We start from the raw sequence: 63851 nt of genomic DNA on the forward strand, positions 1-63851 counted from the left end.
CAGCCATAAACTTTATGATTCAGGAGGTGTCTTCAGATCTATTTTTTGAGCTGCCAGAATTATTGTGGAGTTGATTCAGCTTACTTGGACATTACATGAAACAGGTGCTCTGAGTAAATCACATGCTGATTTTCCTTGCTCATTTTTTGTCTGGACCCAGAGTTAATGCAAAAGACAAATATCTCTTCGAATAAAAGAAGGAACTATGAGCAGGGTGTGAATGATAAAATCTGGGTTTCATTTCAGAAGCATTTGTAAACCCTGGGCACTGGCATCTGGGAGGATATTAGTTCTATGCTCTGCAGAGCAAAAGCTTTAAGATTTTCCTGCAGTAAAAGTTTTATTTTTCAGAAAGCCCCAGCTCTAATTGTGCCAACTCCCTAAAGTAATGTTTGATCTTCTGCTGCAAATTTAATTCTGCTCGCAATTCAAACATAAACTTCATCCATTTTGCAACTCTGTGGTAGAGGTGTTGCTTACTAATACCTGCAACAGTCAAACTTATTCACAGTCCTGAAACTTGAGCGAAACATACTGCTGAAGTAAAACCTCGGGCTGATAGAGAAGTTGTTTTCTAAATACTTGTTGGCAGTCTTAGGACTCCAAGCTTAAGTGAAAGCTCTAGGGTCCTTGCAGTTTTTTATGGTGTTACCCACGTAGCATGCAGAATAGAAGTGTTGAAAAACAAAAAGACATAGCTGACAGTGCCCTGCTGCATATGTATATGTGTGTATGTACATGTATGCTGCATTTTTTAGGACATACGCCATCATTTTATGTTCACATGCAAGTATTTTAAAGCAACTTATGCAAATAAGTATGATCCGGGTACCAGTGGGGTCTGCAAGATTTTTTTTCTGAAAATTCACATTTTGGAAATGATCCATATTTAGCCTCACACACAATTTTTCAAATGGGAGATAAACAGAAAAACTTGTAGTATTCATGCAATATTCACTGGTGAATTTGATTTCATGATAAAATACATTCTGTGATTAAACAGTTTGCAGTTGCCATTACTATGGTGACCTTTCTTGTCTTGCTGATTCAATTCTAGCAGTAGATAAAGCATCTAACAGCTCTCTAAGAGTCTGAGGAGAGCAAAGAGAGCGCATAGATGTTCCACTGAAAAGCACTGAAATGTAAACACATGCTTACTCTCATGAAATCTCTTATCAGTAGGCAAAATGGAAGTACCAGCTACTGCTAGAGTTCTTAAAGGGATCTGTTAATGTTTTCATTGCTTGACCTGTAAAAATCTTTGCACTGTTTCATTTTAATACTGTAGAAACAGCAGTCTCTTTGATTTATGTGGAAGGCCCTGTCCCAATGGAAGCAAAACTTCACTTTATCATCAGCAGAGCTTTTCTACATTGAGTCTGCATGAACAAGTAGTTAACAGTAAAGTAGAATTCTTACTGTATTTTTAAAGACTGCAGTTACTGACTTTGCACTTTAATTTAAGATAGTTATAAGGAGCCTTTACTGTTAGCAGTATCTGAAGAAAACCAGCGACCTCAACTCCAAACAGGTGCATATGGTACTACCTTCAAGCTGTAGGCACCTGAGTGCAATAGTTTTATAGTAGTTCTTTAGTGAAGATTTTGTACTTTGACAGAAACATCAGAAAGATCAAAAAAAACCTAAAGAAAGAAAGGTTTAGAGAAAGCACTATTCAGTGAGAGAAAGGCTCGCAGGGATCTTATCATACCTGACGGGAGGGAGTAAAGTTGGAGCCTGACTCTTCTCTGTGTATCCAGTGAAAGGGCAAGAGGCAGTGGGCCCAAATCTGTGCAGAACCTGGCTGGACAAGGCCCTGGGCAGCTTTCTCAGGTTAACCCTGCCTTGAGCAGGGGATTTGGCTAGCTGACGCAGAGGTGCTTTCCAGCCTCAGCGGTTCTGCGACTCTGTGAAACAGGGCTCAAAGAGAAAGCTGAGAGAGGTCTTCAAGGCTTGTGCTCGTCGAAAGGGGTTTGCAAATTATGAGTGGTTTGATGAGTGATCCGATTTGATTCCCTCTGCTTTTCTTGGGAAGTAGGGCTTCTTCATGCGCTGTTAAATCAACTGCATTGAAACTGCCTGACACCAGCATCGGTTTGTAACGAATATAGTGCACAGCCCCAAACTTTGAGTGATTGTCTGGTTCAAAAAGGTTGTTTGCTTCAGTATTTTTTTCCTGAGAATGTGTTCTCTCAGATTGTTGCTGTGAGATATTCGCGTTAGCAGTTGTTCTTTATCTCTGCTTGTGATTATATCTTTACTTAAATGACTTAAAAATGGAAGAAAGCACCACCTTTTATTTTAACTATAAGACTTTAGTTGATTTTCTCAGAAAAATGCTATTTTGATGTATGTGATCTGAGAAAAATGAGAAATAATGTTGAAAAGATGGTTAAAAGAATTGTGGAGTTATATACAGTATGAAGTGCTGTGTTATTAACTGTTGCTTTCTGTTCTCCTTAGATGTTTTTTGTATCTTGTTTGAACTCAAGATCTCAAGCATTAAGGAGTTTGCTTTTAGACATCATATAAAAGAGAACTGTTTCGCTCAGAGACTAGCCATGGGGACAAATAAAAGTTATAGTAGGGCTTCAGTGCCATGTTATAAAACAGTACTTTCATATCACTTCTATCCACGTAAGACTCATCTTGATCTGTAATGTGTATTTTTTCCTTTAATATGCATAGTGCGTTATTTATGAGGTTTTTCTCTAAACAGATCTAGCATCATACCCAAATAAGTAAATGAACCAAAGAAATCCATTATTGTGTAGCGAACATGTAGGAGAGGCCTTGTTCATGGCCATTGCTGCATTTCTATTCAAAAGAAAGTGTAAAACCAGCAGTAAATTAGGGACCTTGAGTCTATTATCATTAAAGTTGTAGAATTAGTCTGTTCCAGAGTTTGAATTGAATAGAGTCTTCTGTGAACCTTCTGTGAACTAAGAATTGAACAGCCTCATACTTGATAGTCTTATTGTAAAAACTGTCGTCTGTGTCACCTCGGGATGTTTCCATTGTACACAGAGTATAATGGGAGCTTGTGCCTGAGAATGCAGCGTGTCAGATTTGTATGGCTACTCTTAAGTAGTCTGTGTAGCCTGCTTGATAAAATACCTTTATTACCTTTTTAATGTAGTTAACTGAATTTCTCATGGTCATATTACTTTTCTTTTTCTTTCTCTCTCTCTCTGAAAAAATGTCCTTTTTCAGCTTGGTCTTGCAGCCTTGAATCACAAAAAGCACTTATTGACACAAATAGAGAATACACAAAGGTAAAGATTTCTTTACGAAACAAATCATAGTATTTTCCATACTTGTCTGTCCTTAGCATTCAAAATATTCAAAAACTGTTGCTTAATAGCAGGGTATAGTGATGCCCTGTTGGGGACTACAAAGCCTGTTGAGTTACTAAGGGATTCAAAAGAAAAATGAGAAAACTGTGTAGAATGAGAAAATGCCATCCTGTAACACAGCAACTCCTCTACTTATGGCTCCACTTTATGGGAAGGTGGCTTTAATCCAGCTTTGATGGTGAATGTTAGAAGCAAAAGGAATATCAGCAAGTATGAAAGAATTGGATGGTTACAAGGGAAGAAAAACTCTCCTCTGACTCTGTATTTGAATCTTCGCAAAAGACAGCGAGAATACCAATGGCTCTGCACACCAACGAGGAAATGCATGGCAAGAAAGAGTGAATTATTTTTTTAATTTACTCTCAGCATCAACATGTTTTTGTTTAAATTTTATAGCTCAGTTGTGTTTTATTCACCAGATCGGGGGTGAATGGATTGTCATTCTGAAAATGAGAGGAGTGAATGATAAAGTCTTAGACTAGGAGTGGAATTAAAGCAGTCGTCCTTGACAGGATCGCGCTTTACGAGACATAACCAGTGCTAACTACTAACGTTACTCAGATTCACCTGCCTAATTGATTTAAGCTATGTGCTACCCTAGCATTACTATGTCAAGGTAGAGTACACCTAGGGCAAAATAAGAAATCAGATTTTAAATGCTGAGTGCACAGAGAGTGGATTATGTTGGAATTATCAAAAGTTACAAGATCAGTTTCAGAGGTGATGTAAGCATGGAAATAGAAGAATACTGCAGGTTTGGTCCCCAGTGCAGTAATAAACATGCATAAAGTTCCCAAAGAGTCCACTGAATACACTGTAACCCTCAGTTATAAACTGTGAGTTTGCTTGAATGATGGATGTGTTTGGATTTAAATATCTAGATTTCAGTAGGAAAAAAACCTGTCTCCATATTCAATTTATATTATTAGAAGTGATTCATAGTCACCTAAAAATAGATGCAGGAATAATAAATGTTTTCAAAATCTGAAAGATGGTATTCGAAAGATGGTATAAGAACATATGACTAAAAAGTACTTGAGAAAAAATGTTTTCAGCGTGGATCCTGAGACTGGTAAATCTAAAGACATGCAGTTTCTGTACATACAGGTAGCCTAATCCTCCAGAGCTGGCTGAAAGCTCTTCGTGTGGGTTAGGCCCCACCATCTGAGCAGAACTCTGGAAGTTCCCCATAAATACAAAGAGTGCCAGGCATTCCCTTGTAGAAAAGGATTAGAGGATAATTTCTGTCTGAACAGATTTTTTAAAACACAGTTGTTTTCACTGAACAAGAAAACATGCCAAATTTGACTGGCTACCAATTTTCACTGTCCCTTTTCAAACAATTGTACAGATACAGTTCTGCTTCTATGTGAATAATATGATAGTCTGTGTAAATTTAGAGGATGTCTTTTCTAACGTTAAATCCTAAATTTATCATAAATTGTACTGCTTGCATCTCAGCTTTATATATAGGCATATAGAGTAACGTAAGAACATTTTGAAGGAAATGATTTGTTTAAATATAATGGATTATGTGATATCACATCAAGAAAACAAAAACTGACAGATTGTCGCCAGCTGGGAATTTGTGCACTCAAATAATTGTTTCTGGCAAATAAAAGTCTGGTTTCCAGTGTTTTCTGAAGCTGAACGAGTCTGGTGCCTAAATTCCCAGGTGCCTATTGCTGAAAGTTAGAGATACTCAGTGAGCAATACCAAACAGTTGCCTTGAACTTTCTGTTTTAATTAAAATAGAGGACTGAAGGGAACCTGGGCACAGTGTCAAAGAGGTGTGAACTGAAATACTGTCTCTTCAAAACACTTAGGATGAAGTGACTTACCTAGCAGAGAACAGACTACTAGGGGCTCTAAGACAAGCGACATCTCTGCTCTCTAAAGGCTTATGGCAGGTCTTTCAGAGGCATTTATATATGATATATTAAAATACTAAAATATTCTCTAACGGAACCTGATTCAGGTGGCAGATAAAGTTAAGAACAAAATGCTGACTGAATGTTTATCAGTTACCTAATGAATGCAGTCACAAGAGTGAATAATACAAAAGCTGTAATGTAAGTACTGGAAAATCTGCTAGGAAAACAAAATCATCGCTCCTTTTCCTAGAAAAAAATCTCTGTTCTCTCTTCTAGGGCTTGTTTTTATGTCATTTATGAAAAAGAAGAGCCCATTTTGCCATCCAATGCAGCTTCCACCAAATAAGCTTTAATTTTCTCTATACTATGAAAATTTTTTTGCATTTATTAAATTCAGAAATTCTAGCAGAGAAAGCTTTTGACAGAATGCTGAAAACGGTGTTATCTAACTTTGCTGGAAATGAAGGACCATATAATAGCAATGGGGATGATTTTTTCCAGAATTTTCCAAGCAGAGATGAAGCTTGTACATTAAAAAGGGACAAAAAGCAGAGCTCAAAGAGACAAGTGGAAGAACATACTAAAATCAAAGCACACTGATTTTTAAATGTTTCTACATTTTGAATCCCCCTACCAATATTATCTTTACATAATTATGTTCATATAGTAACATATTTAAGTAAATGCTTTAGTTATTTAGTCTAGTATAAAGGATCCACTATAGTTAAGTTTTTTCCCCAAGCCACATTTGCCTAGGATTTCCCAGGATATATTGCACCTTGCCTTAATGGGAATCTTAGAGGCGCCGGGTGCATCTGCACCGTCTGTGGCTGGCGCCCGGAGGCCACCCGTGAGAGGCGCGCGGTTGTGCCGCGCGCGGCGGGGGAGAGCAGCCCCGGGCGCCCTGCAGGCCGCGCAGCGCTCCGGCGCCTGCCCTTGCCTGGCCTTGGCAGCTGCTTGCACACATCATGTGTACGTTGTATACCCTTACGTGATTACGGTATTATTATATTTCCAGTATTCTCCAAAATAACCAGGTGTTTTAAGTTTGTTTTTTTTTTTTGGAACTCTAACTGGAGATGCATCAGAGCATTTAAAAACTTGCAGTCATGACATTTCAAAATCATGTTCTTTTATGAGAAAAGAGTTTTCCACCACTATCTGAAATACTAACTTCCCATATGATGTTCAAGATCACAAAATGGAGGCATCAGATGTTGCTAGTCTCTTTTCAAAATATCCATGTTAAATGACTTAAAAGGAACAAACTTTTATTCTTTAAACTTCTAACAAAAAGTTTCCTTGACTTTCATTACCTTAGCCTTCTGTCCGCCCCGTCAGTGTTCTGCAGATTTGTGGTCTTGGCCGTCTTTTCTTCCTCTGAACTTTTTCTTCTTGCAGCAGTTATGTTTTTTGAACATCCCAGATTTTATATTTTGAGAAACTAAATAAATATACAGAACAGCACAAAACTTTCTTCTGCTGTTCATGTTGGCAGAGTGTTGCAAATACTTTAAAATACTTCAAAACTGAGAAATATTTGTGACCAGTATTAGGAAAATTAATTGATGCTTCGGATTAGTATGTCATTTGTAGTCACGCTTGCTTTAAGCTAGATCTAGCTCTAATACTCTGCTTCTGCTTTTTTGTCTGCAACAAAAAAGTTGTAGATTAATTACAATTTATGTCTACTTTATAATCTTGATAGCTCTCTGGTATAAGCCTGAAATAGATGATAAATGAGGGTTAATAGGAACTGAATTTTGTAGATATAAATGTCCGAAAGAAAACAAATGCAAAGAACCTGATTTGAAGCATATCATCCAGTTAAATTTTTCTTTTCTAAGCAAGTTTTTGTACTTGTTAGTCAACTCTGGTTTTTATTTACAATGTTCCATACTGCCAGAGGAAAGACTCCAGAACAGGCTGAATCACAGGTCCAAGAGAGCTAGCAGGTAGGTGCTAAAACTGAAGATAGCAAGACACTAGCATTAAAGCTGGGAAGGAATGAAGCTTTAATATATTTGTGAGTTAGTCACTGTACTAACATGGCTTTGGAGTAATTTAGTGATGAGTCATTTTTCTGAAATTATGTTCCTGCTTTCAGGATAAGAAAATAATGAATTCAAATACAAAGGAAAGGACAATTTAATCTCTGCATGACACTTAGGTAAGCCTGTTTTACCTTACAGTTTTTATTTTCAAAATGTTTACAACTATAAGGGATTATTGGAAGAAATGAATGGATTCAGATAACTGCAACTACTGATTTGCCAGTGAAGGATCTAGCATGAGTGCTCCAGGTCACTCCCAGCAGAATCAGCCAGGTTAACTCCAGTCATCTGTTCACTTTAAACTAAGCAATCTGATTTCCCTGAAATGAATTAGGCAGCTCTCCTGTGAAGTGCTGCAGCAGGTGTATGAGCATGTTGAGGGAACTAGAGTTAGCACCTGGAAAAAGACATTCCGCTATTAAAGGTTTAGCTGCTGGCATCACGGAGACATTTGGATGTCACCCACCATCATTGCTATCAACTTTTCAGCACGTGGCTGGAGGAAGGAAGCCATGGCTTAGATCCGTGCTGGTTAACAGGTGTTTTTAATCCCCAGTGGTCACTGCAGCTTGCCATAAATTCAAATCAGTATTATGCAAACAGGTAGTGGCATGTACCCATAATGTCAGAGACACCAGAGAAAGAAAAGGAGAGCTGCTGTAGCCCAGGATCCAATTCACTACTGTTGCAGAAAATAATTTTTTAATAACGCACCATGATTTCTGTGCTCCAGCTATGATGGTTATTACCAACAATATCTCAAATGACAAGGGATTTCTTTCTGCCTTGAAATATATGTAAACACTAAAATGGCTGAGTTCTGAACTCCGAAGTGTAATGCAAAAAATAGTAAAGTGTCAGACCTGAAGTTATGTACCACATTCATTTAGTACAATGAAAAATAAACGTTACATTTTCCAGATAATAGTTTAGAATCTAATGAACTTAAATGAAAAGCAGTATGTAGTTAAAGCCTGAAAAAATTTTGTTTATATCCGGAGATTCTAAGACAGTGAGAAAAGGGGGTGCCATTGTGGCAAACACCCAGCAAAAACAGAAGGGAGAGGAACATTTAGCAATACCTTATGTACCTTAGCAAGGTCCAGATGAGAGGCTCATAGCTGGGCCTGGAGCAATGGGTCTCGCTTGTTTTCTTCACAAGGATGTTCAAGTAAATCACAGAGAAATAAAAAGCATTGAGACAAGAGCAGTTCTGTTTTCCAGGTGAATGAAATAGATGTTTTTGGAAGCAGCTGAGATAGCATATGTGCCTGGAGATCAGTGGTACTTCCTGAAAAAAAAAGAGAAGTAGATTTGCAAAAGAGAATGTATTGTAAGGTTCTCCCCACCAAGGTCCTTTACTGAAGGATACATTAATTTTATTACATCTGAGAAGATTTATATTTCAACATTTTGACCAGCCTTTTATCTTTTCCCTTTCTCTGAAACCTTCATCCCTCTGAGAGGAGCAATGCATGGTTTCCATTTAGCTTGATGAAGTAGGGTATTTATGGCAAGACTCTCCATAGTGTCTTGCATTCACGATGTATCCAGTTTATGTTGGCGCTAAGCTTGGATTCTGCTGTCTATTTATAAGAATCTGAGTCCCAGAATATGCAGATCAGACAGGCTGGACCTATCACTGTGTTTGAAAGATTGTTTTCTAGGCATGTTTTTATCCTGTTAGGGGGTTCTCCATCACAGTCTCATCAAAATATTCATAACTTTTTCTACTGACTAGAATCGTTAAGAAAATACTTGATGTTCAGTGGTATAGCTCTACATTTTCCTTCTAGTTGGATCTTCTATTATTCCAGATGCTCCTGAATTTAGTTTAATCTATCTGGTAATTTTTTACTTTTGTAAATTATCAGTATTAGTTACAGAGAAAGATAAACTGCAATATCAAAGAGTAAATCTTCGTTTTAAGTGCACTGAAAATTATAGCAAGTATTTTTACCTCTGTTGTCCTGTTTTTCTTGTGAAGTGGAATTAAGATATCCATAATTTGGTGGTAGAAGTGGAGTTTTAAAAGCCTTCTGGGCTTTCCTGGCTCAGGTTTCACCAAAGCTGATAAAGAAAATCTTCCTGCTTCAGCAAGTGCAGAATTGGTCCCAAGGAGGAGTTATGACAAGAAGATGGAATTTCCGAATGAAAGATTTAATTTCTTTTCATTTATTAGCTTTCTAATACATGTAAATAAGAATATTTTGGCTTGAGCAAGACATAGAAGTAAAAGTAATCCCTCACCATTGCCATCTTCTGGAGAAAGCAGTAAAAGTATGTCATTTTGTGTTCTAGATACTGTATCTAAGCTGCAAAAATAAGTTGCAACATGCAGGTGAAGAAGTAATTTCTTGCCTGAGACTGCTACTGAAAACCCTCACAGTGGTCCTTCCATGATTCATATGCGTGAATTGTGCACCATGGAATAGACTTCTGGACATTATTGAGACTGCCTGGGTGCTTTGTAATTGGGGCTGAGCTTAGTACAGTCTGAAAATATTTCTGAGAACTTTTCTTTATTACTCGTAGAAAAAAAGTTCGCAGAATCAGCACATCACTTTCAAACATGCATTTGGAAATGCCTGCTTGTCCGTTTTACAGCACTGTTTAAAGGAGTTTATGTAATAAATACATGGATTTATGGCAAAGTTTTATTGCCTATATGATGCCATGTCATGGTTCTTGCCAAACTAAATTCTACACAGACAGTTAAAATTCATTTCAAATCTTAACAATTTTAAAATATTAATATAGATTTCAAGTCTAAAATAAAACATCCATGTTGCCTACAGCGTTATGAAGTGGCTATAAAATTACCCTATAAGTTTAATCAAAATATTTTAAAGCTTCTGAAGCTCATTTAGTATTCTTTACCTTGTATCCATTAGTCAGTAGTTACAGTCAGATCTTTGTAGTTTGTTTTTTGTTGTTGTTTTACTGTGCTATCATTCATTGTATGGATTTATTGTTGTGCTGTGAATTCTAAGATAAGGTGTAATATTTTCATAAGTACCTAAGATGAGCCTTTTTTCCCCTGTTTTTTATAACAGAACTCTGATTCCTAAATCACTCAGATACCTTTTAAAATAACACATCAGATTTACAAATTGCATAATAAAGAATATTCTCCAGCATGACCTTCTGTTAAGAGTTTGTTAGCTCTCTTATTGATGTAGCCTGATTAGATCAGCTTCATTAACATGTTTATATTGTTTCAGCCAGTGTAATCTGATGAAGACAGCAGGATTACTGTGCTAAACTAAGGTAAACAAATTACTTGTGTTCCTATAAATGAAGGGAATCTCAAGGTATAAAGATATATGTATGCTTCAGTGCTATAAATGTGAATTTTTGCAGATATGAAAGCTACTCTGAGCTGTTAGACAGTTCTCCATGCCTCATTCACTGTAAGTAATGTGAGCAACGAGACTAATGAGATTTGACTGGTATGACTACTGTCAGTTTTGCAAAGGAAGAAAGATCAGTTGTAGTTACTCTTCATTTGCTGTAATGAATTTTTACTAGCATTCTTGAATAGCATTCAACATATTCTGTCATGGCTCTGTATCACCACATTTTCCGCAGGTATTGTAGGATTTAAAATGGCTCTCCTGTCGTGTACATTTTAAGGATGCTTTATATATGCTGTAAATTGACTTGGTGAGCACCCGGGTGCCCTTAATTTCCTGTTTCACTGGTACTGTGGACTTCCAGTGAAGCAAGGATAATGGATGCTTATTTTGTGTTTTGTACTTCCATTTCCAACAGGACTAACCTAGTGCTTGCCACCTAGAAATGATGTCTGTGAACAGACCCTCGTGCTTATCTCCCATCTAATGTGTCAGTCTTGCAACAGAAATGGCTGCTTAGGGCTGGGCCAGCGCAGGTAGCTGCCTTGTCCCTTACTGCTAGAGGGTTCTTGTGTATGGCTCATTTAAGCATCTTCTTAAAACATTACCTGCTCCACTGAAGTATGTCCCATAGATATTAATTGTCCTGCTACATTTCACAGAGAGTCTCACCAGCCCAGTGCGAGCTGGCAGGCTTCTAGAATCCCTTTAAAACCAAGAAATAACAAAATGAGAGATTTTTTATGCTCAGTTGAATGGGCACTTTGAGGAACTCAAGGAGTTCAGTTTGATTTTTTTCTATTTCAGGGAACTGGGGAGCCTGTTTTTTTGCTCCTCATAAATAACCTAACTGAAATATTTGAAATTATTTCTCTGAGCAGCAAGAAGTGGTCTTGTTTTATGGTTTTGTGTTCACGCTCTATGCCTGTGAACCCTCTTATGTTCATTAACATTCATTTGTATCCTACAGTTTTTGTGCCTTCACCTCACTGTACAAACAGGTCCTAAGAGCATTTCCGCCCCCCCTTTTGTTAACAAAGGGAGGAAACCAAATAGTAGAAGAGAAAATTAGTACCTAACAAAAGCCTACTTTTACTCATTATTAGTGAAAATTACATACTATAATTCTGTAAAATGCAGCGTAGCTAACAAATAATACATTGTAACAATATTTAAAGGATAGAAATTTGTCACCTATCCTGTTAGATTCCAATGAGCCTGAGTTAAATGTTAATGCCAGTCTTTCTTAAAACTCGCTGAACAAGTACTTGCAGTAAACTGGACCTTTTCTTCCTTACTCATTGATGTAGTAAAGACTCACTTTGTGCATGTTGGGCAGTGTCTAGTAAAATTGAACCCTTGCCCTCATAGCTATGGTAATTCAAATTAATAAAAAGAAGAAATTCATGACATGATGGCTCCATGTGCTAAGATGTTGCTATGATTCAAAACTTTCTCTTAAAATAATTATCAGAAATAGAGAAGGAAAGGGACGAGAGAAGGAGAGAAAAAGAAGATGTGAAACAAAGTGAAAAATGAAAAACTCTTCCAGGCTAGTATAAGCGGTCTTTGTTAGAGCACTTTTCTGAGATGTGGATAACCCAGGTTCAGGTCCTTGCGCTCTGCTTTATTTCAGGCATTTTATTATTAAGTAGTAAAATACTATATAAAGGAATTAGCAGCGTAGATGATAAGGCTGTGCAGTGAAAGCTCTTGTAATGATACAGACATAAATAAGTTTAATCTTTGTTACTAAAGAAACACATTTTTGTATATATGTGAGAAAATCTCAACTTTCTGCTTTTATTAAAATGTGACAGATGCCACATCTTCCATGTTAAATATCTTCCCATACCACAAAAGTTAATGAGTAAATATGTAAACAGTATACTGAGAGCAGAATGTGCCTCCTGGTAGCAAAGCAGTTGTAGTAATTTTAGCTTTGGCAAAAGTTTCAACATCTGCCTCAACTTCATATTGCAGTATCGCCATGAAAATTGTCCTAGTGTGTGCAAAGTGCTGATTGCAATAGGACCTTGCAGACAAATTTTGAAAATTGGTCTGTATTTTTTAGATACATAAAAAAGACTTTAGAGTTTATATTTACTTGATAACATTGGTCACTGTGTCTGGTGTTAGTTCCATGCAAGACTTACCCCTTTTTAACTCTGAAGTATGAATAGTTTTGTACATAAAATTTTAAATAGTCTCATTAATTTCAGTGAGATACTGTGTGCTGTATCAAGGGCTGTTTCACTGGCTCAGATTGCTTTGTACGTGTTAATGGCAAGCAACTTGCTGTTTAGGCACCATTCAATTAATGTAATTAAAGTGTAAGTAACTTTCCCAGAACACTGTGCTGAATGCCTACTATGAATTTGTCAACAAGTGGTATAGCTAATACAGATGGAAATGACAAATGGATATTTAAATCTTCTATTAAGCAGGGAGCTGGGTTAGCATGGCATTCTTCTTAGCTAAATACAGGCATTGAAACTTCGTATCCTTGGCCTTTCTTCCTTACATCTCTCCTTAAAGAAGAATATATATTAGCAAGTTTATGCAAGCTGGAAGGGCTTAAACTGTGAAAACAAATTAAGAGGTAAAGGTGATCATGGAGGAGAAAAACTCATGTGACCTAAGTTTATGGAGGATTTAATTCTCAGGGAAACATTGGTCCTTTAAAAATATCTTCCATTCATACAGATGAGAGGATAAGGCTGACAAACTGAAAAGGTTTATAATCTAATGACTCGGTGTTTTCCAAACATCAAGAGAAATTATTTATCAGCTGAGCAGTTCAAAAGACTGAACTCCTTTGCCGATAATGTCAATAGAAAATAGAACATGTTCAATTCCTTGCACCCGTAGATACTTTAACAGAGGTTGCCTTCATCCATGGTGGCTACTTATACCTCAAGGTAACTCTTCAAATAAGAGAGCTCACTGATGATCACGCTTGTATAGAGAATTTGCCCACTTGGGATATTTCGGTTTTTTAGACATCACTGTAAACTTAATTTTTTATAAGCAGGTCATTTGTTGAAAATTGTGGAGGATAGGCTGGTTTGAAGAGCCGAGGCCACTACTAAAGTTGATAGAATAGTTTTCAAATAGATTATGAAAAGTAATATTATTGTTTTGAAAAATGGGATATCAGAGAAAGTTCTTGCAGTATTTCAACAAGCTCTAGCTAGAAACTTGGTAGTAACATGCCTGCAGGATGATGTCTGATAGATATTCATCCAAAGCTGACTGAAACCAGTGTGGTCTAACAGGCTTTGGCCAGGTTCTCCCAGTGGTTTGAATGGGAACTCTAGTCCAGATTCATCTCTGATTTTACTTTATAAATTTGACTGGTGCTATGGTTTGAACCTCTATTTTAATATTGTCAGTTAAGATGTCTGGCAAGCTATTGCTCGCAAGAGAGAAAAGAATAGGAAATATTTGTGATATATTGAGCCAGTTTTCTAAAATCACACTACATAATTAACAATACAAAAATATAAAAATGAAAATAGTAAAGAGGAAATATGGGTTATATACATAAGAATGTATAATAGCCATGCAAATAGCTTTAGGTGGAACGCGTGATGACTTTTCAATGAAGAGAAATCACCTCTGAGTACAAGAACATGCACAATTGTCATTGGCTCCAGTGTGGCAAGGAACAAACTTTGAGCTTGTCTCTCCTGTGAGCTACAACTTCTGTCGGAGACTGATTCAATGTGCTGTTTCCATGAGCTCAGGTCTGGTTGCTGACTCACTCTGCTTTAACTGTTATATTTCAGTGGAAGCTGCACAGATCACCTGGGAATCTGCACTGAGAAGTTTCTTGTTTTAAAAGTTGCATCTGGTTTGCATAATAACTTTAGTTTCTTCACTGGTGATCAGTTTATTTAAATTATTCAGAATTGCTGCTTTTAAAGTTAAAGATGAGTTTCTTTGTCAAAAACATACTGAAATTAATACTGTGTGACTGCTCCTACTGAAACCACAATTTCAGCCAGATTAATTTTTTAAAAGGTTGAGCGTATAACTCGTGTCACATAAAATTCAGCTTCATGGAGCACAGCACACCAAAGCAGGTAGCTTTGTCTTATATTTGTATGTGCTTGCAAATCAGAGAGCGAGCAAACATTCTAGTACAGTTTTTTATGCCGTCATGCATCCTTTCCTCAAACAACACGTGGGAGTTAGACTTTGTAGAGAGTAGTGACACTGATAGTGGGGTTTGAGCCTGTTAATCGTCTTAACGTACCTGTGCATTTCACCAAGGAACACATACACTTCACAGAATCACAGCACGGTGGGGGTTGGAAGGCTCCTCTGGAGGTCATTCTGTCCTGCTCAAGCAGGGTTGTGTAGAGCAGGTTGCTCATGGCCGCGTCCAGTCAGGTTTGGAGTATCTCCAAGGATGGAGACTGGCAACCTGTGCAAGTGTTTGGCCACTCTTACAGTAAAAAGGTTTTTCTTCTTGAAATAAGAAATGGGAAACCAGAGGTGTATTGACTTACCCTGTTAGTTTGCATCTGTAAGTGGAAAAAAACCTCTGTTCAAGTTGTTTAACTGTTCTGTTCTTCTATACTTCCGTTATGTTCCATTTAACCATTCCACACTTCCATTCTTGCTTTCTTGAGTGGTCATCTTCATAGGTGTGCTCTCCTCTCACAAGCTGTCAAGAGCCTTTACATCCAGGAGCTCTTCATGCTGGGGGAGGGAGGATGTGGCATAACAGGTTGATTAAAGAATAGAATAAAACATTTCTTGAGGGTAATTGTAATGCAACTCATGCCCCTTTGTGTTTTGCTGATGCAAGTGAAAACATGACCATTCCTGTGTATAGTAGGCTTCTGTAGTGGTGTTGATCTAACAAACCTGATTCATTTTGCTTTGTTCCAGAGTTGTTACTAGTTTCTGGATTTGTGTTTTGGGCATCTTCGTGTCCTGTTTCAGAGAAACAAAGTCAATAGTATTCAGTGACATAAAAAGCAGGAGAAAGTTGAAATCTACTTTTTCTGGATTGGTGAATATTAACTCCCTTAATGATAAGTAAGAATGTCAAAGAAGAACACTATTTGGCGTTCACCTTCGAAGAATATTTTGCTCATTGGAGGAAATACCTGCTGAAAACATTCCATGGTTCAAAATAAGGTTGAAGAGAGAAGGCCAAAAGCCTAGGAGAGCCATCAGTAGGGAATACAAATATATTAATTTTCGTGTTGTACCTCACTGGAATTTTTGCTCTCAATGTCTACAGTTTTGGAAGTTTTCTTTCTATTTTATGTTAGATTTTGAGAAGTGTGTCTCCAGTACGTTTTTACCTTGTGTGTAAAGCACTGCATAGAATAAATATCTTCCACAGGGATTATCACTTAATGGAGACTGCTCCCAGTGATGTGAAAGGAGTCCAGTATACACTGTTTACAGGTAAAACCTTACTGCTGGGTATCTTTGGGTGATGTTTGGGTCACATACAGCAGAGGCCAGAAATGGAAGCCCCAGAATCTTGAGCATTTGGAAGGCTGCTTCCCCGTTACAGGGCAGTCAGCAGGGTCGCAGCAGCTTGCCTCTGCGTATACTTCACTCCCAGGTTTTGTTCAGTTTGTAAAAGCATTCTTAACCTCCATTTTAGAGTGCGCAGTATCAGGAGGCACACTACTCTTGAAAGGTTTCTAGTCCTTGATTTACTCAGCTCATTCTTGTGCTTTATGTGTTTGCTCTTCTTAAAATTACCTTCCCTCCCTAACTTACACTCACAGAAGAGGTATTAACTGCGTCAGTACCTCCTGTTCCATAGAGCTAGTCTAACTTCTTCCATGCAATTTACTGTGCCTCTGCGGGCCTTCCATGGTGAAATGTCTTGCCAGCCCTTTTGACAGTAGGCATGATGCAGGGTCCGTAACATGATGCCTTTGCAGCACTAATTTTGTTACTGTTCAGAAACTTTCACAGTGGGGTTGAAGGTAACACACAAAAAACATGTGATCAAAAGTCATTAAAATCCATTGTAGGTTTTGAGTTTTGCTTCATAGGCCTGCAGAAAGTTGGCTGTATAAAGCACGTAAGCCTATATTCATCCTTTGTCAATATTGTGTTAAATGTGTCAAAGTCTTATTTGACATGATATTTTGAAGGTCATGAAGATGTGATTAATCATTTTTCTCTCTTCTAAAATTCAATATTATATTAGGAGGAAAAAAACAGAAATGAAGAACATTTTTCTTACTCTGTTCCAAGACTGAAAACAGAAAGTATCAGACATCTTACAAGAGAGATGGATTTTATCATAACTCTAACAATATTTTTCAGCTCCCATATGTTGATATAACTTTAAATAACTATTTGAGTTACTGACTGAATCCAGACAAATTCTCTGAAAATTATGAGGTTCAGTCATCATCATGCATAGGGTGTCAGTTTTGAATGACCTTCCTGTTTTCACTCTGTCTTTATTCAGAGGGCATCTTTGAAGTTGGTGGAAAAATGCCCCATTATCTCAAAATTGAACATCTGGTCCTTTTCCGTGCATTTCTTTCTCTGATTCTTCCTCAACACCAAAAAAGCATTCTTCATAGATTTTACAAAACAGCAATTGTCAGATCTTTGGGTCAGAATGCAGAAGCTTTCTGTACCTGCATTAGAAACTTGTCCTTCAGTTAGAAATGTCATCAGAATATGGATGTGTTGATAAAAATAAGTGTTCATTATGAAAACATAGTGGATGAATGGATTTACAGAGGAGACCACTGTGTTTGTTTCACATCTTGTCTGTGTAATACAGGCCATATAATTTCACCCACTAATTTCTGTGTCAAGTCTAATACAATTGTTAATATATTTTCTAGTAGCATGAAGTGTAGTCATAAAAATATAAAACAGTTCAATGTTCCTGTCTCATCTTGTTACACTAAATCCTTGTATTCCAGTACTTTCATGATGGGCTTCTGGTAATATCTAAATTGTATCAGTTTCTCTAGGAATGTATTAAGGAAAGCAGATTTTGTCAAAGAATCCCTATTCTGTTTATTTGTTTATTTATTTTGTCCTTTTTTTTATTTTGGCAGAAAAGCTGGTATTTTGCTGTGCAAAATATTTGCATGAGCTTTTTATATATACAGTTTCTGTCATAGTTTTTTTGTGTAGAAAGCACACAGCCATACAGAGCAGGTCTTGAGAAATGGAATCAAATTTGGCTCATATAGTATCCCTAAAGAGTATAATTCCTTTTCTTGTGAAGTCCATACATCTTTTTAATAAGAAAGAGGAATAATTTTTCATACTGTATCAGACAAACTCTAGCCCGTATTGGAGGCCTGTAATAGAAACTCTAGCAGATAAATTCTACTTGGAACAAGTACTAAAAATGCATGCCATTATTAAATAATAGGTAATTTTTTGTTGATTCAACTAAACATACCTGAGTTCAGGTTATTCAGTCTTCAAATCTTTTGGCAGTACAAGTATCTTACTCTCCTTGGGCAGAATATTATACTTGACTATACCCATTTTTATGGATTTCTCTCTCAGGTTTATGGAAAGTTTCTCTTCTGATCTTAAGATCTATGATTCGTCCTGTTTACACTAATAATTCAACACTTATTTGTGTGAGAAATAACCTTATTGAGAACCACTAGACCCCCTGTTATACTTGCAAATGGTATTGAACTGACTGGAAATGGAGACAGATCTGGGGAAAAACTTTTTTTTTTATTAATGCATTTTCTTTAGCTCAGCCAGTAAAGGTTTGTTATCAGTGCCCATCTTAGTTTACTTAAGTTGTGCAAATACATTATATGATGCCAAACATCAGATTATACAGTAGGTTTTAAAAGGGAAGGTATTCTGTTTTTCTGCATGTGTACTGAATTTTGAGCTGGTTGTTATGGATAAAGACACTCAGGCAATTCCCAGCATCTCTAAAGCAAATTGTTGCTGCTGTTTTTGCTCTGGGGGTGGGATCAGCCCAACACTGGAATATTAAAATTGATGGTAATTTGATAGGCTTAGGGGAATATTTCTGAGGGATGAAAGCAAGACAAGATAGGTTTGGGGTTTAACTGCTTATGTTTTAGCACAATTTTTGTGGAACTTCATGGGGGAAGGAAGATACAGTGTCCATTACCCAGAATATTAATGCAATGTGGAAGCACCAGAGCTAGACACGGTAAGCAGCAGAACAGGATGCAACTGTCTTGGCCGAGTGCAAACAGTGCAGCTGTGTCGCTTCTTACACCTGAGGAGAGTGACTGAGAGAAAGCCCACACATCTCTGCACGTTGCATTGCCTCATGATCTGGTGACTTTTGGCCTTGAACAATGATTTTTGTAGATACCATAAAGACAAATCCTATTACTGAAAAATGAAGTCTGTTTAGAAAAATCTGAAACTAAAAAACATCATCATCTGAAGTGAGCATTTTCTTTCTCATGCATATATCAGCTGGTGAGAGAGAGGTGGAAAGTACAACTGGTTTCTTTTGTAGTCAGCTTTGTTCCTTCCTTGCAGTCCCTTATATTTCATGAAAACACTCTCCTTTTGATGAGCTCATACTTTAATTAAACCTTTCCATTAAAGCAAATTCTTCCTTAAGAGGAAGAATTACATTTTTTCTTCACATCCTCTTTTACTGCATTTTTCACCCTTTCCAGTACAAACTCAGTCATCCTTTACATCAGCAAAGTTAATAGACCTTTTTACTGTCACTCAGAATTAATTAACAGCCCTTTCTTTATTCAATACTCTGAAAAACACTTCAAAAATGCATGCACATTTGGTTGCCCTTTGAGGAAGATGTTAGAGGATATGGTTATGTTATGAAGTGGGATTTTTAGGGGCTTCAGAACAGAGCTATCACAGAAAACAGTGGCCAGAGCTCGCACATGCATTCTCAACCCGTCTGATTTTTAATGTGCTTTCAGGCTGATTAAAACTACAGAAAAGAAACATTTTCATTTTCAATACTTTTATAGAATATCTGAAATCCAACAACATCCTTGTATCCTGTATTTCTTTTCCAATGTCATTTGGGTTTTTTTCAGCTTTACCTTTGACTCTTTTTTTTTTTCCTCAAACCTTTTCTAACCTAATTATTAGAGCAGTCAAGATGTTTGGACAGAATTTTTGAAGGGTAAAATTTTTAGTACACCAAGTCATACTTAGGATTTTTTAAAGTATGAATTTAGGTTTTGAATTAATGAATTGTGATTCAATTATTATTATTTCCAAATAATTTGCAGAGTTAGAGGTGTGCAAAGATCAGTAATAGCCTGGACTTTCTGCTATTAGCTTATGTAGCATAATAGCTACACCTTCCTGAGTTTAACTGTCCCTTTCTCCTCCTTGCGTACACTGCAGTTTGCAAAGCTTCAGGTCAGAATAGAAGTCATCCTAAGGAAGTCCCTGCACTCATTCTCTAATGGGGGAGCTTAAGAACATTCCCTGCAGCCCTTTCTTCCTCATTTAGACTGAATAAAGGCATCATCTTCCTGCAGAGCTGCTCCTGTCTGCAGGGCTCCTCCTCTGGGGCACAGCAGCACGTTTCTGCTACTGTACTTGCTTGGAGAAGTACTAGTCTGCTGCACAAAAGCCATCTCCTCGCTTAAAGTAAAGCCCATTGAAGTCACTGTAATATATGTACAGAACAGACAGTATTCCTTTTTATTTTTTTAAGATTTTATCTTTGAGGTCACCTGCAGTAAGCTCTGTCCTATGCTTTTTCCACATTCTTTGGGAAATCATTTATGATAGAATTTATATTTGTGGTTTCAGGGTAAAGCAGCAGTAAAAAACCACTGGCTTCCCTGTAAAAATATTTCATGAATAATAGCATCTCTTCAAGGAACAGGTCATGCTAGAAAGATAATAGTTTTGTTGGTATAGGTAGAAGCAGTCATAATCAGCAAATACACACTCTTAGCCCTCTATAGGCAGAATTTGGTTCCAGAGCTCTCAGTCTTTGCAAGTTCTTTAAAACGCAGCTTCATCCCAGTGACTGTAACTCCTGAGGTTGAATTTCCTGGTCTGCGAATTCAGCCTTCCTTGAAGGTTAACAGGAGAGAAGATGGTAAGGAAGAAAAGAGAAATGAAGAGCCAAGACAACCCGCTGCAGAGCTGTTGAGACCATCCAGGAGGCAGTGAAATGTGCAAACAGTATTACAAAAGGCTCTTGTGGTCATTAATTTTATTACTACTGGAAAACGTTCTACATATACAGCTGATTTTCCTGCTGCTTCCAGATGGGGTCATAGCTAGGTCGCTCAAAGGCAGATGTCTTCTTCCTTTTTTTTCCTCTCCCCTCAGAAAGGGATAATTGTTTCTTCCCAGCTGTTTGGATTCTCTAGTTAACTCTCTCGGTGCTGCTTTCCACAATAGTGTGATATTACCGCTGTCCAGCTCTTGCTAGATTGCACAACATGTGCATTTTCTCCAATAAATAAATAGGTTTAACGGTGTCTAAAATAGGGGTGATTATAGACCATAATGTTACATTTACTGGATTTGTCCCGTGATTAGGTATGATCCTGCTAATACAGCTGTATTATGAGTGTTCTGTTGCTAGTAGAGCTGTGCAGCAAAATTAAAAGCATTCATATCGTGCTGTTCCATGAATTATATTCATAGCATGCTGTGCTCTGTATTAGAAACCAAACAGTTCCTGTGAGGAAGTGTACAGAAGAATTGCCTCCCTGCTTAGCTGTCTGTCTCCTCCTATCAATCCAGTGAGCCAGTGCCTGATCAATAAAAGTGACGGCGTGAAGTGTCTTGTCTCAAGAGAGCAATTAATGCCACACCTAGCAGAATGTCTTAGTCCCCGTGCTATCTACCACTGAGCTTCTCCCCACTTTGGTAGCTGCAAATTTTGTTACTATCTCTGTCTTGTCATCCACTAGAGAAGTAAAACCTTCCTGAGTATAACTGTCCCTTTCTCCTCCTTGCATACGCTGCAGTTTGTCTCTTCCTTAATACCTCTTCCCTTTCAGTGCTGCCATCCTGAATCACTAATTTTATAATGACCTGTTTCTCTTTTAGCTCATGCCACTTTCAGCATTTCCTGAAGAACAGCATGTAATGACCACTGGTAGCGTGCGTACAGCGTATCCTAGGTGGATTCATTCTCATCTCTGAGCCATCTTGTTTAACACCAACCTCACTGAATTTTCGTTTTCCACTAACATGCTATTTATAGATCTGTGAAAGTGCTGGGAAGGACATGCACATCATAATTATACCCTACCTGGTGGACAGTTTGGGGATCACACACTTCTAGCTCCATTTATCTCTTACTCGTTCTGTAATTCTCTCCAAAAGTGTTCAGTTCATTGGAGTCTCCATCTACTGTTCATATTTACAACACAGAAGTAAAAAACAAAAGTTACTGGGATCCTAAAATGGGTGTTACTTAATAGTAGAATATCTGTTTACAGGGGTGCTGCTCACAGAGGGCCAGATTGTGACAGAGAACTGAGAGTAACGATAATGCATTGACTTCAAAAGGAGCATCTGCATTGCAAGTTTCTGTTTTGCTGGAGTTAAAGCTGTTGCAGTCTAGCCCATGATGAGCGTATAAGTTAAAATCGTGTTTTTAGGTTTAATAGAATTACTCCTGATTTACACTGCTCTAATTGCTCCAAATCAGTAAGCACCATTTTTCTACAGCACAGCAATACAACTGCAGCGGAAATGGATTAAATATAAGAGTATCTGCCTCCTATTAGAAGCCATCATTGATTTAATTCATCTGGGACAAATAGTTAGATGAAATAATTAGCTGCAGTTTTGCCATTTTGTAGCTAAATCTAGTAGACCAAAAATGGTCATTTAGTCAGATGTATTTTTAAGTCTGTTAAAACAAAATCTAGAAAAAACAAAACATTTTTTTTTGCATGCTATTGAAAAATAAATTACACAAACATTTGTGAACTTTTATATGTATACATTTATGGCCAACACAGATTATATCACCTTCTGAAAAGAATTATTCATACAGCTGCTAAAATAACCTTGTCTCTCCTGAGTGACAAAAGGAAGCAAAATCATAAGTCAAAGCTTAGCTTGTTGCAAGATATGAAAATAAAATGTGACTCACACACTAAATAGGATAAAATTTTAATAACCTGTTTGTTGATTGTATTTTATGAATGATTAATATTGATTCTCTTTACAAGCATTCCTGAATTGTTACATGCAGGGTGTCTCTTAGAAATCCCTCCATAGAACGTTGAGTGCTGCTGCCTCTTTCTTCGAGGAGACGCTGTTGGGCAGTGCTGTTTGAAATGAGGCCAGAGAGGGGATTTCCGTGCCTAGGGTATTTGCTCTCTGTGATCATTCTTTAGCACAATGAATTCACACCATGGAAGAGAATATATATCTATATTGCAGAAGACAGCACTTGTATTAAGAGCTCCCATAATTTGGGAGGTTAAATGCAGAGAATACAGGAAATAAGCAGCAAGGACCTTAGCCTACAACTCCTGCCTTCCTGGACATGACCCAAACCAAGGACATAGCAGCAGAGAAAAGTGTCTTATTCTTTCTCTTGGTTTCTGCAAGATCATTAACTGTGGCTTTTTTATCAGTGCTGTATTATTCCACTTTAGCACTGTTTCCTTAGAAACTTTAGGGGTTTTTTTGTGGTGATACTGTCTACATCTACTGCTCTGTTCATCTGTCCTCCTCAACCCCAGCCCTAGGTGAGTCTGTTCCCAAATTTCAGTGAAATTTGAAGGAGAAATCATAGTTGCAAAGACAACGTTCCTGTAAATTTTGAAAGATTGTGCTGTAAATTCATCCTCTGGAGGACAACAGGAAATCTAGTTAAGATTAATTTGCCCCAGCCACAAGAAAAGTTTCAGAGCTCAGACCTTGCTGGACACGCAAGTCAGTTACTTGGAGGCACCGCTCTCTTGGAAATCAGGCTTCTGTCATTGGCCTTCACAGGATTGCTTGTTTCTTATTACAACTGGATTCTGCCTTTAGTTTTAGGATCAAGCAGATCTTTCTGTACTTGTCTTATTTAGCAGAATTTATCAGTCATTTTAAAGAAAGGTAAATAGGAGGAGAAACCTACTTGAATTCATCACTCCTAAGACCTTCAGTTTGTAACTATGGAATGGTTATAATGTGTGTATTATATATAATGGAGAGCAAAGAGCATTTCACCATGTTGTAAGTTGCAGTAAAAGTTGCCACAGAGAATGGCAAGGTGCAGTTTATATAATTAAAAATATTCTGTGGGAAGGGAAACCGCTATGTGTAATAAATCATCTGCCTTGGATGGATATGATAATAAGGAAACCTAACTTTCTTCTTAAAAATGCTGATGAGCATTTTATTCCAAATATGAATGGAATGCATAAAATGGACCATTTTTGCCAAACAGTCCTGAAGTCTGCAGAGAGCACAGAGGCTGTATATGCACAACTGATAAAGCAAGGTCAGTAAAGAAGTATGCAAAGGTAGTACTACAGGAACTTTCACAAAATTTGCAGTTGATATCAAAGCCAGGAATGGATTAGGACAACGGTCAGCTATTGGACATCCAGAGTAGGTATAATGATCCAGGAGCAAAATATTTTCAAAGTGGGAAAGATATATTTACTGAGTATCATTAAAATTATTTCTGATCACCCAGTAGAAAGATGGCAAGAGCAAATGAAGACATGGGCAAGGGAAACATGTAGGGAACTTACAAAATGAAAGTAACTGATCACATGTGCAGCGGTGCTACGACATGCCAAAGGGAGTGAAGCTGGGTTTCCCAAAGTTCAGCAACCAGGTTAATTAACTTTAATACCCAGGAAGGTAAAAATTCCAGTTGAAGCTTTCTTAATGGTTGTGGTATTTATATAATCTCTGTTTTATGGTCACAGGTTTCTAGTAAAGAGTGGACTCACGCTGCAGCCATTCTCTTGGTTGGGGAGCCTATTGCAATCTGTCTCCTCTGACCAGCTGCTAGTTTTCACAAAACTTGTGGGAATTTAATAGCTTTGGCAGTGTCAGATTTAGTTGAAATCGACCATTTTGTCGAGAGGTATTGAAGGATTGGGAGTGGAAGAGAGAGGTGGAGAGTTGCACAGAAACATACAGACGCATATATCCACACTCAGAGACAGCACGGTCACATATTTCCTGAGGAAACCAGACTGAAAAATAAGGGTCCAAACAAGGGTGAATGATGCTTCTTTCTCTTTCTATCTCTCAGCTGTACTTCTGGCCAGACTCACACTGTTAATCTTAAGATTTAGAACACTGTCCTTAATTTAAAGTTGACTTACAGGGGCAGAGGTTACTGTGATTTGTAAATAGAAGGAAATGAGCCCTGGCCTTTAGCTGGCACAGCACAGATTAACAATCAATAGTCTAGTAGAACAGATGAATCACAAAAGCCAAGTCAAATCCTGTACAGTTGAAGGCCAGATAGATGGTCCAGATTGTGTTTCATGTGGAAAGCAGGATGGATGCTACTCTCTTCTTTTGCAAATTTCTGACATGAGGGTTGACAGTTTGTTGTGATAAATAATGTGGAGTCCTCAAAACAGGGGCAGCTGCAGTGTAAATGGGAGAAAGGAAAGGCAAAGGCCTCCCGCTCAGGCTGCGTAGGGGGAGTGCATCTTTATGTCAGACTGTGTGACGAGGACCGGTCTGTGGCTGTACGTGGCATGTGCAGTTGAGTAGACAGCCTGGCCTGCTTTGGGACATAGGCCTTCTCAGTGCCATGGCAGGGCAGCTTGAGAACTGGAAATGAAGGAGGGCTTATTTGGGTAAGTTAGCATTGCTGTTAAGTTATTTCTCCCTTCCTTGGCTCTGATCTTTGTATTGAGGACTCTTGTCGCAGGATGCAGCTGCAGCTGTGCGTTCTCTTCTGCTCTCTGTTTAGCTTGGGGCTGGGAGTCACCTCTGAGAATCACTGCCTCTAACCAAACCCTACCCTGAAAAATGGGAAGACACCTCAGCTATCCAGCTGCTGGTTTGACATGACTAAAGCAATACAAAGTGGGTGGAACTGAGCTAGGATCAGTTTGCTGATAACACAGATTAACCAAATGGATTTGTAATTTTACCCAAAGTATTCTGTAATCGCAGCAGCCTTGCAATATTATCCTTAATCGGAAAATTTGTCCTGCGCTCCCATGACGTATTTAAATACCAAGTAGTGCTGAACAGAAAAGAGATGCAGAGCTCTCCAAGAAGATAGCATTGAATTTACCTGCCCACTTAACATCTGAATGTTGCATATTTTGTGGGTTTACCAGTTTGATCAGTATTGTATTTTGTGAAGAGAAAAAATTCAGACGTACCAAAATGCACTTTGCTGTGCTGATTTCAGTGCATTTGGTTAGAACAGACAGTAAGCATTCGATGCTGCTTAGATTTGAATCCTGGGGAATGGAAGTTTTATAAGCCCCAAACTGAGCTGAGATATCACACCTCGCTAATTTGCATGGCTGTTACGTGGCATTGCTGAAATGTTGTCATTAAGTAACTATACAAGTAGTGTCTGTAGGCTGTGTATGCACAACCACAGGCACGCTTGCAGTAGGAGTAAGAATACAAAAAGGCAGAGCAGGCACACCCTCTGTTTCATCTTCATAAAAGACTCCTGCAGCTTTTCCCCTCACTAAGCTTGGAGTACAGAAATGCAGAAGGAATAAAAGCAGCGCTCCAGCTTGTGATGCACAGCCGTGGAGTAGCCATGGGCTTTACGGGAATGACATTTATGGCTGACATCAGATCTGAGTATTTGCATTGGATTTCGGTGTCAGCATCGGAGGTGTGGCTTAGCAGGGACACTGTTTCAGTCTTCTGATCCAGCTAAGAGGCAGCTCCGTCTGGGAAGATACTCACTTCCCTCTTCTCCGCTCTCCTGCTGGCATCTGACTCCTCCCTCCTGCAGCTCCGCACAGCGCAGGGAGAATCAAAGAGCCGCTCGTTCTCCACTGTGTTTCTCCCTGAGCCAGTAGGGCTTGAACACACCTGATATTCTGCCTTCATTTCAACTGAACTCGTGAGTAAGGCGCATTGCCTGATATCTGTTAAAAGTGTATGGCATATTATTACCTGAAGAGCCTAAATTAACCATCTTCTAGTACTGAAAGGATTATAAAGGACCACACCAAACCTAAATGTCTTTTAAATGAAGAATTGCATTTTTTTCAGCATTTGATTGTTGCCTGATTTTTGGAGAGCATGAGTTATTGTGGTTATCGAGGGTGCTTACATCTGAATGTTTCTTCATCAAATGACACAAAAGAGAGTCTAGGAAAACAAAGAAGAAACTTGTGATGTGGAGCTAGCAGTTACGGTTTCTGCTAGTGAAAACTTGCAGAGTCAGTGAGGCAGCAAACAGAAAAATTGGCAAGGACAATGTCGGTAATGCCTAGTAATTTATCACTCAATGGGACAAGCTTCTTTGCTGAAAATCACAGCGTTATGGATAAGCCTAGTGAGCAGAGAACTTTGAACATCTTTCTCTTCTGCTTGACTTTTATCATTACATTCACAGCGCTTCTGGGCAGCATTTATTCACTAGTTTTCCTGCTGAAAATGCAGAACAAAACCACGGTGTCGATGATTGTGACCTCGCTGTCATTAGATGATTTGATCAGCATTGTGCCAGTGATTATTTTCATGCTCACCCAGTGGTCAAGTGATGTGCTCCCCCAGCCTCTGTGCACCACCTCAGCACTTATATATTTATTTCAGGGCATTTCTAGCAACCTGAAAGCATCTCTTATAGTTTCTTACAACTTCTACACCGTCAATAAAACTGTGACGATGAGCCGCAGCACTTCAAAACGACCAGTGAGCATGACGTGGGCCATTCTCACCGTTTGGATTGTCAGTTTGCTAATCTGCATTTTGCCTCTCTGTGGCTGGGGCAACTACATCCCCACCTCATGGGGCTGCTTCATTGACTGTGCCAGTTCCTACATCTTGTTTTTATTTATTGTCTACTCGCTGTGCTTTTGCCTCCTCACAGTGCTTTCTGTCCCTCTAACTTACCAGCTGTTGTGTTCAGATGAGCAACAGCAATTATACATGGATTACCAGGAAATCTCTCGAGGCTATGTCACCCCTGCGACACCTGCAGGCTGCAGTACTGCTACCCCATCTCTGTCACCAGAGGACCCTGTGGATAAAACCCTGAAGCACTTCCAAAATGCGGGTGCCAGCTCAGAGGCAGTTTTCAGGAAAGGTGTGGCTGAGAGCGGTGGACTCAAGCCCCGTTGCATGAACAACATACAGAGCAGGAGCTTGACAGTGGGCTTTGCCCAGAAACGATTCTCACTGATTCTTGCATTGACAAAAGTCGTTCTCTGGCTTCCAATGATGGTAAATTGTCAGACTGCTTTACTCTTTAATATTTATGTGTGTTTAAATGGGATGTGAATTCATGTGATGTAAATTGAAATAGATGAACAATAGACATAGCAGTTGTTTCTTATAGCATAGTTTGTGCCAGCAAAGGTCCATTTAAACAGATCTGGGTCACACTACCTGAATTTAACTGGCTTTCAGCAGGTTTGGCAGAGCCTGATTCATCAGTATGCTACTCTGTCTTCACATCATTTGTATCACCTAAATATGGGGGTGAATGCAGTCCATCCTTTTGTGTTTCCAGCTCTTGGATAAGCATTTGATCAGCATTATGGGGTCTGTGAATTTTAGTAAGCCAGCTTTTCTGCCCCTCCTCACATCTGTGAGTCACAAATTGGTTAAGAAATAGGAGTTGTTTGAAAATTAAGGTTTTTTTGTATCTTTGTAATCTCCATAGCATTTTGGGGGGCTGTCCATGTTCAAGAACTAGGACCTTTGGGAACAGATACATTCTCATATAATTAGGAATGAGTCTATTCAGAATATGAACATGGCTCTTGCTCAGTATTATCCTTGTCCCCTGGATGTATAGACTTAGCATCTCAGCCCTTCTCAACTAGAAGAGAGCATTACGGAGCACCTGCAGCACATTTCTGTGTGGTCCTAAGTTCTCTTGCTCTCCATCAGGAGTTGGGGTTTCTCAGTACCACGCAGGAGAGATTTAGCAGTCTCTTTTAAGTTGCTTGGATTGTGAGTTGCTTTTTTTAATAGTTTTCAGGCATCTATATTTACCATTTAACTTGAAGCAAGGGGTCTTCTGAGAAATGCAGAATGAGAAGGAGGGTCTGTCAGTATGTTTGTTTACGCTCTTTTAGAAACACAATTGTTAGGCTCAACATACAGTCGTTGGTGACAACCTGTGGCTTTTAGTTGTGCCAGATTCATGATATATTTTGTTTCTTCCTGGAAATATATCATGCGCTTGAAGCAATTTAAATTTCTAAATTCTCTGCCTTTCAGATACAAATGGTTGTCCAGCACATCATTGGTTTTCAAAGCCTTTCCTTCGAGACGCTTAGTTTTCTGCTGACTTTGCTGGCTGCCACAGTCACCCCGGTATTTGTCCTGTCAGAACACTGGATCCACCTGCCCTGTGGCTGCATCATTAACTGCAGGAGGAATGTGTATGCTGTGTCTTCGGAAGAACTCAAAAGTAAGTATGGGAGGCTGACACGCAGCTGGAATACATCTTGTAGTAAATAGGATAGGAAGTTAGTGTCGACAACACTACTTTGCTTGGCTGATTTTCCCAAGTCACTGGCAGATCTTTTAGCAGAACTAATGAACTCTGAATCCTAGTTTCCCTTTCCTGTCCTACCCTGGGAAAGATATATCCACCAAAGTCTGGCGGAAAGTACTAATCAAATACATGGACCATGCTAAATATATTTAATGCCATGGAAAAAAAAAAGGTTAATTGTGAGCAACTTCACATTCCCGAGTTAAAAGAAGGAGAGGATCTATTGTTTGTACACCTGCCCTATAGATACTGAACAGAAATTATAGTGATACCAATAAGCAAACACCAAAGGTCATGATTTGGCGGGGGGGGGGCATATGTCTCAGTGTATTCATGTAACTTGTTGAAAGCTGAGGACCTACTACACACTTTCTTCCTAAAAAGATCTTCCTGCATGTTTATAAAATTTACCTGGTATATGTGTGAAATAGAGGATGCCAGACCTTCACTGATGACCTTCTTGGAATATTTTAAAGCTCTGGAACTAGTTTTTCTGGCCCTCCATATAAATACTTCTGAGGATCTGAGTGTTGTTCCCTGTTTCTGCAGTGAAAGTCCACTGACTTATGTGGATGAGTCCCTGACATCCGCTGCAGTGTATTAAGGAGAAAGCAAGCCCCCAAACCTCAAAGAAAGCCATTCTCATGCATGACTTTCACTGCCTTTGAACACATCTCCCAGTGCAGAATGACTTCTGCTGCAACTCATGACCTTTTGACCGCTTTCCCAGAGAGGGTGACTGAAGTTCATTGAGAAGACAGCTTATTCCAGATGTATCTAATATAATATTTAGAGGGAGAACATATGACAGATGGAAAAGCAACAATTATAAAATAATTTAAAATAAACCTGTTTTTTAGAATTTTATGCTAAAAGTCTCAAGTTTTCTCAAGTTTTCACATTCTCAAGTTTTAGCACAATGACTGTTAAGGTCAGAAGTTCACCCATAATTAAATATGATCTTGTCAACACACTGTCTAACTGCTGAGCAGAGTTACATGTTGTATAAATGTATCTCTCTACCTTTTCTTTATAATGTAGCATGATAGATTTGAGGGGGAGATGATTTCATGAGTTGAATAAAAGGCACTCCTTTAGTTACTACATAAAGCAGGATGAAAGGGAGACATGAGTGTGAAGAATCTGAGGTGATTTGTGTTAGAAACAAGGAATCATGAAGGGATATAAATGGTGACTGAGAAATTTAATTGTTCAATTACACAGTGTGTATGATTAATTAGTTGGAGCACTGAATTTAGAATGAAGAATATACAAAAGTTTCACTGTGAAAGTGCTTCAGCTATTGTTTATTTTTTATTGTAGAACTCTGTTTTTCTTACTTGACTGTTAGCCTTGAAGGATAGTTATTGATTCTCAGAAATACATTTTATGACTTTGTACAATTTTTCTCCTTTAGGCATATAGCTGAAATAGGATTGGAAAAAATGATATTACAAAATGAGCCATAATTTAACTGTTCTTGTGTGAACCTGATTAACATCATAACCAATGTGCTTTTGAAAATGGCAGATGAATCTACCAGTTTCTGGGAACCCATGAACTTTGGAATGTGTCATTTCTGAATTCATTAAGAAAGCAACACATTAACTTACTACTTAAGAAATCTTGCTTCTCAACAGTTCATACTTTTTATGGATAGAAAATCATCTGTTGCTAATAGTAACAAAATAAATTATTATGTGTCTTAGAATGTAATTACATTTTATATGTAATCTAATTTTTCTACTCGCTTTTGACTCTTTAGTATGACATTTCTCTCCTTTCTGTTTAGCCAAACGGAGAGGTTTTGAGTTCAACTTGTCTTTCCAGCAAGGTTATGGAATCTACAGAATATCCCACGAAAACCACTGCCGTGATGATGGTGATAAATCCACGTCATACCACAACCTGGTGAGCTGTGACTGCGCTAACTCCAAGGAGCCGCGCAAAGCAGGCGACGATGCGCCGGCGGGCGGGAGCGCGGCCTTCAGCACCGCCGCCGTGGCGGACAGCGCCGGCCCGGCCGCCGGCCGCGGCAGCGGGCGCCTGGCGGGCGCGGAGAGCGGGCGGGAGCCTGGCGCGGACAAGAGCCTGGACCGGCCCCTTCCTGACAAAGCAGGTGTCTTCAAAAGAGAAGAGGCCAGCGATTTTGATAAGTCAGCTTTTTTTGAGGGACCGGAAAGAAGATTGTCTCATGAGGAAAGCCATAAACCCGAACTCACAGATTGGGAATGGTGCAGGAGCAAATCAGAGAGGACCCCTCGGCAGGTAAAACACAGATTTACCCTTATTTTGTTCTGATAATAAGAAGTATTTTCCAAAAAAATAAAAGTGGGGTTTTTTGTATTGAAATTCCAGTTAGTTCTATTGATAGTGTAATTATTTTTAGTAAAAATCATACTTAACATTGTATATTTTAGTAACCTCACACCTATTTGCAAATGCTGATCTGGCAATAATCTCTCATTTGTCTCCTTAATCATGGGGGTTTATTATTGTTACTATTTTTCATACACCTGCATGATCTGTATATGGTAAGAATTCACTACAAAATATGTTAATTCATCTCAGTGAACAGGAATTTTCTCTCCAGAAGACTGCAAAAGATTACATTTTCAAGGGTATTTCCAAACATCTGGTGACATTTTTTTGCCATGCTTATGTTTTGGGTGGGGAAAAAAGGAGAGCTGGAAAAACAAACATAAGCAAACATGAAGGGTGAGCACCACAGGTTAGTATAGGTTTTGCTCTGGGTGTGAAGATTCCTATTAGATTCAAAGAGAAAGGTTCCAAGTATTAAAATGATCAAAACCCTTTCCTTTAGAATGTGGACAGTTATCAGGGAAAAGAAACAGTCAGGAACTGATTAGCTTTATGGAGCTGTGCGAGAGAAGTGATTAAAGGTAGATTCCTTATATATAGCACTTCAATTTAAGGATTTATTAAGGACGTCCATAAAGTTAGCTTGTGTAGCTCTTTGCGTAGAGGTTCTGATTCTACTCTCTCACATTTGCTGGGCACCATATTGAATCCAGTAAAGCTTTTCACAGCTTAAGAGAAGAGGAGTATCAACAAACCATAGGCTTTAAGGGCATATTGTCTAAAACTAATACATAGAACTCCAATTTTACAGTGTGACCCTTTCACCTATAGATATGTCCCATTGAACATACCAGCATCTCCACAGAAATTGGGGTTCGCTTTCAGTTATCAGATTGCAGTGCTGTGATCTGTTTCAAGCACCCAGTGCTCATTCACATGCTCCTTGCCATGCTGACAGTGGTATATCAAGAACAGCAGGGTCAGCAATTTCCTCAGCACGGGGGCGTTTTGGTTCTGCCATGACAAACCTTGTGGCTAGTGCCCCTACTTACGCTGGGAGGGTCTGCACCGGTTTCTGACTGGTGTTGAGTTCAACACTAAAGTAAAGAAGAGTTGTAAAAGAGAATTGCCCCAAAGTGCCATTTGTAAATGGCAGCCTGAAATTGAGTCCAACTGTAAGGACAGCTGTAAGTTGAACTTAATTCACTGGCTCTCTCATATAAGAATAGGGGCTTAAAGGAGAACTGCCAAAGCTTCCTTTTATTTTCTATAATCACTGTTTTTTTTAAGAGGAAGAATGTCGCAAGATTTAATGCAGCCCAAATGCTGAAAAATATACTATTGCTCTTAAAGGAAGGAAGAAAGGAAATACTGTTAACCGTTCCCTTATGAACTGAACATAGAGACTGTCTCTTGAGTGGGCAATGAGTATGAAGGTTTTCCGCCTCCTAAAAATGAATGGTTATGAACCAGAGGTCAAACACTGGCGTGAGGCACCAGGCAAGCCTGTAATGTGACATCTCTAGTGGAAACTGAAATGGGCAACAGCTGTTTATCCTGCAGCTGTAGAAGTTACATGCTGGTCTGTTCACATACTGGCCTCTAAAAAAGCATCTCAGGGTGATTTAAGGAACAAAAATGGGTAGTACTGTATTGTGCCGTTATTTACTCCTATTCTGTATGCACCTTTCATGTGATACGTTGTTTATGCTCCAGCACACAATTTGTCAGCATAAATAGTGTATATAATGATCTTATAGCAGCATAGCTATATACCCATTTTCAAGATAAACCAGGGCAGTTCAATGTGCATATAAATACATAGTTTTCATATTTTATGTGTGACACAGTCGCAATTTTGTATTCTTGCTGTAAATTGATTCTGAGACAACTTAAATGTCAACTCTGCCCACTCACCTTCGAAGGTTTCCCTTGGTAGAATCCGAAAGGAGCCAGTATCGGCTTTCAGTTTATTATCCATGAGCAACTGCAAAACACATGCAAAAGGATGAAAACAAAGGACATGACTGTATTTTTGTTATTATTGTATTACTATTCAGTTTGAGCCTTCGTTTTATTTGATTAAATTTCAGGAGCTTGTGTGGTAAGTAGCAAAATTACTACTTTTCTTCTGCTCTATTTGGACAGATCATAGTTGGCCATAGGAAAACCATCTCTTCAGTTTTTCTCTAGGATTGTGAGACTGACAGGAAAGAAGAGTGTGTGTCTCTTTTGAGAGGAATGAACAAAACAGTTCCCAAAATCGAGAACTCAAATGCTCAGGAAGATGGTTAACATTTGGGGAATGCTATGTCTCCTTCATCAGTTGCTGTGCTGTGGAAGTGGTTATTCTCCCACTGTGCTCCAGTGGTCATACAAACGAAAATACCCGTTGCCTGTCAAAGGGGTTTAAATGTCTCCATTGAGATAAGCGGAAGGCTCTGTAAACCTGAGAAACACATTTCCAGGTGAGGTAGTTGCATGTTTATGCCCTGTTCAAGCACAGTGGAAGACTGTCAATATTTTTCCTGGATGGCTTAATTTTTTCCAAACTATCCTGTCTGTTCTTGGAAGGGAAATTTAATTTAAGGAAGCTATTTTTAAGATTTAAAAAGAAGGGAAGGACTCACCCTTGCCTAGATTATGAGAACCCCACTTTCAGGAGCCGGTGCTGAATGGGGTAGGTGAAACACCGTCATGTTTTTGTAGCATTTCCTGCAGAACTGTGGCTTCCATTAATCTCTCCAGTGTCCGATTAGTAAACTCCACAGTGGATACAGTCTCTGCTTGTTTATTTGAATTCTGATACCTGCTGATACCTAGAATATCAGCCCTTCCTCCCACTACAACCCCAGGGTGATACAGGAGGCAGGAATTTGGGGCATGATGAAGCCAGAAGCCAAAGCCAATCTGCCTGCCTGGCTGAGTATTAACTAAAATCTGAGGGCTTGAGTGTGCGCTGTGGAATTCAGTAGAAATTTAGCATTGCATTCAGTGGGAGTGTGGCTGGAGCCTGTGTGAAGCCCACAAGACAGGAGTCACAGAAGGGGTTAGCTTGGAAAGGTCCTCTGGAGGTCCCCTAGTCCAACCTCCTGCTCCAAGCAGGGCTAACTTCAAAGTTAGATCAGTTTGCTCTGGATCTTCGGCACATTCATAGGTAAAATGACTAAGGTTTATTTTGTATTTAAATAAAGGAATCTTCTCTTTGATATACACAAGTTTATAAAATGAGTCAAAATAGGAATTTCAGTTTGGTATTTCAGATTGGATTGATCATTCCTTTAATTGAAAAGCAAATGTTTACTCTCTTACAGTATGCACTGATGAACTACTGTGTCCATGGGCAAAAGTAGATGATGACTGAACCTGTTTTTGATCTACTAGTTCTTGTTACCTTCTTGAGGGTCATATATAATTTAGTTAACAAGGTCAATATGTCACTAGGTTTATCATTAACTATGGCTCTCCTTGCAGTAGTTTCCAGACTTTCTTTGTTTTTAAGCAAGAATTCCTTCTCCCATCTCCAGCAGCTGCTGTTTCAGATTGCTAGACCTGTGACTTCCATTACAGCAGATACCGGCATCTTTTTGTGAAGCAGTTGGCAATGACTGCCTGCAGCTGGCTTTATTTGCCCTGGGGCTGTATATGTCACTTTTGGACAGACTTCTTCACTACTTCCATTACAAGGAATCCTAATTTGTCCTTTTCTGACATTTTCCAAATTACAATACACTGTGCACTTGCCAGGCATTAAGGCTTTTATGGTCTAAAAGTTCAAGGCTTCCGAGCTGCAGATCTCATTGTTTCTGACATTCAACATGAGCTTCTGGAGTTTCACGGTGCTGACATTTGCTTTGCTGGTGAAAAAGGGCAGAATCTGAAACTCCTGCAGGTGTTGTGAAAAGAACTTTAATGCATTTCTTGGATGTATGTAGGGTGAAAGATCAATTTGGGCCAAACATTAAATAAGTTGAAAGCCACCCCTTTTATTCAGCTTGTCTGGAGATCCCTAGGTATCTAAGAAAAGTCGCTTTCTCCCCATCTTTCCCCGTAGTCGCCTTTGTTAAAAAAAGAATCTTTCCGTGTACCTCTGCTTAATTTGCCAATTAGGCTAACCAGTTGGGAAGAAGATAACAAATCTTACCAAGAAATGGGTGATTACCCTAATGGGATGCAAGTTCTTCACTTTCAGTAGTTTCAGACTATGAATGTTTGATCACAGAATTAAACATAGGTGTTCTTATTAGACTACTTCCAGCTTTCTGTTCAATAAGCAGAAATTGTAATTCCCTAAGCTGCTGTAAAATTGTAAGCTGCAAGTGGTGTGGTAAATGTGTCCTCACATGCTGAATTTCCACATAGCAAAGGGCATGGTTGCTTGGCATGAGAACGTACTAAGAAAAACAGAATCTCAGTTCCTCTATAGATAGTTGTCAAAAATGGACAGTGAGTTATCTTATAAAAATTAAAATGCATTTTTACTTGTATTAAAATTCTTTATCAGTTCTAGTTGACTACTGGGTGTGAAAGCTTTTTAAAATTAGAGCACAGTAAGTACCAGGAAATTTAGCAGAAGGTACTATAGTAGCAGGGGAGAAGATACACCTTACAGAGTGTTTTTTACCATGCTTGTTCCTCCCCAAACTACCTTGATCCCTCCCTTTCCCCACCTTCAGTCTTTCCCCTACACATCCCATAATAAGTCTTGTACAATCCCAAAATGCACTTCCCCTGCATCCCATAATGACTGCTGTACCCCTGCAGGCCGTAACCCCCCTTAGTCTGTAAGGTGATCTGGAGAGCCGCTCTGTCTGACTCGCCTTGACGGGTTTCAGACCTGGAGAACGGGCTGATCGCTCTCCTCTGATAGCCCCGGGAGCAGCTGGGCTGGGAGCTGTTTCTCTGACTGGTTTATTGAGGTGCCTCCTCCTGTTGTCATTCTTCTGTGCTACTTTATGCTTGGGGAGATGAGCCTTTACTCACATAACCTAACAATTTGCCATTCTAGAGTAATCATGGAGAGCATTGCAGTAATCAAAGCTAGAGAATACCGTGGTGTTTGAGATTAGACTTTGGGAGAACAACAGCAAACTTCTGGCTAGGTATTATAAGAAATCAATGTAAGAGTTGCTGCTACTGAATGAGTAATATAATATGTATTGCTGGAGCAGGCAGGTGTCCCATTTGGAACCAAAACTGCTTTGTCAAGCACAGTAAAACACAGAACATTTTGGTCAGGGCCAAAAAGTTGAAATAATCTAATCCTGATCTCTGAACAACAGCTAGCCAGGCACCCAGATTTTCACTGATGACAAATATTTCTTATCAGCAGGACAAATAAAACCTTTACAGTATTATGCTGTTGCTTCCATCAGTGCATCATCATTGATTTTATCAACAGATGAAGCACCAAGTAACTACCTCAGTCTTTGCCAGGTGCTGGCTATGGCATCTAACTATATTGTCCAGATCAGCAAAAATGGAGCTGGGTGTCATCAGCCTCATCAACTTTCTAAAAGCCTGTTCAGTCATGCCTTTTTATTAATCCTTCTCATAGACGTTTTGCAGGAGAAGAGAATGAAAAGGGAGTTGTAGTGTCCAAATAAAAGCAGTCTTGAAGGAGCATAGTTTTGTGAAAGAATAATTGCCCTAAGTTTTTCTGAGAAACCTCATAAGGAAAAGAAGCAACATACTGGAGAACGATTTACTCCAAAGATGCTGTATTCCACAAACAACCTAGAGCACACCCTGCTCAGGGGGACCAAGGGTGACTGACACATTTTATCCAGTTCAAGATCACCTACTACCTTCAGCACTTCAAATTCCACCCGTTACCTGGGCAGAGCCTGGCTTGAGGAAGCTGTTAACACAAGTGCCCCATGGCAAGAACACAGAGATCTGTGCGGAATGATCTTATTACCGTGTTAATACAGGGATAAACATGGGGAGAAAGGCAAGGCAAGGAGGATTTCTCCCACAAAAGAGAGCACATGCATACTCATTTTTTGTTTGAAGAATCCATCTGAAATACACAGCCATATTGCTGTATGTTCATTTATTTGAAAAAACAGTAGGATGATTTAAAGGCAAATTGTTCCAAAGTCTGCTCTCTGTAGACCCTGTTGTTTAGCACTGCCTATTTAAGGAAATGTAATTAGATGTATACTTCCTGCCACAAATTATTTTAAGGCCATCTCAAATTCTAGAGTTCATAACAGCGAGATTTTTACAATCCACTTCAGTCTCATTTTCAGAAAGACTTTGCTCTGAGGATTTTGTGGCCACATCTGTGCACTTACTCCTGCTTTCCTATACAGCAGGCTGTAAACCAGCTCCAGTCTTGCAACTATATAGATGCATCAGTGGGCGACAGTGGAATGGATGAGGCTCATCCCCAGTTGTCTCAACGTGTCCTTGAGTAGATTGTTTTGAAATTCTTATCTCATGCTTAATTTGACTTGAATCTCTGCTGAGATGACCTGAAACTGTTCCAACAGTGTATAAACCTAGTTTAAGGATGATCAAAGTCAGGCTTCATTCATGATTAGGAATCCTGTAAAAATGGCTTCAATGTAGAAGGAGAGTTTACAATGTCATATTAAGCACTGATTTATAGAATCGACATTGTTTAAATTTGTGTCTGTGTTAGTTTATTTATATTAAGCTAGTCAGTCAGTTATACTATTTTTATAGGTAGCCATAATGATCTGGAGATAGAAATACATTAATCTGGTAACATTAAAGTGATCATCTTACTCAAGAGATGCTGTGCACTCTGAGTTTGATCTGCACACTGCTTCCTGGCAGGGTCGTAGAGCTGACACCATTCAACCTTTGCCTTACAAGTTGTGTTACCAGAGAACTAGTGCAGAGATCTTGTTAGTCTTGCTAGTTTTTTACCTCTACTTATTCAGGGCTGGGGTAAAAATGAAGAAAAGCGAGAAGGGCAAAAGAAGAACATGCAGGCACATGCATGAACGTGGTTTAGAGTGAAATAGCTGCATGTCCACTGTGCCGATGGCAACTTTCCAGAGCCACTTAAATAGTGCTTCTTTTTTTAGCTTCCTTTTTTGAAGATGCCCTAATTTGCTATTTATCATTATTTAATCTTTATTTATGTACCAGTCACTAATTTTATCATTCCAGTTCCTCAGCCAGTCTTGTGCTGTCAGCCAGTTCTAGTGACTATACAACTGCTGCTGTGCAAGCTTTTAACAGACCATGAAAAAAATGTTACTGCAAAAGAGCAGTGTGTGAAGCCATCTGTTTTCATTTCCAGAAACGATCCATACCTGCAGACTGTCTTTTCCCTTTTATTTAACAACAAAAAGGCTGATTATTTCACAATACATCTGTTATGACCTCTGCCTTTACTGACAGTATGTTAAAGTTCTCTGCGGTTTTTATAGGCTGCCATCAAAAAGAATTGCCTTACTCTCATGGAAATTACTTGGTGCCTTGCCTGCTCATAGACACTGCAGCTCTCTCTGAGAATTGATCCTTGCATATTTGTACTTCTTGCAGGTCTTAGATGCAGTATTCTGGTCAGAATCTAGTTCTGCTCTTTGAAAGAAATTAATTGAAGTTACATTAGGTCTTTATGTAATGGTTTGAGTTCCATGGCCAACTTCTCTACCTTTACAGCTTTGTGCTGCTGTCACTCTACTGATTCCTTTTTTGTTGGGACCATTTTTGCAGCATGCATCCTCCGTGTTGGTTTGTGTAAGGTACAGAAAGGCAGGTGAAATTACTGTTCTTTGAAAAAGCTGTAAAGAAATGCACAGCCCAGAAAACACTACCATGTCTGAGTTGCATTCCAGAAACTCTTATCTTGCACGTGCAAAATATTAGCCTTTTGGCAATATGAGGTGATGTTCCTCTGAAAGAGTCCCAGTGAAAACAGGTAATTAGTGTTATATCTATTCTAATAGGTTTTTCAAACGTCAGCTCTTTATCTGCTACTTAGATACTGCTACTACGCCGTTTTCTGTGTGGAAAGAAAAAAACAGCAAGAAATGAAAGTGTCTGACAGAAAAGTGAGAAAAAGCACTTTCTTCCATTTCTTAGTTTTAGAGAATAATTTTGTAAATTCATCCTTGCTTTTATTAAAAGACATAATATGTTCCCTTTTTTTAAGTCAAGGCCATTGCCATTTTTTGCGGGGGAGCAGCTGGATGATGAACTTTGTGGTTTGCTTGACTTACTGGAATTTTACTCACATTACATCTAATCAAGAACATTGAAAATTTTCACATCTGTTAGTAGGATAGAGGTGTTTAGCATCCATTGACATTACTAGAGCTTTGCATCTAAATCTGTAAGGAGTTTTGGAAGTCTTGAGAGAATACCTCTTCTCAGAGGAATGAATCTTTACAAATAATGTTTGCAAGCAGTCATCTGTTTTTTTTATTTTTTTCTGTCCAAGTTTGTTTACACAAAGTTTGGGGGAAAACCTGTGCTCGGAGCTGCTGCTAGCTGCACTCTCCAGTCGCAGAACGGCTGTAATAGCCTGCAACCAGCCTGAAGCTTGACAGGGCTCTGGGGACCAGCGGGTCCTTTGCCTGCCGGTTGCCTGTTTAGAGTGTGCTCCCAGAAACAGTTTTCACTTTGCCTTCTGTAAGGGGCCCAGCACTGAGGCCACAAAAAACTAGTAGTGATGTAATTTTTGTTGTTCCTTTTTTCTGTCGTATCAGCTGGCAGTCCACTGGGTGGAGCAGGAAGAAGATGTATAATGAGATGTACTGCAAGACTGAGCCTGAAGGCAGGCTTCTGTGTGAACTGCCTGGCAGAGCTTCAGTGCTCATTCTGAAGAAGAGCTGGAGCTGTGATGTGGTTGGGAGGAAGGGGAGCTGGGTCCTGGCAGAGCCCTTCTGTGCAATGTGAGAGCGCATATACTAAGAAGAAGTGCTGGCAAGGCAAGGGAGGAAGCAGCCAATCTCTTAACCTGTTGCAGTAAATACATCCTTGAACTACTTTTATAAATGCTTTTTCCCCACTCTATCACAATTCTAAAGAAATGCAGCAATTTCCTTGGCTTGTGTTTGGCCTTTCTTCTAGTTTTCTTTTATTTCCATAGCCAGAGCCTGATACATTGCTCCGCTGTAGAAGTACTGCACTCGGAGTAAGTGGCAGCACCATTCACTTCAGCAGAGCAAAACCTAATGGCAGCTGACAGAAGACATGAGCATGTGGCTCTGTGTGACAGAGAAGCAAGTGGGAAATGTGACATGACATAATAAGTGTAAAGCACATTAAAGAGGACATATATTTCTGTAATACTGGTTTACCTTTTATGTGACTTTGAATTGACATGCTTCTCTGCATGTCAGTATATGAACAGGTGAAAAATGTCACCTCTTTCCTATTCCTGCCCCTCTCCTCAAGCTCCTTCCTACATTGCCATGTCCATTTTTTCCCTGATCTTTCTTTCGCACTTTCCAGTAGATTTACTAAGCCCTTTGACCTAAGAGTTACACTTTTGCCTCTGTTTCAACTTGGGAAAAATGAGCACAAAAATAAGCTTTCATTAAGCTTGCTGTGCTGCAAAGCTAGCACGTGGCAATGGCTGTGCTGATAAAATGGGGACTGAGGTGGGAATACCGGATGTGGTGTTGTGTACTAAATCACAGTGTTTACAAGGCAAAAATATCCTCTTGGGCTGCATCCTCAGGGTAGGGACATAGCTGTGTTTTTCCCATTAACACTAATGGAAGTCAAGAGGCTGAACCACACACCACGCACGAGAATGTACCCCTCTATATTTCTGTCCTGCAAAGCCATCTTGCACATTTCCTCTCAGCTCGGCTGCTGTGCAGGAGGCGCTTGGAGCTGAGGGTTGTATGGGGTATCTCTCAGTTGCAAAGAAGTGTCAGTCCTTACATTTTGTGTTTTTTCTATTTCCCAACTTATGCGGTAGCTACTGGGCAGATTGCCCCAATGTGCATGCCACTTCCTAATGCCCTGAGAAACCTATGAGATGAAAGACTTGCTGAAATGTGTGAATTTTGTGGTATGGTTTCCATCTTGTTGGAAGACGGTTGAGCTGCTAGATAAGATCCAGTGAGAGACTTCCCATCTCCAGTGAAAATTAACTGAGCAGGGAGCTAGAACTGCTGGTCTCCTCTCAGTGTTATGTCAGAGACAGCTGGGAATCATACCTACTGTTCCTAATATGTCCGAATCATTCAGTACACTGTGTTTCTAGAATTCAAATGTGAAAAATCTGTGTGTTTGGGTAAAAGTTTGTGAACCACCGTGACAAAAGATAATTAATTTCAGCTGAATGGAAATTGGCCAGTATTGAAGATTTTGTGGATCAAAATGTAAACCCTTCCAGTAACCCATGCAACTGACTCTTGATGACAGTGGCTTTTTCCCTGCTGGCTTAAACAGTTATCTGACTCACACAGTGAGATAAAGGCATACCAATTCTATAGTTAAGCACACAGTCCTTCAGTTACTGCAGGGATGGTCCTCAATTCCAGCCTCTCGACACATTGTGTGTCTTATACCTTTCAAGAATGAGAGTTACAGGCTGCCTGACCTCGTTCCGAATGCGTATCAGCAGGTAGAGGTGTGAAACTGAAATAGGGTTAAAGAGCCCAATACTCTCCAGTAAACTAACCTGTTACCTCAGATTGTAAACTTGGGAAGCATTTGGAAGTTTGAAGGTCAGAAAAAATTTGTGGATAGGTTATCTTTAGCAACTCAAACTTTATCAAAATGGAAAAAAAATCAAAACACATTTTACAGAAGTTTGTAAATAGCGAGGTTAGTAAACAGTGAGTCCGATTCAAAGTACCGAGATGCAGCTGTGGCAGCTTTTAGTCAGGTAAATACCCCATTATATTTATCAGGGCTTTTTCACAGTCTGCCCAAAACTTTCCTTAAAAGAACTGCTGGTATTTATTATGTTTGATGCCAACAGCCCCTCAAGTACTTCCAGAGGAAAGTGACTTAAAACAGGACTGAATGTGTTTTAGTGTTCTTTGCTGAGAGTAGTGACAGCACGTGACAGCTGGCCTGCAGCGCTCGCTTGCCTGAAATGATTAAAGGGAACGCAACGGGTAAATAATCTCTCCCTGCATTACTTTCTTTTTTTCACTCTTTCAGCAACACGTGATACTTGCAGAAGGATGCCCATTTTAATTTGTATTTTGACAGCAGTATTGTTTTTCCTGTTATTTTCAGACCTTAACAAAGCAGTAAGAAAAATATTAAACACTTTGATTTAGCTTTTTGGAGAATAGGCTGCCAGAATACATATATGAGGCCTTTAGCTTTCTGCTGAAGCTATGTGCTATTTGGAAGAAGGTGCTACCTTGGAAAATAACTGTAGCTGATTGTCCCCTCACTGTCAGTTCTGAGAGTAAAGAGTACTTCCATCAAATTGATTTTTCTGGAAAAAAAGTGGCATGAAAGGAGAATGAAGCAGCCTTTTTTATTTAGTACCTATATAGGCTAGCTGTAATTGAGAGGGAAAGAAAAAATGTACTTGTCATTTGCTAACTCTTTCTCAGCAGCATTGATGAAAGATATCTTTAACAACTTACACAATAGAGGTGTTTTTTCCTTTTCTAGAAAGATTGGGTGTAAATATATCATGAATTTTTTTGCCTCTAGTTAGGTGCCTTCAGGCAAAAGAAATCTGCCAGGCTTGCAATGTATTACAGGCTTACTGATGTTTTCCTTTGACTTGCTACATCATCTCCTGGCTGCCTCAAGCAAACCTTTTCAAGGGACTCTCTATTCAGAACCTTTTTATGTGCCTTGCAAAGAGAAAGAGGGGGAGGCTGTTTAAATGATTTCACATAGGAGGAGCAGCAGTGTATCTCTGTATGCTTGCGGTTTGAAGTTTTTTTAGCAGTGATACAGGACCCTTCTCACCCCAGGTTAGCTGTAAACACTCCAGTAAATGCCAGGTGCAGCACAGAAGCCAAAGCTATGAATGTACTTCAGGATTATAATTGCTTTCCCCCGGCTTATACTACTATATCTGTATATCTAGGCTTTACTGTGATGTTTTAGTCCAGTTTCTTCTTGCAAGTGCTGTTCGGTTGGTTGGAAAGTCAGTGTAGCATTTAACCACCATCTCCTAACTTTGCTCAAAGTAGGACAAAGTGATGCAAGCCTTAAGAGCCTGCTGACAGTCTGCTTGTGGTAAAGCTGCGATTGGCACTCTGTCGAATTGCGCCAACAGCAGAAACACTGCGAAGAGAAACATTTGCCCAGGAGGGTAAGGCTGAATGTAGGCAAGATCCTATAGCATTTCCCTCATGTTGGCACACTAATGTGAGGAAACTAGCTTTTTATGGCTCCTGTTGTTTCTGTCTTGTTCAGATAAATAAATAAGAGCTTCCAAATCTGTTGCTTAAATAGGTTTTTATGAATGCTAGATACAAGCATGCATGCACACACACAAGTAGAGAAAAGAAATAAAATACCAGGCTGTGGGGAAATAATAAGGATGAATGCTTGAGCCTTGTAGAGCTGTACCACACTGTATGTCGCAGACTCTTACAGGAATCAATCCGGCAAAAAGCTGCCACCGACTGATACTGGTGTTCCTCTTATGAGAGAACAGGCAATGCTACAAACAAGATCGATATCACCCTGAGCAAGGCATCCGTGTACGTTGTGCCTAATGCCACTTAATGGAATAGGGGTTGCTAAAGCAGTGCAATTTAGAGACCTTCCAATACAGCCATTACATTCAAGGCAGAAATGGAGAATGTTTTTTACAGGCTTGTGTCATTTTTCAAACAAATTAGTCAATCAATTTTCCTCGTAAACAAAAGCACTGTTTCAGTTTAACTTTACAATTCCTCCTGCTCGACTGAAAACCTGCTAGTATTAGGCTTGCAAATGAAAAAGGTTTTAACCTTTTTTCCAAGAGTGGGTTCATCTGATGGCAGTACACACATAAAATAAAGTTCACCAAGTCTGGTGAAAATGGCAAGGCCTAATTTTGCAGCTGTTACAAAAATGGGAGTGAATGTCTGTGGGTCATCTCCCGTTCAAAGAGTGACCACTTCCTAGTAGCAAGGTGATGGAGAGAGCTGGGCCAGACTCCCCAGACTCAGATTTCTGTACCCACCACAGATTGCCCAATAGACCTCTTCTCTGTTCTGCAATACCAGCTTTCTACAGCCAGTTAATAAGGTAATTAGCCCTGTCAGTCAAAACCAAAAAAAGTCATTTTCAAAGGTTCGTGACTGGAAGGTTTTGGCAGGTGTGTATAACTATGCAAAAGCCAAGCTGCTGCCTGCAAAAGCCATGTTCTTTGAAGAGTGATATGTAGGTTGCAGAGTAACACCCTTCTGAAGCAGGAAATGACAGTTCTTTAGGCACTGCCGCTACTTCAGTTGTGCTTCTGTTGACAAAACCCTTATTAATCAGGACTGATCAATAGCGTGTAATGAAGATGTGGGGATGGAGCTATCTCTAAAGCTAGGAGCAAGGTGGTTGCCTCAGTGCAGCATTAGCATCACTGTCATGCTTTTGAAACCTCAGCTAGCTTCTCCACTTGCCCCTCTGCTGTGTGGACATAGCTGTACACACAGACCATGACCTTAGCCATCAGTTAGATGATCAGTTGTTGCCCACTTTCACTGTGCTGCTTGAGGAAAATACACAAGATAAAAATACAAGAGCTGAAATTCATTTGCCCAGGTAGCCACGGTGTTGGTGTTTATTGACTTTAAGGTGCATGACTGCACAGTTTAAATATTCCTCTAATGTAGATTTTGCACACATCCCAAATGTTCCTTCATGCAAGTGATTAAAACTAACATTGAAATTTTAGTTCTGCACACTCTTTTTTACCTGAAAGTGCAAATGATTTATTGTGAATTATGATAACCCTCTCACACTCTGTTGTGAAATTAAATGCACAGAAGTACAAAAGGATCATTAAGTCAGTATTTGTTCTATAAATCTATCTAAAAATAAGAGACATACAAACTGTAACAGACACACCTGTTTTCCCAGTTATTTTTCAAAGATTATTGTAGGATGTGAGACAGGTGTCCGGAGGGAAAGGAAAAGTTTGGTGAAGGCCAGACTTATCAGCAAATCCTGCTAGGCAAGTCTGTTTCCATATTAAAGGGAAATATTTCTTGTAAAATCAGCTGTTCTATTTGTGAAGAAGACTAAATATAATAGATTTGAAACACAGAAATATTTACATAAAAATATAGATCATTTATAATAATTTTAGCGTAAGTAGTGGTAAAGCATCTTGAGTTCTGTAGGACAGAGAAACTGGAGCTCATGGCAAATGACTCTTATGAAGTCCACTAATAAGGAAAGCCATGCACTCATCTGAATCATGAAGTCTTTTTATCTACTTTAGCTGAAGTGAAGGAAAGAAAATGTTTTTTCTTTTTCTCAGCATCCTGCCTTATCTTAATTTAAATCTTCACATAGACAAAATAGATCTAAATGTAAAGCTGGAAGAACACAGTCTCTTATTGTCATCAAAACATAGGTATGAGAATGAGATCTGTGGGTGAAAAGTTAAGAAGAATCAGTTCCAAATATGCTTATGGTTATGGGCATATGTCAAAAGTATCCTTAAACTCTCCTCGTACCTAAGATGACCACGAGCAGCTGGTGCACACTGTAGTAAGCCAAAGCTTCTTCCCATCTTTAACAGGTACGAGATGGCCTCCAGCAGATCTTAAAGCAAAGCACCTTCTCAGCTTCTGTCTGTGCTGCCCCCATACAGGGGCTCACTAAAAGCTACCATATGCATTATTTGCAGAATATTAAAGGTCTTTCTGTTGTATTCATTTACTTCGACCACAGACAACTGAGTACAAAAGTTCTGGTATGTAGATGCTAGTATTTTTATCTTGGATGCCTCTGTTGTTCCTTCTGTTATTAATTTGCTCCAAATAAAGATCTGTCCACACTGGGCAGCCCAATGACAAGTATTAGTTTACAAGTCATTTGAGGTGAACTTGTCTATTCCTGTTATATCCTACTCTATATTTACTGCAGTCTGTATTTACTCTGTATTTACTGCAGTCAGCCTCTCAAAAGGCAAATCATTGCAGCAATTAATTTTACTTCAGCTAATTTTTATTTTTAGGGAAGTGGAAGACTAAGCCTCAGTCAGAAAACACAGAAAACACATTGTCTGCAAAAAGAAATGGTGGGATCCTTGCTGGAGACATTCTAAAAATAGAACTTTTGAGCCAGAGCCTGGATTCTACCAAAGTAATTAGGAATGAAAATTCATTAGGGCTTTGTTCAGATTAATGATATTTCTGTTTAGGAAAGCAGCATGGCCCAGTGGAAGTGGCATTGAACTGAGACACAGCAAAACTTGCCATGCTACTCTTGGCTCTACCACTGTGCTGTCTGGCAGTCTCAGGAGAATCATTTTCCATTCTGGGACCTCGCATCAAAGCACTCCCACCTTTTCCAGAGACAAGATACAAACTCTAGTATGATGTCCGCTTCCCTATAACACTTATGCTATCTTTCAGATTTGTAACACCTATCTTGTCCTTTTAGGGTCTGTACTTCGTGACATTTCAAAACTAGGAATCATGAGGGAGGGTCTACAGACTAACTTAGGCTTCTGGCCGTTGCCCAGACATAGATATGTGGAACCATTTGAGATGTCTCAGGTTGTCCCACCTGGCCTTCAGCTGCTGCTTCAGGAGGGGGTAGGTCTCCCATTAGTCCTGGTATTTATCTGAAAGTCTTTTGAGGATATCTCAGATCCTCTATGGCATCTCAGATTTCACTAATCAACCAGGTCTGGGTGACTAAATCAAACTTTAGATGTCTGTTTTAAGGACACAGCCTTCTCACAAAGGCAGTGGAGGGAAGCTCCTAATGTATGCGCACTGGAGTGTCCTCCAAACAAATTTACTTCTCTCCCTTGACCGTGTAGGAAGTCCAGGCTCTTAGGCTTTTCCTTTCTCCTCCCAGTCAACTTAGCATTCCCTTTCTTTCTCCATTGGCCTTCACAGTATTGCAGCAGCAACTTATTGTCTTTAAAATCAAACAGCTGTGAATTACTTGAGCCACCATTCAGGTCATGTGACTTGTTGAACAAACATCTTTTTTCTTTGGATTTCAACTGCTAACCAGTATTACCTAGCTAAGGATCTGCTTTTGGAGCAGAGTCAGCTTTGTTCTTAGAGATGAAGTATTCATTGATATCGATGTTTGGAGAATGGAGCTGTTCATGCTTTCCTTTCCCTGCTGTGTAATCAAATATAAATACTATCAAAAACAGTACTCAAAGTTGATTACAGTTTTACATTCCTAATTTCTCCAGAAGTGCCCAGCCCTGGAAATTGCCTGATCAACTCCAAACACTAAGGGGAAGCAGAGAGAATGCCATACGTCCTTGGGAGGCACTTAACAGCATGCAGAATAAGGCCCTGTTTTGGCAAGTGATGAAATTACAATTTCCTTCAAGTTTACTAGCTACTTAATACCCCTTTATTAATCTTTAACACAAGTATAACCATTTCTTGCGAACAAGATAGAAAAGGGTGTTTTGTTTTGGTTTCTACCAGTTTGCAAGGAGAAATACAGTGACAGATCCTATAAAGTTATCTTCTCCTTTCCTTTCCTTCCTCTTCAAAAAAGCCATGGAGGTAAAACCCTTATTTTGTATTAAGGCAAGACTGCAGAGTTTTTAAGTTACAAAATGCCTTCGCTAGGATTACTTAAAGACCATAAGTCAGATGGCTCTTGATGGACCCTTTCACACTGCTCTGCCAGGGCACATTGGCTAGGTGCCCTTGGACTTGGTTGTGCTCTCTGCGCAGGCTGAGGCCTTCCCTACATGATAATATCCTCCGCTGGTGAATCAGGCTCAAATTCTGCTCAGATAGCCAAAATTGGACTAAAGAGGCTGGTCTTAAACCACAAGGATTATGATGAACATTCGCCTCATAGCAATAACAACTATTTTCTGTCTTCCGTGTAATCTGGGAGATGAGTGAATAATGAAAGGATTTGCAGTATCAATTATGCAAAGATTTCTCTGTTCAAATACAACAGCACTCCTAAAGGAATGAGTACATTTGTGATTACTTCATTGTAATTTTTTTGTCTTTGCTTGTTAAAAACTTAATGTGCTGGTACATGTAGTTCTCCAGTGAAAACTGTGCCCTAGATTCTAGCAGACAGAATAGCCTACAGCTATCTCAGACAGGAACTGTATGGAGGAACTGCCCCGTGATACGACATGATGGAAATGAATGAACACTCTTCACGAAAAGTAAAACTAGGCAAGGGCAGGACCAGCTCCTGTTGGCAGGGAACTCATGGCTGGCATCACTGCATTAGAGATCCTGCAGCATTCCCGAGTGCTGAAATCCACATGGATATATATTAAGCAACTTTGAAAATTATTAACTTGCTGTTTCTCTGATGCAAAGCTGCAAAAAACAGACCTCCAGAGGGATGTGCAATACATGTTGCTAAGGTTGTTCTTAAGGAGAATAGCTCAGATTTAATGTTGTTCTACAGCTTTTATAAAACCCTTCAAATATTCTTCTGGATTCAATTTAAAGTTGACCTGAACATAAAGGTGGTTATTTTGGCTTACAAAATATTTTGCCATGTTTTTTTTTTTTAATTGGAACATTCGAGCTTTTTTTTTTTCCCTCAACTATCAAAATAATTGGATTTCCTGTGGCACAGAAATAAGTCCGTCCCAATCCTTCCCCTCCCCAGTCAGTCCTACCAGAAATTTAACAATGAATTGTAATAAGATAAATATTTTTATATACATATATGTGTGTGTACAATGAAACATAATAATACTTTTAAATAACATATTCATGTGTGCACGCAAAGAAAAAAGAACAGGCTTGATTTTAAATTTACTGTGTTTGAACAGATATGTGCCTGATCCCTCCTTCACCTCTCGTAGGTGTTGAGCATGATTGATGTCTCAGAAAGACAAGTCTTTACTTCATAGGATCAGAATCACTCATAGCAAGACTTCCTTGCCCTGTGTAGTTACTGAGAACCTCAAACAAGTGTGGGAGACATCAGAGTTAGAAAGCATGTACTTAACAGTGCCATATCTCTGTGATAATCCAAAAAATCACAGTGTAACTAATTCTGATAAACACAAAACTAAGGTTGTGGAAAGCTTTCTAAATTTTATTTCAGAAATAATGATGACTATATGTGTGTATCTGATATGCTGCTAAACTGCTGAGATACAAAAGCTGCAAAATGGCACTTTGATTTAAAAGATAAGGTTTATTTGTTTCACAAAGCTCTTCACCTTTTTGCTTGTGCATAATTCCCACATGCATTCAGGTGATAAGATGGCATCAAAACATTGTCTTTCTGAAGACGATTCCAGGAGCCAGTAGCTGTGAGCTTTCTGTACCTTCTTAAAAACATCTTCGTAATAATGCTTTTAAAAGAGAAAATGTAGCATAGGTAGTGTGGGAGGAGTTAATATGTGTATTTCTTTCAGAAACTACAGGTTTTCTTTTAAATAAGAGAATACAAAGAGGAGGGGGGAAAGCATGTGGAGAGGCCAATGAAGCAGTACCCTTTCAAAAAACATTTTGGGCTGAAGTAAAAAAATGAATCACAACCCTGCTACAGTTGTGGATGCTAAAATAATGCAGGGATGAGACACAAGAACCTGAATGGATAAATTGAAGGCCACTGTTTAGCATTACTCAGATTGCTTCCTGTTCCTGTTTTAGAATGAAATTACATTACAAGACTTAGAGAGCTGACCTGTAAGTAATGATGGGAATGGAAGATAAAATCCTTCTTCGCAGGATATACCAGTATAGTCTGGTTTGCTAGGTAGATTCTTGTTTATTCCCATGAATGTATCATAAGGTAATGGGGTGTTAATGGCCATTTAAAAAGCAAAAATGAATATTTAATGAGGTTATCAAGATCAAGATAAAGGTCACAGTCTATTCGCATTCACACTAATTCCTGAGAATTACTGAGAGTAATTCCACTGGTGATCAAATTTGCCTGGCTGTACATAAAACCAGAAATCCATTCTTCCGTCATTTGGAGTAACAGTGTTTTTATTCATAGCATTTTTCTCCTGGGCCATTTGACTCTTGACCGAAGGTTGCAAAACAAGCAAGATGCGGGTAACAACTCTGAATCCATGAGATGGATTCCACCTAGTTCCTGTTGTTCAGTGTGCTTGGCATTGCGATCAAGCTGAGGGGCCAGATCTTATTCACACAGCTGAGAACTGAGGAGATGACTGCTGGCCCCTTAGGGGCACAGGCGCCTAGTCCTTTCTGGTACTGTGGCCCAAAGAGGCATCGACATTGTCTGTGGCTGCAGTGGCTCCGCTCCCGTGGGGACCATGGAAGTCTGCCTGGGGTTTTGACGCTTCGGGCCAGCCCTGTTAGTGCTAGTTCACCTCAACACTTAGCGGTGAATTTTTAGCTCGGTGGCTCAAATCTCTGCTCTGGCTTTATTTCTCTCTTCCCCCATCATGTAATTCCAGATTTTGATTTAATTTTTAATAAACTCAGTTTAGTCTATAATTTAGTAGGTTTTATAGCATTATGTAAATGCTGCTCATTTTTCTTTAGTAGTTAGTCTGATTTTTTTTTAACTTCCTAATATTTTGCATTGATGGTGAACAGATTTGTTACGTACACATTTACTCTGTCAAAACTTGGAGGCAATAGTCTACTTTCCTTGCTACTCAGTTAGTTATTACACCGAATGGGTTTAAGCTGTGATTTGAAAGCTGCTACCTAAGAGGGCAGTAGTTACTAGGTAGTTCCTGTTCGCAGTCATGAATACTTGGCATTATGATGCATGGATTGCAAAGACAAAAATGGATTCTCTTACTTGTAGAAACAGATGAAGGTGTCTGTAAATGAACAATATTTCTACTGGAATTTTTCTGCCAAAAAATTGTATGGTTCGTTGACTTCCTAGTTAGTGACTAGGAAGTGACAAGGAAGACTTGGTTTGTCCATTTTATTTCTAAAGATGAATGTTGATTTCTCAACAGAAAACAGACTTTACAGAAAGAGCCATTAAATCTGTTGTCACTGCAAAATTTCTTACTGTGGCTACTCCAGGACTGGAGTACTCACTCCAGTGAGTGAGAGTTATTCATTCTCACTCCAGGTACCTCAGAGATACCCTTCATCCTATTGACATACAATCTGAAATCTGTTTTATTAAGTAGAATCTAACTTTGCACTGAAGTAATGTTTTTATTTAACTTATTTTTTCATATTATTTCAATTTCTTTCTGTAAAATCGTACTGGTGTTTCAGACTGTTCTTCAGACTCTGAGCATGATTAACTACCAGAAATGCAGATGCTCTACCTGACCCTGCAAAAGACTTACAATGTTGACTGAAGAAGCTGTACAGGAGGCTAAAAACAGAACTATAGGACTTGTATCCAGTGATATCATAGTGTCCAATATAAACACTAGTCTAAATGTGTGTTACTAAAGTTATTAGGTATCCAGGCTCAATCTATTGCAATATCCACGATACTCGCCTTGTGCCTCCACCGGCCCTGCTTAGAACCACTAGGCTTTGCCCACTGTGTCTTACCCGAGCTAAGTCTGCTGCTCCATCCTGTGGTGGAGAGGCCAGCAGTGGGAAGCAAGCTGAATGGGAATCCTTGAGCTGATGGTGTTTCCCTTCCTCCTCCATGGTTTGCTTGAGTGGAGCAGAGCTGTGGCATAATGTGCTCAGTAAAGAGGAGGAAACAGATCTTGGGAAGAATCTGGGCTTAAGTAAGGGATCTGTACTCAGCCAATCGGAGTGAAAAGGGCATCCCAGCACTGTTTTGTTCTGCAGTTTCCCTATGAACAGTTTTGGTCTTTCCGGTGATATCAGGTTGGGTGGGCTAACAGAAGGCTAGTGAGAGCGAGAGGCTGCTTCTGCCTAGGTCCCTATCCTTCCCCTTCACCTATAAGGTCTGATCATCTTACCAGACTGAAGGGTGCTGTGGTTGCAATAACTGTTCTGCTTTTCGTAAGAATTTCATTTAATATCAGTGTGACCTACCCATTAGTGCATTTATAAGGAGAATTGGCCAGTGAAGAAGTTAATCACTTTAAGCAGGACTTACGCAGAATTCAGGTGTCCATATTACAATGAATCCCTCTCCAAAACAAAGCAGAGTTTCTGCAAGAATTCCCTTGCAGTTACCAGAACTGTCTCCTGTGAGAAACACCACGGCCATCACACACCTAAGCCCAGCTGAGCTCTAGATGCTGGTTTTCCTCTGAGTTCCCTAAATCCAGGCAGGGATGACAATTAGTAGAAATGTCTAGACTGTGTATAGTGCATGCTGAACAGGAGTGAGAGTACCTACAAAATGCAGATGGGGATATTTCTTTTAATGTACACCTAACATGGGAGGGCTGGTAGCCACTTTCTGTTTAGTAGCTGTGTGGTTCTGGCAGTGTGTGGGAAGTGAGAAACATGCTTTTAAATCTACAGGTTTAGATAATAAAAGCTGTGCCTCTCTGAAACTGAATTCTGTGGTGTAGAGGGAATACGCAAGAGGGAACATGATGTTGTAGCCAACAGGACAGTCATGTGGGAAGGCAGGAGCCTGGGTGTCTGGCTTACTGCAATACTGGATCTACATTTTAGCCAATATTTAGTGTGAAATACAGTATTTTGAAACAGGAAATTGAACTCAGACTTTCTTTGGATGTGAGCACTCCAAGCCTTCAGGAGCAATAAACAGACCTTTTTCCAGCACAGCCTAGCAGCCTTAGGAAGCACCTGGGATGGGGGAAAAGTGGACTAGAGCTTCCTCAAGATGAGAAAATGATTACTCCCACATGTCTCCTTTTCTGGAGGAGTGCTCCTAATTACTGATTTCTACAGAAGATTTAGGTGCCAGCACCTAGCTGTGCAATAAAAAAACAAAAGTGAGCCCTACTCATTGCTCTGAAACTGAGGCTGCTGGTATTTACCCTTAAGAGAGCTTCACTTAAGGGAACTGTTGTACCTGACATGGCTCTGACCTCTACCGTGGGAATCAGGAACTAGCAGTAAGCTGCTGTAATCTAACATTGAGGTATCTAAGACCTCTGCTGGTTTGGTGACACAGCACAGTTGCTGCCTCTGCAAGTCTCTACTGGAAGGACCTGAGGACCACTTTTCTCTGACAAACCTTTTGAGGAGACTAATATGACTTACATTTCTTTCCAACAAGAGAAGCCAACTCCTAGCAATTTTCAGGCAAATTCCTTTATCCAAGGACCACATTAAGTCACAGTCTATCAAGACTCTTCTACACAATAAGACCTAGTTTCCTTTTCATGTTCTTTAGTGAAGGTGAGGTACTGACTCATTTGATTAGCTGTGTGGTTGTAAAGTTCTGCCTTACTCTGTAAAAGTCTCATCACAAGATCTTCCTTTGATAATGAGCAAATAATTGCACTTCCCAGCTGCCTAAGAACAATTTCACATTTCAAATTAATATACTAAACCTTTCTGTTTCTACTCACCTTCTCAGTTTTACTGGAAAGGAAATATTAAACAGAACTGGCCAAAATGGGATCCTTTCAATGCCTAAAGTAATGCTAGCTCACCTCCACGCTGCCAGTTATTAGACCTCCTCTTTCTGTCACTCTTCCTGTTCTTCCTCTGTTTGCACAAGACAAATTAATAGTCCAGGAGGAGGATATTGGAGGTTCTGCTTCAGCAGATGAGTGGAGGGTGTCCTCCGGTAACACACATGGGCAAGACTGGTTCTTTTGGAAGCTGGGGGTTTCTGCGCTTTGTCTGTTGGTTGCAGGTAGATTAATCACAACTCTCAAAATGAAGAGGAATATCCTGCTCTCCTAGACAGTTGTCTCCATCCCTCATTTTAGCCCTCCCTTGCATTGGGCAGGAAGAAATGTGAGTGCTATCCAAACTCTTCAAATCCCTCAAATTCACACATCCTGATAAATCGTCTGTCTTTCTTCATCTGGTTACTCTACCCATATCACATTTTGTCATTTTTTTCACCTCACTTATTGATTGCTATAATATTGTTTCTTATTCCCTAATCTTCCAGAAAGTTAGATTGTACTAAGCTGGGGAGAGTGATGGGGGGGGGGGGCGGAATGACATTTCGGCTGGTGAGTTGCCCTTCTAGACAGCAGCAGCAGGAGGTGGGGAAGCCAGCGGTGAAGTAAGTCAGCACCTAAGCTGAAGAGGGAACTGCAGCACAATAGGAGTAAGCTGGCACATCACATCATAATGTAATCTGGAGATACTTGAGGCAGACTTAAAAGACCATCAGTGGTCCTGAGAAAGCAGCATAGCAACAGCAACACAGAAGTCTCTACCGGATGATTCACCTTGCTATTTGACAACTTTTCATTATCCTCAGTGCACACTTCTCTCTAGTGTCTGTGTGGGTGCAGAGCTGGATTCTGCAGCTTTTCTTAATTTCAGTAGTCTTCTCTGATGTACATTTACCTCTAAACTAGTCTAGTCCTTCCTTGTGAACTGGCCTGTCCCAGAGTCAGCACTTCCACTGCCTGTCAAGGAGTTTGCCTTGGGCAGAGCTGCCGTTCATTTTAATAGTGTTTTTAGTGAATGAGCACCAGTTCTGAAATGCTAATCCCTGCCCTTCTCAGTGAGCAGCCAAAGCCCAACTGTAGCAAAGCTGATGAGGATGGAGCAATAGAAGAGCCCTGCAGTGAAAGTCTCCAGAACTGGAGTACTGTGTTTCTTTGCTCTAGGTATCTACTTCTGCCATCGCTTTTGTTTTGTCCAACACAAGTCATTGAATGGATGACCTCCGCAGGTAAAAATGTGAGCCTTTATAGCTTGAGATAAGGAGTCAGGAGCTATCCTGCAGCATTACGGAAGGGAACATGTAACGACTTACTACAGAGTTAGCCACCACTGTCTTTGTAGTAGCAAACTATTTCTTCCGTTCTCCACACAGGCACTCACAGTGATTTCTTTGTGTAATGTCTTTATTTATTTACAGCGTTTGGAACAATTTCTTTGCAGCTGCTAAAAATTCGTAGTTTGAGCATGACCTTCAGTACAGCACAGCTCTAACTGAATTTTCTTTTCCTACCTTCAAATTTGTGAACATTTCTCTACTGATAAATTGTTTTGTTCCATAAAAAGTCCCATATGGGCTTCTAGAACCACTGTGAAATACAGAGTGGGAGTAGGATTCTAGATGGTTCCTGTAGCCATCAGGATAGTAGCATTGTAAATCTTTGCTATGGATTTCCAACTGATATCATTTAACAAGCATATTTTTCACCACAAAATAAAGATACAAAAGAGTTTCACAGATAATAGCTAACAAATTGTTTTGGAAAGTTTAGCTGGGTATCTAAGCCATCAAACTTTAGGCACCTAATTTAGTTAAGATTAATTAAGACAGACTGCCCAAGGGAGACAGATGCTGTCAGACTAGGGTCCTGTTTTCACCTGTGCTCTGGTATGATTTCTCGCCTTTTGCTATCTATATGAGAAGCCTTGGGAGACCAGTATCCTGATCTAAATTAAGCGAAGTGAAAACACTTTCAGAGGAGCCAGCTCATAGCAGCTATCTCATTGTAGACTGGCTGCAATGAAATTTTAAGACTGCAGACATATTATAATGAAGTGTCTGTGTCCATAAGCTATAGCTGAGTCACAGTTGCTTGGGACTTTGCTTTTTATCATACAGTTTTCATTGCAAAACACATCTTTCTACCCTTTAGAACGTCATAATGTTAATTTAAATACCAGTTTTCTAAAATATTCCAAAGAAAAGTCTACAACAGTAAAATCAGCTAACAAACTAAGCATAATTGGCTTGTTTATAATGAATTCCGGCTTCAAAAATTAACATTAGATAATGGTCATTCTTTTTCTTTCCAGCGCTCAGGTGGTGCCTTAGCTATTCCTCTGTGTGCATTTCAAGGAACTGTATCTCTTCAGGCTCCCACAGGAAAAACCCTCTCTTTATCTACATATGAGGTAAGCACTGAGGGGCAAAAAATAACACCCACGTCCAAGAAAATTGAAGTATATCGATCTAAGAGTGTTGGTCACGAGCCAAACCCAGAGGAGCCTCCTAATACGTTTGCTGACACAAGTGTTAAAATTCATTTAGAGGTTCTTGAAATTTGTGACAATGAAGAGGCCCTGGATACTGTGTCAATCATCAGTAATATCAGCCAGTCCTCCACACAGGTAAGGTCTCCGTCCTTACGTTATTCACGGAAAGAAAACAGGTTTGTTTCATGTGATTTAGGGGAAACTGCCTCCTACTCACTCTTCATACCATCAAACAATCCTGACAGCGATATTAACATATCAATTCCAGACACTGTCGAAGCTCATCGGCAAAATAGTAAAAAGCAACATATGGAAAGAGATGGTTATCAGGAAGAAATACAAATGTTGAATAAAGCATACAGAAAATGTGAAGAAGATGGCAAGAACAATTAAAAGACATTTAATCTAGACATTTTAACTGATTTGACAGACACTGCTCCTCTTGACTCAAGTTGTCCTAGAAAATACAATGACAACTGTTTTTTCCTAATATATAAATTACTTTTGTGTGGGTCCACTATTAAATAGATCAAAACTTTTAATTGCATATAGATGGGAAAACAGAAATACTTAAGTGCTTTACAGCTTTGCATAGTGAATTTCAAGTTATTTATATATCTATTTATTTGAGGAACACTCATGTCTAAAAAGAATTATAAATAAAGTCTTAGAAAACTGCTTTGGTTGCTTGTTGGCACTGGGTGGCCTGTCCATGGGAACCTGCGGAAAATAAGGGAAAAACTCCACCCAAGTGAAGTTTTAACAGTTTTGACTGACTGTTGCAATTCTTCTCTTACTGCTGTGCAAGACTTGAAACATTTATCTGCAAAAATGTAGCAAAGCTTAAGATTAACTCATTTATTTGACTAAGCAAAGGATTAAAAGACAACTAAGTGATTTAGGTTTATACTGTTCTATATGTGATTGATATGTAACACCTATGTAACTGGCCACTGTTAGATCTTTGAATACGGATGGCTGAAATGTAAGCATGCACGTTCTGTAAATACGTCATCATGAAACTTAACAGTGTTCTCATGGCTTGACATTTCTTTGGTCAAGCGTGTAAGATGTTGGTTAATTTTATGCCAGTGACTCTAAAGAGTACTCTTTTTTGCCTCCATGATGTCTTACCAAGTTAAGAGGTTTCCCAACCTTACAGAATATTTGCACTCAATCCAAGTAAAGGTAACATTTGAAATGTCTGGAAGAGCTAGAACATCAAAACTAATTTGAATAATTTTTCATGTTTAAAGATTCTCAGACAAGAGGCATCCCTAAGCAAGAAATAGTGATTTGCAATGTGGTCTTCCTCTTCAAGGCCCATTTGAAACTAGTACTTTCCACAGCACAGCCGTGGGAATGGGCCTAGCTTGCAGACTGCTGCAGAAGTCCCAGTGGCTCACAGCAAGGACACTAGCATTGTTCCTGCCTTACATCTTTCATCAATAAACCTCTCATCACTCTTCTTTGGACAGACCCTCATGCTTTAGAGCTGAGATAGTCAGGAGCCTGTGGTTACAACTGATTTGTGACTTCTAGGAGGGGGGGGAGGGAGCTCTTCACAGTGGCCCATCTTAGAGATCTAACTTAGATGTCAACCTCCAGAGAGTGAGGCAGATAGGTTCCTGCCCTGAATCACCCTCAGGAGCAGCCTGTCTCTCTACTGACTTATAGGAAGCCTAAAACTAAGCGTAAAACCAACCTAAAACTAGTGAATGCCCTATTTTGTGTCAAATTCAGATAAGAAGTGGCCAAAACAGTCAATAGAGACCTCAAATCTTACATGAAATATGTTGCAAATGTTTGAAATACTAATGTGTTTTGACTGAGAGCTCCTCTTCTGAGGTTTTGTCTTTCATTTCAGTTAAACGGAGGTAAATAGAGTCCCAAGACTTTCAGCTGTTTGACTAAAAGTCACACTACTTTTTAACGGATAGGTTTAATTTTCAGTGGTATGTGTGACGACATAATCATTTATGTGTCTGCAGTCATCCTGTTTTCCACTCAGTAGAAACAGGCAAGGGAAAATAAGCCAAGCCCTGTTCAGGATTCCTGTATGTATTACAAACAAAGCAAAGGGGCCAACCGCTGCTGCACCTCTGCAGTTGACATTCAGTATGAAGGCATGACAACAAGCTGCCGCCTTGCCTTCTCCCTTCAGCAGCCTGTATTGGGCATGACGTCACTGAGTCGCTGGCGTTACGGTGACGGCGATGTGGATGTGAAGAGAATCAGGGTCAAAGGCTGCAGGTTGCTGTGGCAGAGACGGATCACGGCAAATTGTGCTTTTCACGTGCTACCTTTGCAAGCTGAAAACAAGGGTACTTTTAAGATTCCCTCAAGGCTCTTAGCACCACTAAGATGCTACGTTATATTTCAAGTTTAACAGGAAACTACAGTAGAAGGACTGAGTAATCCATGCTAAGTCTATAGAATAAGTCTATATCTGTATGTACAAAGCAGAGAGGCATTGTGCTCTCTCTGAAGATACTGTGTTTCTTTGCCTTCTATAGAAGGAACACAAAAAGTTGATTTATAGCAACAGACACACTTCATCACAGCATCATGGCTTTAAAATTTTGTCAGGTGCTTCTTTTTCTTCCTGAGAAGTGATGGGGACTATGCTGACAAGAAGATTAATTGCTGATGTGCTAATCTCAGATGGGTATATTTAGAAAGGGTTAAAATTTGGAGGTATTAAAATTCTGCATAGATGTGACCCTGAGCTTGACCTAATCATAGAATATTGTCCTGCTGCTGTAATAAAAATTACATTTTCTTTAATGAATCTGTAAATTTGCTAATGTACAAATGTCTGATTATTTTATGTTTTGCTCTAAAATGACTCACATAATTAAACATTTTAAAATGTCTGAAAACCCAAATCGTAATTATTCAGTAGATACCAGTTCCTTGCACAAAGCACCAGAAAACTAGCTGCATACTCTCATAGTTTATGTATTCATGTACACTATTATGGTGTCCTCATTTATCATTTCTGGAAATATAATTGAACTTTTTTTAAAAACAACTCTTTTACAATAATTTGTCAGGAAAACATTTTTCTTCCTCTTCTGTTGTTTTTCTCCTGTCTGACCTTTTTATGTATTTCAGAGACAGCTTGACATTTGAGGGCAAAGTGTTTGTCAGTGACCATTTGAAGGTGACTTGAAAGAGAGCTCCTCTCTGTTCAGGCACCACAGGGATTGAACGAAAAAAAATCCCTTGGAAAATATGACCTGAATCTGCACCAGGCCTTCTCCTGCTGTTAGGACTTGGACTACTGAATAATGCAAAGGATACAAAATAAGAAACTGGGAAATGATTTTTGAGATGATCTTTGGTAAACAGTATATCCAGTGGGTCAAAGTTTCCTTTTGGTGGCACTCATGTATACTGAGAATAACGTTGCATTAACAGAGTTACCAGAAAAATAAATGTTATAAGCAGGGCCAGGCCCAAGAGTCACAGATGCCTCGAAGGACTATGCTTCTTGAAATAACAGATGTAGCCAAGTACTGAAATGTAATCTTCCTATAATAATCTTGATAGAAAATACATCTTGCAACATCATATTATTTTAAAATGCAGTGATTTCATACAAAATAATAATTAAATGTTACTTGTGCATTATTTTACCTTTATAGATTTGGGGTTGATGCATAGATTCTGGAACATGATTTCATTTCCTGGTATGTATCACTATAATGATTTAAAAAATTAGTGTTTTAAGTATTATGTTTCTCTGTCATAATGTGTTTTATAGATTTAGATAATTGTCTCAGGGCAGAATAAAATCTGCTTTTCTAGACTTGAGCTACAGCTACTATATGTATTACAATTCCCATATATGTACGCTCCTGTATGTTGTATATTCCTGTGTGTTTTATAAAACAATCTAATAAGATACTCAGTCCTTACACAAATAATCTTTACTCACAGAGAAAGTCCTATTGACTGCAGCACTGTTATTTTGCAATAGCAAGATTCACTCAGGGGGTTGAGAGCCTTTAACATTGGATCCTCTTCCGTTGTGTCATCTCATTCTCAGTGTTTACCTGTCAGTAGTTTCTTATTTCTTCATTAAGAGTTTGACTTCATTAGGAATCTCACTTCAGAATGCCGGAAGGAAGACACTATCTTTTGTCCTTTTTGAGAACATGCTGCTACATAGGTAAACCATTGTGTACAGATTCATTACTTTACATCATGAAAATGAGCTACTGAAGTGGATGAAAATGAATGTGAACAGTGGTTAAAAGTTAGAAAGGCCCAGTAATTTTCAAGATTATTTCAAGAAATACATCATGTCATGCATATTAGAAAAAGATCTTTACATGAGTAGATGCACATTTACTATCTTTTCGGCATCTAAATCTACAAATCTACTACAAATACCTGCATTTTAAGAGTTTTCTTTCCATGCAGATGGAAGCTTTCCTTATGCACTTAAATCTCATTTACTTCAAGCATGTGCACTTCCTGAGCATCCAAATGAAGTATCATGTTGAGATACTGGATCAAACAGAATAAATCTGTTGAAGTTACCTCAGAGATTTCCCTGCAAAGTGAGGAGGAAATCTGTTAAATAGGATCTTCTCTTCTCAATTTGCTTATAAATTATTTGTAATGGCTTCTTAAACTACATATTTTATGTTTTGGTTATAATGCAACTGGATTCTATTACTTTGGTGTCCTAATCTCTTAGCACTACATCCATTTTGAAACAAAGCGAATCCTTGTAACCTCACTCTCCTCCCACATAATGAATTCAGAATTGTGAAGAGAAAGATATCTCGAGTGTTAGTGGTATTAATGGAGGAATAACTAAATACTAGCATGGTGTATGTCCTAGCATCAGATTTATCCTCTCTGTATGGCCTTTGTGTGGAACAGGTTGCCCAGAGAGGTTGTGGAGTCTCCTTCTCTAGAGATACTCAAAACCCGCCTGGACGCGATCCTGTGCAACGTGCTCTAGGTGACCCTGCTTGAGCAGGGGGGTTGGACTAGATGATCTCCAGAGGTCCCTTCCAACCTCAACCATTCTGTGATTCTGTGATTCTGTGGGTCTTTATGATAGTGTCTGCAGTTTGCTGCTTATATTATGAACAGTAAAATGAGACTGCAGAAATTACTTGTTCTTCCAGATTTTTTAAGGGTTGTCAGTAGCTCCCAAGGTACAAGTGAATCCTGCCATCTATTCCAGCCTCCTTTATAGGTTTATCATTGCAGGAGTTTTTGGCACCAATGCCTGAGAACAACTTACCTAACAATGTCTTTATAAACTAGGTAAATAGCTGCATATCAGTGAGCTTATTTTATTTACCTTCTGAAACTACAGTTACGTATTTTTCCTAGTAAAATCAGGGTTTTCTGAGAGATTTTACTTCAAAGTCAAGATCCTGTCATTCCTAAATTCAGGGTTACCCAAGCACATTTTTCTTGAATAATGATGAATAGGTGCAGCAAACAAAACCAGCTTTCTGAAAACTTACCTAGGCACGCAGAAGTTAACACGGGATGTAGCTAAGTGTCTAAGTCGAGCAGCATCTGAGAGAGGGAACCACACACGTTGCTGAAGGGATACGTATGTTGATCCCTGATTGGGGATAAGTGTTTTGAACATTCACCTGAGGCCTTTTCATTCTAGCTCTTCACTAGTTTCAGACTAGCATCAGACGTGTCTCCTGTTCTGATATATCTAAACCACAGAACTAGAGATACTAATTGCCCCAATTTATATTCACCAACAGGCTAAACTTGGCTCAGAAGTTCACTTGTGTGTGGATAATGTCAAGCCATTGACATCAAATTCATACTTGAGCAGCAGGATGTTTTTCCATCTCTCCTATCCCACTCTAGCCTTTCAGAAGGATTTGTGACATTCTCCCTCGTTTAGCTTACAGAGGTGTCCTGGTGACATATCGCAGAGGGGGAATCTTTTAACATTCCTTCTTAGATTTCTAAGAATTATTTTTCTTTGACTCTTCTTTACTCCCTAGCTGGTTGCCACTGTGGGACTTCTCAAGAATATTGTGAAATTACTGTTAGTTTATGTTAAATAATAAGTGTAAGAAATTACGGAGTGTGACGTCTAGTCCACGTTAAGCCACAGAAGCAGGATGCGGAGGGGGAAGTGAGGAAGAAGTGTATTTCCTCCTCGATTTCTCATTTCTCTGTCATCCTCATTCCTTTGTCTTTCAGATGATTGTCCTCAGTACCCTCCAGTCTTCTGTATTCTCTGATCTTGGTCCCCTCCTTGTCCCCCTTCATCATGTATCTGGGTAACCTCACCCAAAACCACAAAGTTCAGCTACTCTCTATGTGCTGATGACTCACAGATCTGGCGCTCTGTTCCTGACTTGCCTGTTTTCATTCCCATTAAAATCCCAACCTCTCCAGCATTCCCTTGTACCTGAAATGCCGTATAGCTAAAACAGACCACGTGATGTTTCCTGCATAAACCCTGCTTGTGCGAGATTATGCCATTTTATAGACATACAGATTAGCTCTACATAAGTTGGTGTATCTATACAATACAGTGCAGTGCATTGCAAATCTGGTTGAAAAAGCAAGACAGGCTCATCAGTCTGTGCAGCCTGTTTGCTTTATATGAATCCTGTACTGGCTTCGCCTTCTTTACTGCCTCCAGCATGAGCTGCTTGTTTTTGTGAAAGGTCTTTTGCAGCCGCTGTCCACCCTAGCTGTTTTGCACGATTACGTAGCTTGAGGTTGATTTCCCTTTGCAGCCAGCCGGGATGCCACACTCCGGTGTTCGTTTGCTCTGTGGAACTTGTTAAAAAAATAAAAAAAAACTTCCAAAAAAATAGAAATACAGTTCTCATATGCAGAAAGTATGTAATAATAGATCAGATCTGTAACTGAAACAAGAAGAGATTTTCCTGTAGGGTGAGCTTGCATTACATATTATGCTGAATATTTTATCACATTTAATGACTGTTAGGCTTCACTCCCAGGTGTGTTTCAGACAGCGCTACCATCTTAAAATTTGGAACGCCAGGCTGGTGCAGATATAAAATATTGTCATCTGCATCTTACTCTGAGCCTCTAGGTTATCAGGGCTGATGCTGTAACCGATCACGTTGCTCTCTGGAGAGGACATTGGCCAAAACACCTGAATTTGCTCGGAGAAGAGCCCCGTGGCGGCGCGGGGCAGGCCGTGGGAGCCGGTGAGGCGCCGCGCGAGGGCGGCTCAGGCCGCGGAGCCCG

General features: G+C 39.4%; 1 protein-coding gene across 1 annotated transcript; it reads left to right on the top strand.

Annotated features, from left to right (window-relative positions):
• Positions 1–26999: 26999 nt before the first annotated feature.
• On the top strand, positions 27000–57011 carry GPR149 (G protein-coupled receptor 149). The gene is made up of 4 exons (XM_026057800.1): positions 27000–27974; positions 28980–29172; positions 31052–31527; positions 56439–57011. Exons 1-4 carry the CDS (start codon positions 27006–27008, stop codon positions 57009–57011), a joined length of 2211 nt encoding a protein of 736 aa, XP_025913585.1. The 5' UTR covers positions 27000–27005.
• Positions 57012–63851: the final 6840 nt, after the last annotated feature.

Source organism: Apteryx rowi, unplaced genomic scaffold (assembly GCF_003343035.1).
Source record: "Apteryx rowi isolate R43461 unplaced genomic scaffold, aptRow1 scaffold_140, whole genome shotgun sequence".
Classification (NCBI taxonomy): domain Eukaryota; kingdom Metazoa; phylum Chordata; class Aves; order Apterygiformes; family Apterygidae; genus Apteryx; species Apteryx rowi.

What these genes read in the sequence shown, in the direction of transcription:
- GPR149 (XM_026057800.1), top strand. Translation starts at nt 27,006, where the DNA reads ATGTCGGTAATGCCTAGTAATTTATCACTCAATGGGACAAGCTTCTTT. An exon ending in GTCTTCGGAAGAACTCAAAA is followed by an intron (nt 29,173 to 31,051) that starts GTAAGTATGGGA and finishes CTTTCTGTTTAG; the next exon opens with CCAAACGGAGAGGTTTTGAG. An exon ending in CAGAGAGGACCCCTCGGCAG is followed by an intron (nt 31,528 to 56,438) that starts GTAAAACACAGA and finishes TTTTCTTTCCAG; the next exon opens with CGCTCAGGTGGTGCCTTAGC.